Raw genomic sequence first — 72,089 nt, forward strand, 5'->3', positions numbered from 1 at the left:
AATCAACTAGACCAGATATTATAGCTGCCATCCATATTGAACTTAAGGCCATCCAACAACTCAACCTTAAGGTGACATTTGAATGGGTCCCAGCACATGTAGGACTAGGAGTTATTGGCAATGAAATCGCAGACTACGGAGCCAAGACCGCCCTCTCCATCACCAATGACAAGATGATCAAAGATGTACTACTAGGCATAACAGAGATTATGGCTAAAGCCAAGAAGCACTACATCAAGAAATGGCAGGAGAGCTGGGACCAAACAACAAACACATGGCACTATAACATTAAACCACTAGTCAATTCCAAACGACCTAGTTGTAAAAACTCAGTGATAGATAAAACAATTATCAAACTAAGAATAGGGCAATCATACCAATTAAATAACTGGCTACTCCAAAAGAAGAATAACTCAATTAACTGTAAGTGCGGCACCCCAGAGGATATGAAACATTACCTCATGGATTGCACGCTGCACGATAACCAGAGAAAAACAATGCTAGAATTACTCCTAAAAGAAAACCCTGCCATTTCCATTACTACTAAACTGTTACTTAATCCAGAAAAAAAACTTAAACAATTTATTTCAAGCCATTTACCAGTTCGTCCAGAACACCAAACCACAACTTTAAAATAATCATTAACAGGTTGACACAGCGGGGGATTCTGGAGTCAGGCGGTGTGCCCGGCAGCCAGGTCTCAACACGTGAGCAGCCCTACTTAGAACTCGCTTACCGATTATGCACTCACGACTAGACCGTGGCAGCCTCCTGGCCCACCCCTACCTCGTACGCCCCACTTCGTGGACGACCCCACCTACGTAACCCCTCAAACCAAAATTCTTGGAGTTAGCACGCCACAGCCCTTCGGAAACAGCACTACTCAAAATTCACTTGATGATACGGATTTCCGGGGAGCCTGGGCGGGCTGGCTCCACACTAAGCACTCGCACGGCGTTTATGCACTCCAATTCGGGAGTGGGGGGAGGAGGCGGAACCCGGAAGCATTTTTTATTAAAATAAAAAGGGCTCTTGACATTAAAATCTAACTAGATAAACTTACTGACCTTAAATTGTTATTTTTACTTCTTTACAAATCGTATATAAATACCTATGAATGTCTATAAACTTATGTCGTGCATGCACTTTAATGATGTCATCCATTTTCTGCACCATATTCAAGAGTTCTGGAACACACAACGACCAGCGGACAAGCTAGGTTAGTATAAAATCCCTCCTCTCCTTGTATTACATTAAAATCCAAGGATAGGGGGGGATGGGTGGCTTTGAAAGCCGTTGTATACTTATAGATTAGGGACTTACGACATTAAGAACAACCTTAACACCAATAGGGACGACACACAGACGGCACGCACGCAACTGCATCATCTCAACATAGGGTGCATTGGTCTAATAATAACAATGTACCCGCCCACATATTAAAACAATAATGGCCCAGCACCGTACTTAATAAGGAGTCGGACAAAAGAAAAACGGCTCCGAGTACACAATTGCAATGCAACTTGAGGGAGCTGGACAAATGAACACCGGCTCCCTCTACCCAGCCCCAAAAATTCCTTGTTGTTGGCGGAGGCACCAAGGGCACTAGAACGGGAAAGATGGAAGAGGATGACAACGTATAGATCACCAGGCAGTTGACAGGAGACGGAATTCAGTGGAAACACCAGGACTCGCCGACCTTACCTCCCAGTCACACACAATTGCAATATACATACACAATTGCGTCGAGTCTCCCCTGGCTTGTCATGCCACGATCTGAACAGATCAGACCCTTCTAAGGGCCCTACGGGCAACCTAGGCAGACACCTCATCATCCGCAGGTGAAAATTAACGAACTACTCTCGGCCTACTAAAATCTAAACCTATACGTAGCTCCCTACCTTTTATTTTTAGAATGACCATCAAAATTGCGCCGAAATTCCTTCATCAAAATGCGCACCGTTTCTCTTTGGCTTAATCCTACGGGACATTCCAAATTCCATAGCACCATACCACCCCTCGCCTGTTACCGACTACGGTCGGACTGCCGGTGCTCCCTTGCACCTGCCAGTGCAGGCGGTCCCTTCTTCACCCACCCCAACCCGTTCCTGTCATGGACAGCCGTGCGCTACAACAGCTTATAAACAATTTTCCTTCCCTCCTTCCATCTCGTCCCTACAGGCTGTGCACCCTAACGGCCTTAACGAGGCCATTCACGTGGACATCGGTCTTTAAACGTTTAGACCTTCGTTAAAAATGTTTGTCGAAACTACTTCTTCTTTTTTTTACCTTTTTTTTTTTTTTTTTTTTTTTTTTAAATTCTATTAATTTTACTAATTGACATTTTCAAAATTTTGGTCCATTTTCACCTCTACCCATCCCCCTCTTCTGTTCCGGACCCAGTCACTGGCAAAGTAAGATATTGTGCCCGGGAGAGACGTGCTTGAACCTTAATTGGATATAGGCACGTTAATATGTTTTTAAAAAAGTACAAAAAAAGTACACAGGACCGGTCTCGGTGGCGCAGTTGCTAAGCCATCGGACTACAGGCGGGTAGGTACAGGGTTCGCAGCCAGGTACCGGGTCTAACCCAACCCATGACGACTGGATTATATCCTAGTCTGATACTCTCTCGTTCAGACGGACCCGGCTTCTCAAGATCTGTATTTCAGCACAGCACTATACCTTCAACGTCTAATGACTGTCAATCTAGGGTGGGTTTTTTTTTGACGGGATGCAACCCATCTCGTCCCTACAAGCTGTGCAGCCTAACGGCCTTAACGAGGCCGCTCACGTGGACATTTAGATCGGACTTTAAACTTTTAGACCTTCGTTCAAAATTTTGTCGAAATTACTTCTTTTTTTTTAAATATTATTAAATAGTCTGATCCTCTCTTCTTTCTCTTATTTATTTTTGGATCGTCCTTCTAAAATGCTCCAAATTATATAAAAAAAAAAAAAATTGTAATTCTATTAACTTTTATACTAATTGCTATTTTCAAAATTCTACCCATTTCCAACTCTACCCCCTCCCCCCACCTTCTATCCCGGACCCAGTCACTGGCGTGATTGAACCTTAATTGGATATAGGCACGTTAATATGTTATCCTATCCTATCCAGTACGTAGGTTATTGCATGGACAAAACATGGTACAATTATTTCGACTTGTTGTGTATCCACTTTAACAATGGTGGTTTATTTTGTATTGAAAAATAATATATACGTATTGTTGGCTTACTGGGAAGGATATTATTACAGAACATTGTAATGCATCCGCAAAAATCAGGTACGCTTGTTTCTTCAAGTCTCTTCAGTTCTAAGACTAATTCCTGACGAGACATGTTAAGTATTATGTAACCACCGGCTCGCCAGAGGGCGTATTCACTGGGATGGTACAAAATGGCTGCGCCCGTATACAATAGCCGTCACATTTAACCATTTTATTAATTAGATATAAGATTATACTTGTTGATATTAAGCAATAATGTGCATTATATATCGTGAATATGCATACCAGTCCAAAAGCCTTGCCTAAGCAAGATTGAACTTAGCCCACCCATACACACGCAGGCTCGTAGCGGAAGGGGAGGGGGGGGGGGGGGCGGATCCCCAAATAACACTCGCCTTCGGCGCTCATTCAATTGCCGCCCCCCCCCCCCCCCCCCCAATACTGTCCACCATGCTACGGGCCTGACACGGCACATTTCTTAATGCCTTTTTTCTATGATTTTTAGTCTGAAAAGAAAACTTAAAACTTATTGAAGTCACATGATTGTCACGGTGTCTGCTGACAAAAATCTCTTTACGGATACTTGCCAATTATGGTCCTTATATATTTTAACACAAATATCTTTCTGAGTGTATGTTTATATATTTATTAAAACTCAGAAGGCAACTTATATTTTTAACCAAACAATTTTACCATTATAACCATTCATTTGCACAATTTATAACACGATTGCAAGAATGAGAATTGTTACATTCGTTTTTCTAAAATGTTGTCTGTTAACATTGGTTCTCGAGGACTCCATTTTGCAATATGCCTTAAAACATTTAAAATTAATTTATAAATTATTATAAGTACATATTTTGTTGAACAACATACATGTTTTGAAAAACCACTCAAAAGTTTTGTGTTGAAAAGTTTTGGCCGTTAACTATATCACAAAACATTTTACGTATCTGTGTTTTAGTATTCTTAGTTACGGATCTGAAGTGTGTGATTTTCATCCTGGCCAAAACATTGAAAACATTCATATACAGTTCTGTAAAAAGAACTTGTAATGATTTTGTTTATAGTGAATGAGGACAATTCCCAATGCAAATTATAAGAAAATTACGGATTTTTAAATATTGGATTAAGCTGCGTAACACCAATAACAGTATATTAAGAGCTATATACTAGTATGAGGAAATGGTTCAGTATGAAGATGACTGGTTAATGAAGGTCAAACAGGAACTAAACAAACTAGGTTTAAATTATATATGGAACTTAGCACATGTTGATAACAATGTTTACAATGTAATTAGAGAAAGGATAACTGGCATATTCAAGCAACAATGTTACAGTAGAATAATGATAACTCCAAAGGGAAGTCTATACAAACACTTGTTGAATAATTTCATATTACAAGATTATTTTAAAAAACCCATTGGACGTTCGTCATTTAAAAGAAATAACTAAAATCAATATATGTGCACATAAATTAAATATAGAATTTGATCGAAAGATCACAGAGAAAATGTACACTATGTGACAAAAATGAAATAGTGCCCATGATATAATGATTTAAGAATTAAATTTATTAAAACATATTACCATAGACGTCCAAGCGTTTTTAAACTTACCCAGCTATTAGCGTCTGACTTAAAGAACTTAATAATCTCGGGAAATATTTATTTATAGCAAATGCCGTTAGAGATCACCTGTTGGAGCAATTGGTTAATATTAACATTACTTCTGTTTATTCAGTATAGTACTATTCGATTACATGTATATTAAACCAATAATACATGTATCTCTCAGTATACTTAATAATAACTTATATGTATTAAATAATATAAGTCAATATAACTTTAATTAATTAATTAATTAATTAATTAATTTAAATTATTATTATTATTATTTACTAAATCACTGTCACAGAAAAGATTAGTTTCATGTATTTTATGATGTTAGAGGGGGTTTATATAATAAATGCCCAATATTTTGTCCATATCTGGTAGAGTATGAGCATACTGGGTAAATTGTGAAAACGTTGTCATAACTTTTTATGAGTAGTATATTGAGTTTCTTCAGTGGGAAATTAAGCTGCAGGTAAAAAGCATGCAGGCTGTGGGAAAGGTAAATGTCACCTGTCTGTTCATCGGGGCATTTGCCAAGAAGGTTTCCAGCAGGCAAGTTGACTGGGAAATGGCTCTTAGGAGCTTTTTGGGTTTGAGCGTGAGCCAGAACCACAAGAACCTTTGGGTTTGAGCGTGAGCCAGAACCATGAGAAGTATGTGAGCTATGAGAGCTATGATAGCTATGTGAGCTATAACTGGGTGTGAGGGATGACACAGATGTGGCCAGCGGAACTGTAGGAGAACCATCTGCAAGAGATGTCTACAGACTAGCGTGGTGGCGGACTGTTATTAGGATATCTGCAAGAGATGTCAACAGCCAACCATCCAAGATGTGCTAGTGTCTGGTCGTCATCAAGATATTGATAGTATTCGCAATGACAGTGAATTTCAGATGAGTTTATACTGATACAAACTGAACTGGTTTAACATGATTATTTAACTTAGGCTCGAACATTGACTAGAAGCTAGTTGGCTCAGACTGGTTTACCATGGACACCAGAATACAGTTTTTTGGGGGGTTTAATTTAAGGTTGGGGTAGTGATGTTTGGAGTGAAATCGTCATTGTGTATATTTATATTTTGTATATAAATTTGTTGAAATGTTTTGTTGTTTGACTTGTTTCTTGGACAATATGTCTTACTGATTGTCAATCTCTCGTCCATCGTGACAATCACTCTCCACCATAATCCTGTAAATATTTTGTATATATTTATTATTTTGTTGTAAATTGTATTATGCTCATAAGTTGTAAAAACTTAAAGCAATAAAGAACTTGAACTTGAACTTGAATTCACCTAAACAGGTTACGTAGTTAACAATATTTACGGCTGGTGCTTGTTACAGTTTGTGATGCACGTGGAGTACATTTTAACCACGTAGAGGCCAGTTTAGTGCTCATTTGAAGCGTAGAAATACTAATAAACAGGTAGCTATTTGGATAACTGTCTGTTTATAAATATTATATTGATATGCTTTAGAAACGAATACTTATGCTCACCGAAACTGGTCTCCCTATGATAATTAAATGTACCAATATACTTGTTAACATTAAGCAGTAATGTGCACTGGATATGTATACCAGTCCAAAAGCCTTGCATAATTATCCCTTTAACGTACGACTTCAAAATTGTATATCTGAATGAAACCTGGGGAAACCACCTCCCCTTTAGAAGTCACATTTGTTGAGCAGTTTGTTTATTCTACAAAGACAATTTTGTATTGTAAATTTCTTTAAACATTTTCTAATTTTAATTATGTTAGGTAAAAACATAAGCTTACGAGACGGGGTGGCGCAGGTTGGTGGGGTGCAACTGTCCTCCCCCCAGTCCTGGAGAAAATCCTAAAATTCGGACAAAAACAACAGAAACAATTCAGCCAAAATGTGTTGGCCTGAACACTTTTCACCATGTATTTTCATAATTCTACCCACAATATTAGTTGTAATCAATGTAAACATGCGTGGCTATTCGTTTGCAACCTTATATAGCTGTTTGGCAGTAATGCTAATATGAATAAACGTTGTAATCCAGATTCGGGCACTTTTGTTTAATTCGGGGGGAAATCAGCCTGCCCACCTACAAAAATGGGAGCCAGTACGCCTATGGGTAAAAGGCGAGTAGACCATGATTGTAGCTACACGATTTCTTAAAACAAAACATGCATCGACTGTATCCTAATAAATGGCAAAATGGTGTCAGAACAGAATAAAACAGAATTTTATCACGCTCAGTGCCATCGTTCGATGGTATTTGAGGAATACATATATACATATATAATCTAACAGCATCAAGATGACAGAGTTGGACAAAAAACAATGCATAAACTATAGATAACGGAAGTCGTATGAGGAATAGGAATAGGAATAGAAGAGTTGTAAATCTACACATTTCATTTCAACTTATTTTCATGCTTATATCCAATTAAGCATGCTGTCCTGGGCACATACCTCAGCTATCTATGCTGGTTATTCAGGACAGTGGGTTAGTTGTTAGAGGTTAATGAGAGCGAAGAGGGTGTAGTGGCCTTACACCTACCTATTGAGTCTTTAAAACTCTCTCTGGGTGGAAGCCGGTACCGGGCTGCGAACCCTGTACCTACCAGCCTTATGTCCGATGGCATAACCAATATACACAACTTTCTAATGGCAAATACAATTTATGCCATTCTGACTGACTTCAAATATTACTGTGAATTCAGCCTTGTGAATGTCTGATAAAAAATATAAAAAACCCAACCCAAAATAACGTTATATCGTACCCAATTGATATTCCGTTCAACCTGTGGTGTGATGGTCTCCTGGCCACATGGTATGATGTGTCTAGTGCTACATAGTACAGTATAGATGGCTTGACCTCGCATTCAGCTGCAGTGGCTGGATATAGCCTGACATAGTGAAAAGGTAGACAGATGCACATAACTTTTATCTTCCCAGTACATAACGTCTTAGCATACAAGACTCCCTCAGTGTCTATCCACAGCTGTGATTGCTAGTATGAGAACTTGGCACACCATAATTACTGAGAATTTGCAGGCCCAAGCAGAGGTGCTGTGTACGTTATCCACGGGTGTATATGGACACGCGCTAACACTCATCAATCCAGTCTCAGCTATGGGCAAATAGCCCGACAGAGAATGAACGTCAAGAAAGAAAACTACATTTACAAGAAGAGATCGAAACTTCAAAATCAAACCTGAGTAAGAGACGCTCATAATTCCAGTAAACTTTCTTAAAGGTAGGGTCAACTCAAACAAGAGCCTTATGTGTTGGAAAGATGCATACCCGGACCACCAACACATACTGACACTTTAGCAAATGAAAAACGCGTAATTTTAGAGTTAATAAAAAACCATGATTATTCCTCCTAACTGGGGGCAGCCATTTTGTTTCGTTTTTGTGACGTCCGGTGGGATAGCTTGAGGCGAAGTGACGTCAGCTCCTGACCATCTCCTGTATGTACAATGTAAACAAAAGCAGTAATTTTCGACAAGGCGCTTCTCTTTGATCACCTCGACTTGTAAAACAGCATAAATGACGTAATAATATAATAAACTATTTAACTAAATATATTTTAAGTATCATTAATGGAACAAAATGGGGTTATAGTATTTTTCTCTGTTAAATAATCCAAAGAAAAAATGTACACTATTGGGCCTATTGATATGCTATGTTGGAGCAAAAACGACAACACACGATACCCAAGTGATACTTTTCTTTTCTTTGGGACTACGTAATTGGTCAGTGCTGTGGTTTTAGATGGAAAAGCCTACTTAATCAATAGTTTTACATAACTATTTACAGTAATAAACCATGTCCATTACCATTTTAGGCGCGACAGGTAATATTCCACAATACCGGTACGTATTTTTGTGTCTAGACAGCGTCAATTAATTGGCTCGTCTGGTTACCAATCAAATACACATCTGCCAATCAGGAATCAGAGGTAGAAGCAACTAACAGCATAGACCAATTAACTAAGAAAACACTCCGTGTATCATTTCAGTACGTAGGTTAATGCATGGACAAAACATTGTTAATTATTTCGACTTGTTGTGTAGTCACTTTGACAATGGTATTTTATTTTGTATTGAAAAATAATATATATAGTGCTGGATATACTTATTGCTGGCTTACTGGGATGTGTATTATTACAGAACATTGCAATGTATGACTATTTATCATCCCGCAAAAAGCAGGTAAATTGTGTTTCTCTAGTTCTAAGGCTCATTCCTGACGTTACGAGTTAAGTATTACGTAACCACCAGCTCGCCAGAGGGCGTACTCACTCAGATGGTAGCCAACAAAATGGCTGCGCCCGTTATATATAATAGCCGTCACATTTAACCGTTTTATTAATTAACTATACGATTATACTTGTTGATATTACGCAATAATGTGCATTATATATCGTTGAATATGCATACCAGGCCAAATGTCTTAATTGTCCCTTCCTTTAAGAGGAGACCTCTAAACTTAAACCAGCTCCGCCGAAATCATAGTAGCCTACAGGAGCTATGCACCAATCTAGCTTAGAAACCGTAGTGAGATTTGTAGACTATGATCAACATTCAACTATTCAAAAGACCACTGGCATACATACATCTGCCATCAATACTTTTACACAGACGTCAGAAGTTGGGGAGGGGAAGGGGGCACTGCCCGCAACTCTTACGGTAAATCATTGCCCTACCCAAATTGAACATCAAATTATACAATGTAACATAAAACTCCCCCTTCTTACCAGTTAGACCTACTATCATCTTCCGACGCTTGTTTTAATTTTATACAAAGCGCTCGTTTGATGACGGTCGGTCTGAGATCAATCCCCGTCAATGGGCCCGTTGGTATATCAAAGGCGATGGTGTGTGCTATCCCCTGTCGGGTTTGGCGCATATAAAAAGATTATTTGCAACGAATGGAAAAAAATGTAGCGGTTTTTCTCTCTAAGACTAGGATATATCATATATGTCAAAATTACAAAATGTTAGACATCCAATAGTCTATGATTAATAAATCAATGTGCTCTAGTGGTGTCGTTCAACAAAGAAAACTTTAAATTTGTTATGTTTTACGTTCAATTTGCAATTGCATTGAATAAATCAGTCATAGTCACTTAGATGATAGACATACGGGTTTACATGCACATTCTCAGCAAGCTGTTGAAGCACACGTCTGCTAATTAGTGTTATATGGGCGCAGGTGTCGACTTACGCCGGCTCCTCCGTCCAGGACAAGAAAGGGGTTAGGGGATGGGTGGGACAGAGGAACTTCCGCGCTGGCATATGCAAGGGAGCCCAGGCAGCCCGATCAGGGTCGGTAGCGGGCAAGCGTTGAATAAATCAAAGAATTTTCTGTTTTATGAGACCCAATAATTCTAAGAGTTATGTCCCTTGCAACCTTGTCGGAAGCACTTCCGACTTGAGTGTTTTGGAGGTCGTTTTTACGTTTTTAATGAAAAAGATAGTATTTATCTTTTGATAAGAGTGCTTTATTTGCAGAGTGGCAATGGCACTGCGGTTTCAGAAAGTGGTTTGTTTATTTAAGTCCAACTCTGTTAGACTTTCGCTTTTAGAACCGTCAAAATTATGCGCAGCGGCTGGCGTGAAATCTGGCCAAGTTGCACATTTGACATCCAGTCATGGAAAACCAATCCAACGACCAAAGCCTTGGCCGTACAAAAAAAGACCATACAATATTTGGTATCAATTCATAGACCACACCAGGAAGAGGTTTGATGATAATACTAAGGTCATAGTGATCGAAGGAAATCTGGCAGTTGGAAAATCGGAATTTGGTGAAAAGTTGGCAAAAGAGTTTGACATGAAATTCTTTCCTGACAGCAAAGACGATGATATTTATATATCCCCTTCTGGGTTTGATATCAGAGAGTTGGACGAGCAACTGCCTCCTGGAGCTCGCACCTGTGATCTGAAAACGTTTTACTCTCAGAAAGTACCAAAACGTCAACTTGAAAAGATTGGAATGACCCAGTGTAACATGTATCACAGTCGTTTTTACAACTATGTGGAAGCTCTAGAACATCTTCTTAATACAGGTTTATAAGAGAATTATTGCTTTTTTCTTTGTCAGTTCAATTAATTAATTATACAGGGATTCTCAGGCCATAGGATTTCAAATTTCACGACAATCACTTTTTCGATTCAGTGATCATGGGAACCCATCAGAAACTGTTTTTGAAAAATAAATATATATATATATATTATTTTCGTTGAATAGTCCAACTCGATGTAATAATCATGGGAAACAAAATTTTGGTTCCATGAATTTACCAACACGGTACTGGAAATGATCGTTTCCATGAAATTGGAGGGCCAGGATTCCTGGAACATTTTGTCCAACATCATGTCACGATTTGCTACACAGGCTTCAGAGAGTGCTGTACACCATGAATATAAACAGTTGTTGCTAATAATTTTTCAGTTGACCAGAAATGTCTCTAATCAAATTTTGAGAACATGTATCTATATGCCTATATGGCATGTCATGCTTTCTGCCAAAAAATAATTTAATTTGAGGGTACGTAATAGAACCAAAAGAGATTACAAATTTATGCCCCTACTAGGAAGTTATGTGTTTGAAATTGGACACAGTGTCACTGCATTTCATGTGTTTTGACAAATTTTAAACAGCAATTCTCTTAAAATTAGTATTATCTATCTAAAAAAATATTTACGTACATTAATTTCCAAGATTTTAAGGTACATATTTTTATCCTCCGTACCCTCTGGCAGAAACCCTGCATGTGTTTCCATAGCATTGTCTGTCAAACTGCATCATATAATGCATATTTATCATAAGACTTGTTTAGTATTATATATAATAGTAATTTGTTGCTATGCGATAATCCAATAAACCTAAAGTTATGCAATAAAACAAACACCAGGTTTGAAATATTTAAACAAAATCCAAAATAACTAGTACAGTAAAATTTTGTATTGTAGTGATTTGCAATTAAATGTATTTCCATAATTTTTTGGCTGCATAAATTTGCAATAAATTTTGTTTTATTTTCCAGGCCAGGGAGTGGTAGTGGAGAGAAGTCCTTGGTCTGATGTTGTATTTGCTGATGTTTTGAGGAAGTTTGCTTTCCTGACACCAAATGGTTTGTTCTCAACCTGCATCGTCTTAAATTCCATTATACCTGTTAACCACTGAAATATATCCTCCTCTTCATTTTATATTTAAACAAACAACCCATGCAATTGCCCACAGCAGTCGGCAATGCAGTGGAGGTTGCCATGGAAAGAAAGAAAGAAAGAAATGTTTTATTTAACGACGCACTCAACGCATTTTATTTACGGTTATATGGCGTCAGACAGATTTTGAGAGGAAACCCGCTGTCGCCACTATATGGGCTACTCTTCCGATTAGCAGCAAGGGATCTTTTATTTGCGCTTCCCACAGGCAGGATAGCACAAACCATGGCCTTTGTTGAACCAGTTATGGATTACTGGTCGGTGCAAGTGGTTTACACCTACCCATTGAGCCTTGCGGAGCACTCACTCAGGGTTTGGAGTCGGTATCTGGATTAAAAATCCCATGCCTCGACTGGGATCCGAACCCAGTACCTACCAGCCTGTAGACCGATGGCCTACCACGACGCCACCGAGGCCGGTAGATTGCCATGTAGTTTTTTTTTTGCTGTAGGCATTTTATTAAAACGGGTTGAACAAAAGCGGTAAATATTATGATTTTGTGGAATAGCAGCTGCAGAATTAGTATGGGTCAGCAAACATTTTACAAAAAAATTATTTCCAAAATAAATTTTATGACTCATTAATTCAGTGATAGGGCTAGTTCTATATAGTTAGACAAATTACAGAACATCAGTAGGTAATTATGCTGAACAAGTAAGCATGGATCATTAAAATTACTAACTCTTTGAGTAATAGATTTAACAAATCCCAGATTGTTAGTAACAGTGCTACAATTAAAAACTCTTCTTTTTTTCACAGGTCATTCTTTCTACAATGAGCTTCGTTCCAACACAGTGTGTGAATTGTGGCAGCCTCATGTTACTATCTACCTTGATGCTCCCATCAGCCACTCACGGGAGGCCATTAACAAGAGAAATATTGTGAGTTGTATATGTACATGTAGCTGATACATTAATTAGTTATACAGTTATACCAGTGTTTATTAGAACCTCAATGCGGCACTGATTTTCCGTTTCTGATTTTCTGCTATTCTGTTTCAGTATTTTACAAAGTCTTGTTTTCTCTGTTTCACCATTTGACAAATTCCTTTTTTATTTCATTCACACACATGCATGTACGCATGTACACACACACACACTTGTTGCAGAAAACCGATCACATTACAAACTACCGTATATCTTCGCATGTAAGTCGATCTCGGCTATAAGTCGAGTCCCTAATTTCAAGCCCTGAAAACGTATTTTTTTATTGACCCGTTTATAAGTCGACCCATGAAAAACTACTTATAAATATTGAAATATTTCTTATTTTCAGCACATGAGAACAATAATATTTGAACAAAAGAAAATTATTTTACAAACTTCGGTTTTCACGTTTTGTACATCGCAATATGATCAGACTATTCCAATCAAACTATCATTATTACATAGCATCAAAACGAAATATTCCTTTAGTAGAGAGTGAAAGCTGTTTGACTGTTACTGTATAGTACTGTACAGATGGTTTTGTGCACAGACAACAACTTTATTTATAAACACTGACAACAGATCACTACGATAAAACTGAAAGTATCACGTTTTGCCGCCATATTAATACATGTAAGGAGGATAACTCTGGAAAGTACACTGGTTTTTGTACCAAATGATGTGTGTCCCTATTGCTCTAGATAAGTGAACTGCAGAGATCAGTCTATTTTAAGGGAAAGCTTAGTAATATTCATGAAGTTAATCACCGCCAAAACATTGTTTGAACAACCATTAATGCCAGTGACCAGATTTCAAAATAAACTCAGGCAACAGGTAGTTAGTATTGTTTACATTTTTACTATTAGTTATGACTGTTAATTTAACTAAGTGGACTGTTGTCTTGGCATGTGAGTGAGATCGTACGCCTTTTCGCATAACCAAAACCGTTCTAATGCCAAAAAAAATAGGTTATAAAAAATAAATGTGTCAAATTAACATATTTGAGTATAAATACATGGCATACTTCAACAATAAAACTTGTAAAATAATCCCCAAAACAATAATATTTTTTGGTGAATTTTTTTTACCCTCTTATAAGTCGACCCCCCAAGTTATAAAATAATTTTTGGGTGAAAAAAATTCGACTTATAGGTGAAGATATACGGTACTTACTTGTATTAATTACTTTCAACAAAGCCTGGATTACAGTATACAAATATTACATTCCTTTTCAAGCTTGGAAATACAACAGATATTATGAATTAATAGACAAATAATATATAATAAATAGGAGTTCCAGGAGTACAGAAATGAAAAATAATTCACTAGTCCGTTGGACCAGAACTAACTAAAATGTATTAGCCTGCCAGAATTTCTACTAAAGTACTAATCAAAATTATACCCAGGTGATGTTCCAGTCTTATATATTATTTATGAAAATCCCTGCAATAAAAACCATAAAAATGTGTCGGTATTATCATGACCTGTTACGGTATTCAAACAACCCTCTTTTTTTTTTTTAACAAAATAAAATCATTACATCCAATTATTTCGCCAAATAAAAAATATTTGCAATTTTTTGTAAAATTTTCAATTAGTAATTTTAATGAGTGGCAGAGCTAGCCCTGATATTATATTATAGTAATTAATTATTTATTTTATTAATCAAATGAAAAATTCACTGCATGAATAATATCTGAATGGTAATTTTGGATTCCTTTCTATGTAGCACAAAAGTTCAAATGGTTATCATGTTTGTTAAATCTGAAATACATGTGTACTAATATTTGTGTGATCTGAACATTGCAAATATATTCTAATATTCTTTATTTCTAGCCATGGGAAGCCAATAGTAAGGTTTTAAACAATGACTTTTTGCAAGCTCTGGAAAGTGTTTACAAGAAGAAGGTTCTTCCATATTTCAGGTTGGCCATAGATGTTTGTTGTACATAGTCATGATGTACTGTATGTGGAACCTTTGTGGTTTGTTCTAGTCGTTAAATAATGAGCATTTGCATTAAGTTAAACATTTCCATATATAGTTTTCACTATTTGTGGTGTACTGACAGTTAGTAGATATTGGTGAAACCAAACCAGTGTTTCTAGTCACTGGAGAACTATTTTACACAATGGGTTTAAAGCAGTTGTGTGGTTTATCTTTTGATGAATGTAAAATTTTTTTTATCAGATTCAATTCTTGTACATGTATAAGTGTATAACTATTTCATCAATATAACATATTATAAAATAACAATCGAACTCTTTCATAAATTGTTTACTAAAAAATTAATGCATGACACAAGGAGAATCTCCATTTTGCAGTTCAGCTTTAAAAGGAAATTCTCACATTAATACAAACAACATTAAAAAAAATTGTTTGCATCTTATTTCTATAAACAGTATATTTTCTGATTCAACCTTAACAAATAACGTAAACAATTCTTTTAATAATTCTCAACAATAAAACAGGGCAAACTTAAGGTTCATCCCCTTATAAGTTTAGCCTCCAAGTTTTTAAATAATATGTGAATAAAAAAATATAATTTATAGACGATATATCATACACAACTACCACCTCTAAATATATACTTTCAGATTTTGCTTTTATAAATGTATACATGTACACGTGTATTGCTTTTTTTCCCCAGTAAATATGGTGAAGTGATAACATACGATGTCACAGATTTGCCAGATTGGGAAATTGTAAGTGTTATTTCGTTTAAAAATCTACCATATTTTTTACATTTTTACCTGTTCAGTGTTTCTGTCAGAAAGAAATTTTTGGGTATGGTGCTATGGAAATGAATGCAACCACAGGCAATGGGGTATGGGGGGCCTCCCCAAGGAAGAAAATGGATCAAGTTTAGGGCTAGAGTTAAGAAAATCATACAGTAATAATTTGAGTAATTAATTTTGTCAAAAAGTTAACTTAAAATAAAATCTGTCAAAAATTTCGGTATGGTGCCATACCCGTTTTACCCTCTGGCAGAAACCCTGCTGTTGTTTTACATGTTTAAAATAGGGTCTGTACATTGATTTTGTTGGATTACAGTGATGTGGTATGATAGGACGAATCTGCTTCTAGACTATTTGTGTTTATGATCAGATTCAACTCCAGTTGAAAAACTCACTATTACTGGCACACAATTTGAAACAAATGAAATTAAAATTAATATTTCATATTTAGGTAACGTCTTGGCAGTGTTTGATGTACTGTTCATTCTGATAAAACGCAGCTACTGTACAATAAAGTTCCAAAATGTGAATATTCGCAAAAACGCAGCTACGTGCAAACCATGTCACCACTGCACGTGCGTTGTCTGCACGTGCAACATGAACACCGACAGTATAAAATTGCAGGGTGTTCGCTTGCCTGGCCTCTGTATCTGGCCGACAGTTGACAATCCAGGACATGCCACGTCTCAGTGAACCGCAGAGAAACAATGCCATCGGCCGACTAGACGCAGGCGAATCCAGAACGGCCGTTGCCAGGGCATTCCATGTGTCCCCAAGCACCATCTCCAGACTGTGGGACCGTTACCAGCAACATGGATCAACACGTGACCTCCCTAGATCCGGTCGACCACGGGTCACTACCCCCGGGCAGGACCGCTACATCCGGGGTACGCCACCTTCGGGAACGATTGACTACTGCCACCTCCACAGCCGCAGCAATACCAGGTTTGCGCAGGATATCCGACCAGACCGTACGGAACCGCCTACGTGAGGTAGGAATTCGTGCCAGACGTCCAGTTCGAGGTGTCATCTTAACACCACAACACCGTCGACTCCGACTGCAGTGGTGCCAGATTCATCGACAATGGCCTCAACTGCGATGGAGACAGGTGTGGTTCAGTGACGAGTCCCGATTTCTGCTCCGACGTCATGATGGAAGATGTCGCGTGTATAGGCGTCGTGGAGAACGTTATGCGGCAAACTGCGTGCAGGAAGTGGACAGATTCGGCGGGGGTAGTGTCATGGTGTGGGCAGCCATCTCACACACTGGCAGAACTGACCTGGTCCACGTGCAGGGCAACCTGAATGCACAGGGCTACATTGACCAGATCCTCCGGCCACACATCGTTCCAGTTATGGCCAACGCCAACGCAGTGTTCCAACATGACAACGCCAGGCCTCACACAGCACGTCTCACAACGGCTTTCCTACAGAACAACAACATTAATGTCCTTCCTTGGCCATCGATATCACCGGATTTGAACCCAATTGAGCATCTATGGGACGAGTTGGACCGACGCCTCCGACAGCGACAACCACAGCCCCAGACCCTGCCCGAGCTGGCAGCAGCCTTGCAGGCCGAGTGGGCCACCATCCCCCGGGACGTCATCCGTACTCTGGTTGCTTCAATGGGCAGGCGGTGCCAGGCAGTTGTCAACACACGCGGAGGCCACACCCGGTATTGACTCCAGATGACCGTGACCTTGGTGGTGTGTCCTATCACTTACTCACAATGGACTAGAGTGAATTGTGAACAATCCTGCAACATTTGGTAATTATCGGACTCACCATTCAATAATTAAATCAATTCTCAAAATGTTACGACAATGTGGTTTTGCGTTTCTTCTTTTGAAGAGTATATTACTTTAGCAGAACTCTGAGTATGCTTGTTAATCATAGTTTGCTCTAATTGTAATTAGATTGTGGAAGATCTGGAGAGTCTGGATTTGGACTCGATGTCTGATGATGAGCCAGAAAAATTTTCACGATGGAACTTGAGCAGAGAAGATGATTGGAACTGCTACAGGATGGTGTAATGAAACATTTTTATTATGTACCCATTTTATCTTACTATAGTAACAGGCCTCAGTAAAATTGCGAGAGCAATAGTTTCGTACGTATGTCGCATGCATAAGTACAGTTTGCGTAACCCATTTTTCATTCGCTGATTGAATTTATGACATCATTTACATGTTCATGATAGATTACCTAAAAATGAAATGGGTTTCCTGAATTTGTTTTTGCGTAACCCATAAATGGTTTACGCAGATTTTTAATTGTCAGAGGACTGAGTAATAAAGACAGTTGTGGCCGTGCAATAAAAAATTAGGATTTTATTGAACATATGTGTCATACAAAATCTTGCATGCATAGTACAGGTTCACCCAAATAATGTCATGTCCCTAGCCAGGATGCTTAGCGTTCCGTCAATTCCATCAAATGCCACCAACTTTCCAGAAGAAATTAGTTGTGTTCTTTAATTAAACTTTTTTTAATCATAATATAGAAAGGTGGTATGTAATAAATACAGAACTAGTTGTTTTGCCATGTTATTTATTGCACATGTTTATAATGCACAATATTTATACCAGTCAATAAACTCGTGCAATAAGTAACATGGCAAAACAACTGGTATGTGCTTCTGTCTATATATTTCATATTAAGCTGGAGCAATCGTAAAACTCAAGTCATGGAACTTCCACATGGTGCAGTGTCACTGTGTGTTACAGAGTTGATCTCCCTTAATTGACCTACTGGGTTCTTTCCCTTTCCAACCATTGCTCCATAGCTGGTTTATTAAAAAGCCCATGGTATGTGCCATCCAAATGGGTCTTAAATGTTTTGTCCCTGTGCCACACTAATCAGTAGATTTATAACCCAATCCTCCCAGGCCCCACTCTGCCCTATGATGGTGATTTTCCCAGTTTTAGTAAACATGACCAGTATTGGGCTACAGAAAGCGTTGGTATAAAGTTATAACCACAAGTTACATATCGGTGAAATGAGTTACTATCATGCAAAAGGCCTGTTGGGGCATCCATAAAGTTATGTATGCTCGTATCGGGTAAGGATATTTTGGATAAGACAAAGAACTGATGGGAGGGGAATTTGCTGACAGAGTACATACCTGTATTCTCTGAAATATATATAATATAAAATTAGATCTATTGAATCATATTGTATTTTTAAAATAAGTGAAACTTGAAGTTTGCTTACAACATTTTTATCTTATCATTAAAGATTTATGTTTTTGTATGTCTTAAATTCGATTGTATAAAATGTGAACAATTCTAGCTCCTAATTGTGGCAAGTATTGTTTCACAACGTAGATGATCGACATAAGCACACACATGGGAGAAAGAGGGTTAGTGGGGGAACATACAAAAGGCATACTTAGTGAGCTATAAAAAAAAATGTAGGGCCGAATTTAAGAAACCTGCTTTGCTTAAATGCAGGTGTTACACGTGCCTAAGCCATAAAGTTGGCATCTAAGCTTATGTTTTTAGCATACATACTTTATAGATGACCATTTTTATTGTTGATTTTGTTATTACAAACTTTTGAGTTTATATATATATATATATATATATATATATATATATATATATATATATATATATATATATATATATATATAAATATATATATAATTATTTTCTTTTTCTTTTTTTCAGTCTTGGTTGCAAGTGGCAGATGAGTGGAATGTTCAATCTGCCGAGACCGTTTGATGCTCCGGAGATGTACATAAGTGGGGATGACTACATCCCATGGAACAAAATCGTAGCAAAAGTATGCTAGTCAAATTTATGTTCCTCATCATCAGTTTGTTAGTTTTCAATATTTGATGATCTGATAGGGGAGGGGGATGTAGCCCAGTGGCAAAGTGCCTACTTGATGCACAATCAATCTGTGATCGATCTATTTTTCGTTCCAGGCAGTGCATCACGACTGGTATCAAAGGCTGTGGTATGTGTTATCCTGTCTTTTGGAATGGTGCCTTATAAAAGATCCCATGTTACCTACTAATGGAATTGTTACCAATTCCGGTCGGGCTGCTGGTGCTCTCTTGCACCTGCCAGTGCAGGTGGTCCCTTCTCCCACCCGCCCCAACCCTTTCCTGTCCTGAACGGAGGACCTGTGGCTATGACAGTCGTGCGCTACAGCAACTTGCTCTGAATGTGCATGTTAAGCCCTGTGACCTGGCCTGACCTATTAATGGAAAAATATTGCTGGTTTCCTCTCTAAGACTGTGTGCCAAAATTTCCAGATGTTTGACATGCAAATCAATGTGCTCTAGTGGTGTCGTCTGATGGATGGTGTATACTAACAGAATATTTCATATGTACCAATGCAGTATTGGACTATTCCACCTGAAGTTTTGTAATTTGTCGTCAGGCATAAGGTTTGCCAATTTCAGATACCTGCTTAACCTTTTTCATAGGACAACAATGTGTGGAACGGCATCAGTTTAATTATGTTGTGGACGTGGCAGAACGCTGCATGCCATTTGTCAGTTTAACATCACAAAAAGACTGTCCATGTTGTCATTCCAGCACATACACAAAAAGATTAATAGTTTTTTTCTGTAGTCTTTCTGTACTTGAAGAGAGTGGATTTAGCTCAGTCGGTCGAGTGCTCACCTGACAACTCAGTAAATCCATTCAACTGATTGGGGTTTTTCTCATTCCAGCCAGTGCACTACAACTGGTCAAAGGCCATGGTATGTGCTTTCCTGTCTGTGGGAAAGTGTATATAGAAGATTCCTTGCTGCATTATGAAAAGTGTAGCAGGTTTCCTCTGATGTTTGACATCCAGTAGCCAATGATTAATAAATCAATGTGCTCTAATGGTACTTGGAACAACAAAAAAGCAGATAATTACTGGATACAATATGGCTTTCGCTTGTGTACCCTCCACCTCCAATTACACATCATTTGTTTCCCCACAACCATGTATAGTTGCTTTGCACCCCTTATCGCAGCTCACAGACAGTGTGAATGACCCTGTCCTCACCCCCACCAGTGAGGATGCCCTCCAAAATATAAATTCCTGACTGAGTCGATAATCCCTTTACCATTGTTAGCGACACTTTTAAAATAATATTTCTATGAGCATATTTTTCATCACAGGTCCCATATTTTCTTTAGTTAACACAGAACTCGTTTGTTCTCATTTCAGCACAAGGAACTACTGTATGCACCTGGCTACAATCCAGATAAGGGCAGCACGCTGTTTCGGCTATAGCTCTGTGGCGAACCCAGACATGAACAGTTGTCTCTAGACCATGGAGATGCCATGGTCCCGTACAGCTATAAAACATTACTGGATATTTATTAGTGTAAAGACATCAGCTGAAGACAGGTGTTAAGACATTCGTATGTTAACTCTTCAATTATAGATGTCACAGCTGATGATTTTCATTGCAAACGGTTGCTAAATAAACTGAGTGGTATTATTGTTTTATTGTTTCCTTAACACATCCTAGACCTTGCGGTCAAATTATACAGTGAGCTATTTTATATGTAAGATCATAAGTAGTATTAAAACAACAAAAATAGTTAAAAGTGTTTCAAGTAAGCATATCTCATCATTGTCATTGTAAATCTCTGATGGAGTTGATAGGGTAGGATATTTTTTAATATTCTGCTCCAAAAGCAGCCATATAAAGCATTGTGTGCAGTATTTTAGGCTAGAAATCATTAAATGAACAGTAGATTGTTGGGAATAATATGTACTCCTGGATGGTCATATCAGTATCATTTATACTGAATCAACTGCTAGTGAAGCTTTTATTTTCAAACACCAAGCCAGATTTTCTGTACACTTAGTATTTTAAATGTTTTAATTAAAAGAATTAATAGAAAATATTTATGTTCCTTTCGTACAAGTTTGGAAGAATGGTTATTTGTTCATTCACCATAAAAGCAAGGACTTGAATTAATGGGTTTTGTATGATGATACTTAATAAAACACAGTAGTCCAAATTATTCAGCAAAATTATGGGTTTGTAATAAAAGTGTTTTTCTCTTTGTGAAATGTGCTGTAGTTTATTACGAAACTTGTATTGAATGTGCTAATCACATTCTAAAATGATATATAGTTTGGTACAGTGATGAAGAGTATACATGAAAATGACGGTTGACAAAACCAGTTGTTCACATAAAAAGGGACATTGGTTATTTAGTCCATTTGTGCCAGTACAGAGCTAGCTGTGGGTGATCAAAATATTTCGCCAAAATTGTCCAAAAATTCAAAACCTGTAGCTATTTTTAAACAAAATATTAATTATTACAAAGTGTTTTTCTACCAAATTAAAATAAAATTCACCAATTCTTAAACTTTACAATTCACCTCAGCAGCTTTTAGACGACAGATTTGTTTTTCTGACACGGATGACGGACACCAGGGTTGGCTCTGCCATTCCTTAAATTCGCCAATTGCGAATTTTAAGAAGAAATCCCCCCCCCCCCCCCAATTAATTTGGAAAAATAAATTTGTTTAAAAAATAACTGATTCTGCAGTTTTTGAACTTTAATAAATAATTTGGCAAGATTTTCTGCTGACCCAGAGCTAACCCAAAAAGATGGGGGGGGGGGGGGGGGGGGGGTGAACCAAGCTCCAGAAAAAGTATGACCATGTGTTAGACACTGATTACACAGTGTGTTTAGATTGTGATGACATTCCTCGGTCTTTGATGGGTCACAGTATCCATCTGTTGACCTTTCTTGTCCAGACCATATATTGGACATTGATGCATGCAGGACCATCAAACCTCGTATGCTGGAACAATTTGGGGATGGGTTATGTCTCATACTATTACCAGGTCATTGTAACCTACTTTTCATGGTATAAATTTAAATTGTTTGGAGCATATCTTCCTTATCAACTTCCTTATCAATTAATATGGGATCATCATTCTCTTGGAGTGATGATGTGTCGCTTTGACCTAATTTTCACAGATTAATTAAGGATTGTTATTTCTTTTATGTTCATCATCCACAAACTGTGAAGCCGTTCTCACATAAGTATGCGGATGATTTTTTTTTTTTCCTGCTCGGATGAATGTAAAAGAAATTAGACAATACTTATAATTAAATTTGAAATATATTTACTAAAGTTCATACTTTATTTTGAATTATTTTTTGGTTGTTAAATATTAACCCAATAAGACAAAGCACCAATATAAAATGACGTTATTTTTACCATCATCGAGAAATTAACAAACTCAAGTTGTTATGGCTGGACTAGTGGGATGACATTACATTGTTATGAATATAGCAGAAATTTAATCCTTGTCTAAGCTATATCTTTCTTACTGACATATAATAAACTATCAAACCTCATATGCAGGAATAGCTTGGGATGGGGTTGTGTTGCTTCTTGGTCCGATGCCACATAACTAAATTAAAATGTGTTGAGAGTATTTAACCATTTTCTTTTCTTTTTTTATTTTCGTGGTTTATTACACATAATAAATCACATTAAAGTGAATCCTTATCTGGGACATATCTTTCTAAAGCCCCAGTCTCACATACACGAATTATACCCCGAATGTCCAGGAATATACACGATTCTATGCAGCCCCAATTGCTCCCGATTTTTTGCGGCAAAATTTGCATGATTCGGCTTCTTTCCCGAACTGCGTATGAATGCTCACGACTGCTGCAGGAACTAATACGATACCATTACGATCTTGAACCTGATTCATTACGAATCGGGACGACCTACTACGTGTTCCCTAGGATGCCTTCCCGAATATGCTACGAATCATAACAATTAATGTGGAACGTGTCGAGAATTACTACGACACGCCTATGAATCCGCACGACTGCCTCAAGAACCAGTACGAATGCCGCAAGATGCCTATATGAAGGCTGCCGAACAGGCCACATTTCATTCAACGTTCTGCCTGCATGCAGGGAACATCACCATGCCGCTCTTCAAGAAGTCGGCAACTGGCCGCAAGGGACGAGGGAAGAGCCCGTGTATCCGTGGAGAACCAGAGGCAGAGAAAGCCAGAGTAGAGAAATACCGTTCAATAGTCGTACGAATATCCCGAATGCGTCTGCAAAAATACTACGGTTACGCACGATGCCCTCAAGAACTCGTAAGATTGAGTTACAATTTCAACTTTATTCACGATTACTCCCGACAGTTTTGAACATGTTCAAAACAGTCGGGAGTCGACCAAGAACATCCAAGAATACTGACAACAGGCCAAGAACACCCTACGGTCTCAGTACGTATATCCACGAATCGCCAAGAATTCGTAAATCGGGGCCCATTCGGGATATAATTTGTGTATGTGAGACTGGGGTTTTATCAATTTATGTAGAATCATCCGACCTTGCATGTACAACTTGGGATAGCTATGTGCCGTGTACCATTACTGTGATCTAGAGGTTCTAATTAGACCTGCTATTAATAGGTCACTTAGGTCTACTGGTACCTATCATTGGTCTAGATAACAGATCTTCTGTCACAGATAAATCACATAATTTGTCTAGGAAGGAAATATTTTATTTAACGATGCATTCAACACATTTTATTTACAGTTATATGGTGTCAAACATGGTTAAGGACCACAGATATTGAGAGAGGAAACCCGCTGTCACCACTTCATGGGCTACTCTTTTTCAATTAGCAGCAAGGGATCTTTAATATGCACCATCCCACACAGGATAGTACATACCACAGCCTTTGTTACACCAGTTGTGGAGCACTAGCTGGAACGAGAAATAGCCCAATGGGTTCACCAACGGGGATCGATCCTAGACCGACCGCACATCATATGAACTCTTTACCACTGGGCTATGTCCCGCCAACATAATTTGTCTAGATTCTGAACATCATTGGAAAGTCTTGTTTAGCCAAGAATCGATGGTTTATTTTCCCTAATGTTAACATTACATATGTAACTAACTCATAGACCACCCCTCGTATAAAATCTTGGCTTTGCCAATGATGGCTTTACTATGGATACGTTTTCTGTTGATTTGTGGCAACATTTAAAAAAATTTATAAAAATTTCTATGAGCATATTTATCATCCCAGATCCCATATATTGTTTAACCGACACAACTCATTTGTTCTCATTTTAGAACACTGAACTACTGTATGCAGTAGGGTCTCCACGAGTACTTGAGCATGGGCCGAGTCTAGCAAGACTCTTAGTCTGTTCACAAGACTCTAGTACCCATGCACTCTCATTTAATTATATTAGTTTACGTCATTTTGCCATGTGCTTGCCACTGGTTACATTACAGGGCTATGAGACATGGAGGGAAAACAAGAGTTTAAATGTGTGGAATGCAATACAATGGCATGATTTGGCATCCATGTTCAGCGTTGGAATTAAGATGCATAATGTCTCATTATCATCTAGTAAATGACGGGTACTCTGGTCTGGGTCGAGTTTAACATTCGAGTACCCAAGTCCAGTATTTTGGAGTCATGGAGGCCTTAGTATACAGAAGGCTACAATCCACAAAAATACATTAACTTTTTCTCTGCCAATATATATTATCTACCCATGTTCCCTTTCCAATAAACAACATCATCAGTAGTTGGTCCAAAAAACCCTGTTAATCCATCCCATTGCACAAATTTCACATAATTAGAACTGAATCATATATACTGAACAAAATAAGAAACTTCCGCTAACTTTGCTTGAACATAACTAGATGAAAACAAACCGGAGGGAATAATTGTTATATATGCGTTTAAAGAGTGTTCCATGATGCATCGTTTGGTGCAAAAATCATGGCCATAGGTTAGGAGAAACTGGGAGAAATTTTGACCAAGTGTGGTAGGGGTTAAAAAAAACCCAACCACTTAATAACGAGTATGACCACCTCTTGAATTGACCACTGCAGTGCATCGCAGGCGCATAGAATTGACTAAAGTGTTGATTCCTGCCTGTGGAATATTGTTCCATTCCTGAATGAGCGCTTGACGAAGTTCGTTGACGTTAGCGGGTGGGTTGGGACGACGCCTCAATCATCTGTCCAGACTATTCCAGACATGCTCGATGGGGTTAAGATCAGGACTTTTAGCGGGCCAGTCATCAATGAAATCAATGTTATTTGTCCTAAGAAAATTTACAGTGTCTCTAGCTGTATGAGAGGTGGCATTATCATGCTGAAAAAGCGAGATGTTGGCGTTGTTATGGAACAGAGGAATGACGTGATGAGCGAGAATGTCATCGCGGTAACGTTGAGCATTTAAATTGCCATCAATGACGACTAGTGGTGAACCATGACACAACCCCCACCCACGAAACGATCTCGTTCAAGAACACAACAGTCAACATAGCGTTCATTCTCCTACGGTAGACGCGCACCCTGCCATCACCACGTTGTAAAGAAAATCTGGATTCATCCGAAAAAAGAACGGTATTCCAGCGTCGCCGTATCCAACGAGTGTACACGTGCCCAATTAAGACGATTTAGACGATGACGTTGCGTTAAAACGCATCCGACGTAAGGACGTCGTGCATGTAAACCGTTCTCCCGCAGACGATTACGAACAGTTTGCCCACTGATTCGGTTATTATGAAGCCCAGGTGTGTTAGCAGCAGTAGCAGTGGCAGTTTGGAATCGATTGCGCAAATGCGTGTTCATGATATAGCGGTCTTGACCACACGTTGTAACACGCGGACGTTGGTGCTTCCCGTCGTTCGAAATCTAACGCGAAGATTTCGTATCGCTCGACTAGAACTCCCAACATGCCTTGCAACGTCTTCTGTCGACATTCCAGCATCAAGCATGCCAATCGCCCGTTCGCGTAAATTATTGGGTATTCTTGGCATACTAAAAATGCTACAATGTAAAAAACGTTAATTTTTTTTACAAATTTTGAAGCGTTTTCGTTCACTTGACAACATTGTCAGTAAAAGTAAAACAAATTGACCGAATACTACACGGGACATGTCGAACCATGCATGCACGTGCAAATCGAATTTCACGTCGTCGATGATTAACAGTGCAAAAATAATCGATAAAAATTCATGAATCCTGATAATACAGCTCAAGGCTAATACTATCTATATAATTTCATTACACAATGAATTCTTTAACACAACAAATACTATAAGTACAAATCGGAAGTTTCTTTTTTTGTTCAGTATATGTACTTTTCTATCAAACTCATGATGGGTGTCTGAGGCGTAGCCAGAGAGTGAAAAAAAATGCCGAGGCAAACCCAGACCTGTAAAATAAATATTAGTGTCATGGGAAAAATAAAATAAATCTGGCGGAATCCCAGACGAGGCAAGCGCCATTGGGTGTGGCTTCTACTTCCAACAGTAATGATGAAAAATTCCTAGAATTTGTAGGCACTTTCGTTTTCGGGTTAATGCTGCAGAAATATGGTGACAATACACATTGGGTAAAAAACAGTATATCTCCACTGTGTGACAACCATGTAAAACAAACTTTAAAAAAATATTTAGGCCTAACAGTAATAATTCGTTCGAGTGTTATTTTAGGGGTTTTTTTTTCCAGTCAATTTTTTCATCAAAACTGTTCAACTAAAGCTATAAGTTTTTCAAGTTTTTCACTTCCTTTATTTTCCCCACAAAACCAGTATTAGGCTATTTTGATTAATGACACCACAAGAGCATATTAATGCATTAATCATCATCGACTACTGGATGTCGGACAGTTGATAATTGTATTAGGCTAAACCCAATGACAAACAAAATCAGTCCTGACACTACTACAAACGCCACCACTTCACCAACCACAGTGCGACAGGCATAATCATAAGGATTGAATTTTACAACTTGCAGATTCATCACGGCACTGTAATATTTGTGTCCTTGGTGTACGACACATTTATAAAACCCACCAAACTCCATCTTCATGTGCTGTATTAGCAGAGTGTTGTTTGGGTATACGAACACTCCACTCTTGTTTTCACCATCTGCGAGTTTTAGTCTGGGGACTGTGTGTGGGACGACCCAGTGTACGCGTGTTGTGGAAATGTTGGTTGCCGGGCGACAGTCGTACTGTATAGTTTCCCCCTCAACTCCGATGGAGTATTCAGGTGGTCTGATGCTGAACAGCAGCTCTTCATATCGCTCAGTGCTGGTATTTGTGACAACTGACTTTATAGGATTCACAAATATGTGGTTGTTGCCAAATAGTGACACAAGGATTATATACAGTGATACTGGTCCAAGAATTATGTACATCTTCAGACGCTAAAGTTGCTCTGTAATAAGTCTTATGAGAATGTCATATTATACTTTAAACAAATGTTCCATAGAAAAATTATTTGAAAATATCAACATCTGTAGACCTCTATCCTTTCATCCCTTTATCTCTAGTGTTCAGTATTTTGTGCTTGTCCAAATTAAATGAACATTAGCATATTCATAAGGATGCGTACTCATGGATGAGCATATCAGTATGATGTACACTGATTTAACCGAGACTGCCAGTGAATACTCGCTATCCTACACACTGCTATAATTATATTTAATCAGTGTAGCCAGAAACTAAGTAGTACCAGCTGGTGTTTTATAAAAGTTAAGTAAAGTTTGTTTTATTTAACGACGCCGCTAGAGCACATTGATTTTTTATCTTATCATCGGCTATTGGACGTCAAACATATGGTCATTCTGACACTGTTTTTAGAGGAAACCCGCTGTTGCCACATAGGCTACTCTTTTTACAACAGGCAGCAAGGGATCTTTTATTTGCGCTTCCCACAGGCAGGATAGCACAAACCATGGCCTTTGTTGAACCAGTTATGGATCACTGGTCGGTACAAGTGGTTTACACCTACCCATTGAGCCTTGCGGAGCACTCACTCAGGGTTTGGAGTCGGTATCTCGATTAAAAATCCCATGCCTCGACTGGGATCCGAACCCAGTACCTACCAGCCTGTAGACCGATGGCCTGCCACGACGCCACCGAGGCCGGTGGTGTTTTATAATGAACAAAAAAAAGCAAGAAATGTTTTATTTAACAACGCACTCAACATATTTTATTTACGGTTATATGGTGTCAGACATATGACCAAAGACCATATGGTGTCAGACATATGACCAAAGACCACACAGATACTGAGAGAGGAAACCTGCTGTTGCCACTTCATGGGCTACTCTTTTCGATTAGCAGCAAGGGATCATTTATATGCACCATTGCACAGACAGGGTAGTACATACCACTGGCTGGAATGAGGAATAGCCCAATGGGCTCACCAACGGGGATCGATCCCACACCGACCACGTATCGAGTGAGCACTGTACCATTGGGCTACGTCCCGCCCTGTAAAATCTGAAAGTCTATGAAATACAGGGCCAGAATATTGGCAACTATTTAGTCACAAATGCGACCGTGACATTTAATACATATGTACATCTAGTGTAAATTTTGATTGGATTGTTCTCAAACTTGGTACAACGATCCACAGAAGCAGTCTCCACAAACTAATAGAGAGATATTAAGGAAATATACTTTTTTAAAGTCAATTTACAAAATTTAAATAGAAATTTAACACTGAATATTTTAATGCCTATCTTATGAAGTTTTGAATGGATAGTTCTGAAATTCATTACAATACTTCTCAGGGGCAGTCTTCATAAATTAATACATGTAGAACAATATTTTGAATTATTTTTATTTTTTAATCTAAATTGACAGTTTTAAAGTCTATATTTTCCACCAATTAATAGTGTAAAATTTTGGAAGTTTTGCATTTCCATTAAAGTTTTAAAATTCAATTAGAAATTTAACATTAAAAATTTTGAAAGTCTATCTTCTAGAGTTTTGATTGGATAGTTCAAACACATATTACAATGATTTTGATGGGCAATCTCCACAAACTAAAGGAGATATATTTTGGAAATTATAAAGTTGTGAATTTTGTAGTAAATTTTCATTGGGTTATTCTAAAACTCAGAATAATTATTTTCAGAAGCAGACTTCACAGAGTAATAGAGAAAAATTTTTAGCAATATGAAATTTTTACTCAAATTTAAATTTGTAAGTCTGTCTTCTTGAGCAGTCTCCACAAACTAATAGCGAAATATTTTAGAATTTTAATTAAATTTAAAACATTTAATTAGAAATTTAATATATAAAATCTGAAAGTACGAAATACAGGGCTCGAATAGTCAACTATTTAGTCACAAATGCAACCATAATTTGATGTCTGTGCATAAATAAATTGCTTTAGTCACAGCATGCAACCCACATTTCGACCAAACTTTTATTATACTTTATTCAGTTACATTTACCAATGGTACAGCCCAAAGCAGGTATGCTGAAAGATGGTAAAAAAAAAAACATGACATGATGTAAGCACAAGATAAAATGTCCATCATGTGAAGAAAAAAAACTAAACAAAAATGGTTCATTTCTTCGATCGAGAATAATTTTTATTGTTTTTGATACATTTTTCACAAAAACTGTTCAACTCAAAGCAATATGTTCTTCGGTATTCAAACGGTCAGTTACTTCAAGTTTATCACTACCTTTAGTTTTCCCACAAAACCTGTAACCAACGACAAACAAAACCAATATTGACACCACAACAAACGCTGCCACTGTCCCAACCATGGTGCGGAAACCATAATCATAACTATTAAGTTTCACAACATGCAGATTCATCACAGCAGTGTGATATCCACTTTCTTGGTGTATAACACATTTATAAAACCCGTGAAAGTCCAGCTTCATGTGCTGTATTAGCAGAGTATTGTTTGGGTATACATACACTCCGCTCTCGTTTTCACCACCTGCAAGTTTTAACCTGGGGACTGTGTGTGGGACGACCCAGTGTACGCGTGTTGTGGAACTATTGGTTGCCGGCCGACAGTCGTACTGTATAGTTTCTCCCTCATTTCCAATATAGTATTCGGGTGGTCTGATGCTGAACAGCAGGTCTTCATATCGCTCAGTGCTGGTATTTGTGACAATTGACTTTATAGGAGTTGCGAAAATGTGGTTGTTGCCGAGTAGTGCCGCGAGGATTGTATAAAGTGGTGCAGATCCAAGAATTCTGTACATCTTCAGAGTTGCTCTGAAATAAATATCTAATGAGAATGTCATGCATTATGCTTTAGTAAAGCCTCCATAAGCAAAAGTTTATTTATGCTTATTTTCATGCTTATAAAAGTTCATTTATGCTTATTTTCATGCTTATAAAAGTTCATTTATGCTTATTTTCATGCTTATATCCAATTAAGGTTCAAGCACGTTGTCCTGTGCAGGACAGTGGTTTAGTGGTTAGTGAGAGAGAACATCTCAATAAATTTGGTGTATTAACCAAAAAAAAGGTCTGGACTCCGTTCCATGAAACGATCATAGCCCTAAGATCACTGTAAGTGCATAACTATCTTATGCACTTAAGGTGATCTTACACTAAGATCACTTCATGAAACGGGGCCCTGATAATAAATTTTTCATTGCACTGAAGCATCATCTACATGTAAGCATCCCCAGAATGATTTTTTACACAATTAAAATGAATGAATGAATGAATGTTTAATGATACCCCAGCACAAAAAATACATCGGCTATTGGGTGTCAAACTATGGTAATGCAAATAAATAAAGTGATGATCAACATCAATATAAAAATTCAAGGTTTAAACAAAACAGTGTAAAGAACTGTGCAAAAATACAAATACAAATATCACCGAATTTTACTCTAAACTTCAATTTGTGCTGTATTGGCCATTCTCAAAGAGAATGTTACACCCCTGCACCACGATGAGGTTACAGCACGCGCAGGGGTACACAATTAAAATGAAAAAACCAGATCGAGACAACATACCAAGTGTTAGAGGCTCCAGATTGAGACAATTTGTGAAGTTTCAATAGTTCCACCACTGCCTCTTTACAAAAGATTGTATGTCCAGTTGAACTTCAAACATGAACACTAGTTGTTTAGGGTGGAGCATATTTTGTAGAGAACACAAAAATTGCAAACACAAATCTGTTTTAATGTATTCGTGTTTCCACTATCAGCAAAGAGAGTTAACTGTTTTAACTACACTACGGTATACAGCAAGCCTGTTGCCATTTATTAAAAAAATACATAATGCCATTATACAATTAACAGATCATGGGTAACCTACCATTATATAATTAACAGGCTATGGGTATCCAACCATTGAAACATTGAAACAGCAACTAGTTGAACAATATTAAAAAATAGCCGATTACAGAAAAACTATCATTGTGAAAGATTTTTCTAAATGGTTAATATTAAAAATGCACTAAAGACTGCAATTTTAATATAGGGGGGAGAGGGGTCTTTTTTTTTAAGTGTACTAGTATATTGCTTTTAGGGTGTAATTACTGCATATATAAAAGAAAAATAACACCACACATAAATCATGCTAAGCCAAATCACTCAAATAGTTGAACTTTTCCAAATTATGTGCCAAAATTACCTCACGAAATTGTTTGTGCTCTCTTGCACTTGCGAAGTGCAGGCGGTCTCCTCTCCCACCCACACCAACCCAGAGGAGCTGGCATAAGTTGACATCTGTGCCCATGACAGGCATGTACTACAACAGCTTGCTCTGAATGTGCACGTTAAGCCCTATGACCTGACCCGACACATAAAAACACTCTACAGATTACCACAACACATAAACACCACATCATAAACACACTAAATATCTGCCCTGGTATATGAAACTAAATTTCTATTTACCTGATGTTAGAATTCTATCTTATCCTGTAGTTCAGTGTAGCAATACTAAAGTTCAGATGTACACAAGGCAGACTACATGTATGTGATGGTGAATACATGTAAATAGGTCTAATTAGCATGCAAGTCAGGCACCTAGATAAGTACCGTAATAAAATAAATGACAAACTTTACTGTTTCAGGATTAATTTATCATATCTGTGTTATCAGATCTGTACATACACAAATTGTATCCTACGAAACCCTTCAAAAGCAGACCCTCTGTAAACCAGAATTCCTTCACGACCAGATCTTTTTGTCAGTATGGAACATGGCCTTCCTAAACCTTTAAAACTGGACTTTTTATTTAGTCCCATGGGTGTCTGATTTAGAGGGGTTTCATTGTACTACCTTCCTAAAACTGTTAGTAGTTTGATCAGGCCATGGAATCTAGAAACCTACTGGAGGGGACTATAGGTTTCATCTCTGTTCAGTCAGACTGCCCCACATAGTTTTCCTGACCTATTTATGCAATGCCTCTAGATATTGATCTGACATTTCGTGTATAGCTTCATGTACTTTCATGGCTGAGTTACCTATTTTTGACAGGTATTGCTCTTGAACTTAGGAGATAAGAAAATACCTCAAGATCTTCAGCTGACATTTTGTGTACTTTATCATGTAGGCTACTGCTAAAGATCAAGTCCTTGAATTTAATTTGGGGGTGTGGGGGGGGGGGGGGGGTCAGCCCAGTGGTAAAGAGCTGACTTGATGCGCAGTCAGTTTTGGATCGATCCCCATAGGTGGGCCCATTCAGCTATTTCTCGTTCCAGCCAGTACACCACGACTAGTATATCAATGGTCATGGCATATGCTCTTCTGTCTGTGGGATGGTGCATAACAAAGATCCCTTGCTACTAATGGAAAGATGGACTGGGTTTCCTCTCTTAAGACTAAAAAGTTTGTTTTGTTTAATGATACCACTGGAGCACATTGATTAATTAATCATCGGCTCTAAGACTATGTCACAATAACCAAATGTCTAACACCCAATAGCCGATGATTTACTCAATGTACTCTAGTGATGTCGTTAAACAAAACAAACTTTGAACCAAATTTGTTGGGCCCGGTGGGGAACATATATTGCTTTAGCTGTACTCGCAGAATCCTTGTATTAAATTTAATTATTATTCAAATGAGTATGTGCATTGTCCAAGGGTGGGTTGTAGCTCAGTGATAGGGTCAGCTGTTCATCAGGAGACCTATAAGGGTTACTGTTTTTTTTCTCTCATCCTAGTGTCATACGACAGCTACATCAAATAGTTATACATACCATCTTGTCTGTTAGGTGTTTTGCATGTCTGCGATAACAGAACAGATGGGGATACAATATTACAATCAATAGTGTGACCAGGATAACAATTTAATAAATAGAAAACGAAACAACGCAATCAAAAGCATTAAATGTAAAAAAAAAAAAAAAAAAACTTGTTTGAGATGTTTCTAAAAAAATCTTATGTGCAAACTCGAAATCTAAAACAAAGGGGAATTAAGTTTATTAAAGGGTTAGTAATGGCAAATGTCAATTCTAAATGAATTTTGAAAATCATTCTTTTAAGGTAATTAAAACAACACACCAATTTGTATTTATAATTTTATTCTGTTCCTTACATCATTTTATTTATTTCATTGCAAATCTCATCTTTAACAATGTTCGCATGGGATGTTGCACCACTAACATCCCAGTTCTTGAGAGCTAGCTATGTGACAGGATATTTCTGGTGTCATGATTCTCAGGACCACAAAGTAAAGGCTTTACAATAGGGATTACTCTGTTCAATATCAGCTCAGCATTACAAAATCTGTTCTGTCTACATCCAGCACATGGGCATCAGGCATTTCTTGATCCACGTCACTCCAGGAAGGCCATGATCAACAGGATCTCTGGATACCTTGTGATGGAGAATCATGTAATTCTGGTTCAGTGTGTCCATAAATGAACCATGTCCATAATTGTCTTCAAGTTAAAACATTTACTGAATAGCCATTGGTCACTGCATACAAGACATACTTGGGACTAATTGCACATCACACATTTTGGTTCCAGACTGTTCCACTCAGTTACAAGCAAAGTAAGTTAAAAAGCAAGAAATTAAAGAAATGTTCAATAAAACCTCAGCATATCTTTCAACTATGGCCATTTGGTGTCTAACAGAAGATATTCATTGCAGCTAATGCTGTCACATATATGTAAGATACTCCTACCGAATAGTAGCAAGTGATCTTTTTATGCACTTTCCCATAGACAAGACAGTACATACCATGGCCTTTGATTAATCTGTAATGGTTGGGACTATAAAAAGTCCATGGGTGATCGATCTTCACCCGCCTGCTACCGATTTGATCGGGCTGCTGGTGCTCCCTTGCACCTGCCAGTGCAGGCGGTCCCTCCTCTCCCCTCCCCTACCTTTCCTGTCATGGACGGAGGAGCCAGCCAAGGCCGGCTCTTGTGCCCACGACAGGCGTGCGCTACAACAGCTTGTCCTGAATGTGCACGTAAAACCCTATGACCTGACCTTACCTGATCGATCTTGTGACCTATTACAGTTATGAGAATTGAAATTCTGCGTGACCCATTTATTGATTACGCAGAAATAAATCTAGGTAACCCATTTCCTTTTTGCGTAACCTGTTATATCAAAGTAAATGGTGCTCCAAATTTTGCGTCAACAAAAAATAGGTTACGTAAAATTAGATTTGCGTGAGCAACGAGCATCGAAACGATCATTCTCGCAATTTTTAGAGGCCTGTATTGCATCTCAGGTGAACGCTCTACCACAGAGCTACATCCCACCACTGCATAGTTCCAGATCATTATAATCATCTGTTATTGAGCCTGATCTCACATCGTAACATTCCGCCTTGGCTAGCTGACTTTACTGAACGTCCCTTGAACAAATATCCGTGGTACACAAAGTCCTTCCTTCTTGTTCACAGTCTCTCTCTGGATGTAAGTGGTTTTAGTTACAGTAAATCCAGCTTGTTCCATCAAAATTCTTAATGTTTCTAAAATAAAAAAGAAGATAATAATTACAGTATTAACTATTGGAGTAACAGATATCTCCAAAACCAACATTGTGAAATATCTGAAAATTATATATCTGCTATTCTAGGGATATTTTGAAAACTTGATGAAATAACAGATATCAAGATAAATTATAAGTAGAATGGTTGTGGATATGTCGAAGTTTAAAGTTTGTTTTGTTTAACGACACCACTAGTAACATTGATTTATTAATTATCAGCAACTGGATGTCAAACATTTGATAATTTTGACATAGTCTTAGATTTTTCAATTATTAGTAAGGGATAAGAAAGAGCAAAAGACAGAAAGTGTATGTATAAAATTGAGAGAGAGAGAGAAATGGGAAGAGAGAGAAATGGAGAAAGAAAGAGAGTTGGGTGTGGGAGGGAGAGAAACTGCATCCAAGTGGAAATAAGGAAAGGCAATAAAATGTTAAGACTGTGACTAGGTAATGTATGACATAAACACGCTGACTGGCTACAATAAAGATCGTCACTGACAAATATACTGATGTAACAAGACAAGAATCTGTCATGTCTGTCTTACCTAAAGAAAAGTAGTATGCCCGAGTTCCGTCTTGTCGCACATAGAAGTTATCGGCCAGCTTGTGTCCAGATGAAAATCTCAACATGGCGTAGTCGTAAAGTCCATAATCTCGTAACAGAATACACCCGCCTGATTTCAGAACCTGTCACACAAGACATAAAAGATACACTTGTATAACAACATTTTAGTATATGCTATTTAATGGTCAGCTATTAATAATAATATATGGTAACTGTGACAACTGATCACACAGATAAGGCAGCAAAAGACTGAGTTTGATATATTGGCCATGAAGCACTGAGTTCAAACAGGAAAGAACACATCCACTAAGGGAGATAACTTCCATAGCCTTCACGGGTTCTAGCCAATGAACTACATCCCACACTTCAGCACAGACTAATTTCCAGAAGACGTATTCAGTAATGTAGACCTGAAATATTACTTATATTCATAGAAGACATTATGAGCTACCAGGTTTTAAGTTGAGTAATAAAAACAGGGAGAGCAATTTGGAATTGGGGTTTTTCTAATGTTTAGTCAAATTTAAATTTGTTTTAGTAAAAAAGAAAGCAACAAAATAAAAGCTAATTAAATATACTAGTTCTTGCATTACTTTTTAGAGGCAATTTTGCAATGAAATATATTTTATATTTAAATTCAACTTAGAAGTAGGATCACAAAATATTGCCTAAAAAGATATATACCTGTATGTATTTGAGAAATATTTGTCCAATAACAGATTCCTTACCCATCAGGACATATAATTTATTCTTTTATTTGTTAAAATCAAAAAAGGGAAATGTCATTTTGACAAATTCAGTGCTACCATTTTCAAAATGGCAGTCATCTTGGATTTCCGAGTGAGACCCAAAATGTGCCAAATTTCAGCTTGTCATACAGAAATGAAACAACTGATGGTTTAAGTAACCCTGGTACAACATTTTGGGGCCTAATTCACTAAACTCTAGCAACGTTGCGATCTCGCAGTGTAAGGCTAAAAAGGCTTGCAATGAGGATGCTTTGTTGTCTAACAGAACCTAAGAGACCTTTGTGAATTAGGCCCCTGAATTCTAGCTAGGTAACTAAATTCAGAATAAAACTTGTTTTGTTAATTTTAACTAATGCCAGCAAAACAGCTTACAGCAGCAAGCGTTAGCTGAACAGTGTGTATTTCAAAATCTGTCATTTGTGTGATTCGTGTCTTTCACAGGTCAATTGCTATGAAACAATGGCTTTAAATTCTGATCCATGAACCTAATATATTCACTTACCTTATGAATATTCTTCAAAGCTAGGACCATTTTATCAGGGTGGATGGCAGACAAGACAAATATCATTGATACGACATCCACACTGCTGGGTGGGACATTCACACACAAATCGTCTTCAGTTATATCACAAAGGAACACGACACAGCGAGTACTGTCAAACAGTGGGTGTTCCTGAAAAACACAAAATAGGCTCTCATCATTTCTACTAATACTGAATCCATTTTATATTTCAAATAAATACAAGAAACTGATGGTAATTTGGTCAACTGTTGTTAGACCAGATAGTTCTGTCTATTCCCCCATTTTTATTCCGTAAGCTTTTATACTGAAAATCTCTTCTTCTATAGTTGATCATGCTTTAGATTTGGAATCCGGTTGTGGTGATAAAAAACGCTGTCTCTGTCAAGTCTTCTTTGGAACCCCAAATACTGAAAATCAAATATCCATGTTTTATTTTGCTTACACCAAGCATCTCAGTTAACACCAATTTATTTTATTCATTAAAATGTATTTTATGTTTATTTGCAATTAATTATCCAAAAAAGATATGAATGGTTCATTGTTAATAAAGATGAAGGTGACATAGCTGTTTAGATGGCGAGAGGAAAAAACCTGCTGCCACCACATTGGATACTTTTATTGAATGACAGCAAGAGAGATGTTCTGTGCTGTAGGTTGGAGTCAGAAATGAAATACAACCCCAGTACCTACTGGCCTGAAAGCTGATGGCAGTACCACTGTCAACTGAAGTGGTTAGGTTAAGAAAGGACATCTCAGCACAATCTGGAGGCTGGATATAGACCAGTGGTAAACCTCTTGTCTAATGGACAGTCCGTCTGGGATCGATTCCTGTCAGTGGGCCCATTGGGCTATATCTCATTCCATGACTGGTATATCTTGATTGGTATATGCTATCCTGTCTGTGGGATGGTGCAAATAAAAGATCCATTGCTATTAATGTCAAAAGTGTAGCAGGTGTACTCTCCAAGATTATATGTCAAAATTACCAAATGAATGACATACTATAGCCGATGATTAATAAATCAATGTGCCCTAGTGATGAATGCTGGTCAACTCGCCCCAAAACCAACTTGCACCAAACTTTGCTGTCCGTAAATAAATTGTGACGAAATTATAAATGGACGTCTACAACTTTGGTGCCATTTCATTTATTAATATTACAGTGAAACTCCGCTATTACGACTACTTATTAAAATGGCTTTATATCAGGTAAACCTGTCAAGCCTATTTTAACGACGTTTGTGAGTTTGTCCCATATATCCTTAAAGGAATGATCAGGCAAGTCTTTTGTACTCCGACTGGTTTGCATATTCAAATATATTTAATGCACATCATTGTTTAAAATATTGGTATATTTAATTAATAAAACGGTATTGATATGAGTTGATTAAACAGTGTGGGGCGAGTTGGTTCTGAGGCAAGTTGACCTGCTCCCCTAATGATGTTGTTAAACAAAACAAACTTTTTAACTAAGCACAATATAAACTATGGCTGTTTGATGTCTAGCTTATGATCATTACAGAAAAACAAAAGTAAGGAAACCTGCTCCTGCCACATAGTGTACTCCCACTAATAAATTAATTTCAACTTATTTTTGTGTTTACAGCACACACCTCAGCTATCTAGATGTCGGTACAGTGGCCATCGAGTCCAGTACGAACCCAATACCTACCAGCCTTGAGTCCAGTGGCGTAACCACTACAACCTAGGCCGGTCTACTAATAAAGCAGTACGGGATTTTTATATACACTAGCTCCCTATCTTGAATTTTTGTCTGACCGTTCATAAATGCGCCTAACTTCCTTCATCAAAATGTGCACCCATTCTCTTTGGCTTAATCCTATGGGACATTCCATAGCATCATACCACCCTCCGTCTGTTACCGTCTCTGGTCGGACTGCTGGAGCACCCTTGCACCTGCCAGTGCAGGCGGTCCCCCCTCCAACACACCCCACTCCTTTCCTGGACGGAGGAGCTGGCCGAGGCCTGTGCCCAGGACAGACGTGCACTACAACAACTTGCTCTGAATGTGCACGCTAATTCTCTTGACAGTATATACATTTTCCCATAAGCTTCCACCCTCCCTTCACCCACCCACCCCTGACAAGTTCAATGATGGCAATCAATCATGCGGCACATCATCCATCAGATATATGCTCTACACTTATTAACACTCTACCCTGAGGTGATTAAAAGTGCTTCAGCTAGTGTAGTATAATGACTTTTGGTCTTGTAATAAAAATGTACCGTTACAAACTGCACAGCTCTCTTGGAAAAATCACAGGCATAAATAAATAAGTTACTGTCTTCTTGTAACAGAGGAAACATGAAGTTGCCTACACCACATCCAACTTCCAGAAGTACTCTCTTCGAATCTTTCTGTGGAAAACAAAAATCAATAAATACATGTAGGAGCATGTAAATAAATATATTTGAAATGAACAGATAGCATGCAAAATATACTGGTCAGATGAAACAACAATTTATGTCGAAAAACACTGTCATATTTATCACCAATGACAGGACTGTAGCATTAACTGTAGAAAATTTTTTTGGGTGCACATCGAACTTTGACCTGGTATGATACTATCTGGTGTACTGCTACCCACACACATATGTAGATCTCAGAGGTACACACAGTTTGATTCATTGCATTAGATACCTACTAAACAACTAGTTCTGGTACTAAAAGGATGAACAGAGCAAGGTGGACGGACCCAGCCCAAATGTTTTGAACTTTAATCTTACTGAATTATCATTCAGAAGTTCCTGAAATTCCCGAAGTGTCCAGTGACGATCCTTAAAAAACTTTGTTGTATTTCTTTTGTAGAAAATATCCCAGTTCTTCTGTGCTTCTTGTTCTAGTTTATTTTGCTTAAACTCAGAAACAATCTTCTTATCACTCTGTAGCTTTGAAGCTTCTGCCTCTGTTAAAGTACGGGCTTCGTGGCTAAATGTTTGCCCTGAACAAGCATCATCCATTTTCTAACTTATCTGAAGAAAAAAAAAAAAAAACAACAAAAAAATAACCTAGTAATGTCATGAAATATTAATGGAAATTAATAACAAATATGTACACTACTTTATGAGTATCTGTATGTCTATTTTACTATTTTAGGCCTTACTAATGTGGGTATTTTACATCTACCGTAAGTAGCTATTGTCATACGTATTTAACTTGAGTTTGATGAAATACCAATATTATTATTGACAAACTAATAATGTGGAAGTAGGTCTACCGTATGTTTTTCTAATAACTCATTTATAAATAGACAGGTTGTCCAAAATGCTTTTACTATCAAAACTGCCATCTGTCATTATATAATACTTGTAGTTATATTATTTTCATTGGGATTGATCCGTTAGTGGGCCCATTGGGCTATTTCTCATTCCAGCCAGTGCACCACTACTGGCATATCAACGGCCAAGGTATGTGCTATTCTGTTTGTGAGATGGTGCATATAAAAGATCCTTGCTACTAATAGAAAAATGTAGCAGGTTTCCTCTCTATGATGGTGTCAAAATGATCATATGTTTGACATCCAATAGCTGATGATTAATAAATCAATGTGTTCTAGTGGTGTCGTTAAACAAAACAAACTTTATTATTTATTTATATTATTTTCGAGTTCATGCTATCTTCATTAACAAAATAACAAAACAAACCCATTATAGGAAAGATATCCGCCGGTTAACCCCCATTATACCGATACATGTATAAAGAGTTAGAGAACCTCACCCTAACCCAAAAGCTAATCCTAACCCGAAATCTAATTGACCCCTCCGTATGGCGTGATTGACAATCGCGCTGGACTAATCATGTTTCGCGGTTCAAAGACCATGTTGCCCAACTTTGCTTGGGTGCCATTAGGTTTGACAACATAATTTTTCTGATGTGTAATGTTTTGGTATAGTTAGCATTAAAATTAGTTAAAATAATTGTCTCCTCCAACTGAATTATAATCATAGTAAACATATACTTCTGCTGACATGTGTTAACAGCGATGACAGCTATGCGGAGCCTACGATTGATGTAAAATTAGTGTTTTCCTGCGAAACCATCACATGGTATTGAAAGTGAAGTTTTGCCGAAATCCATCAAAATTCAACTGATATATAAATTCTACGAAGGTAAGTGTTTAAAAATCACTTTCCCTCCAATGTAATGGACTATATTGACTCATTTAATCAGTCTTCGACGTGTATACTGTCGTTAAGAATCCATCGTTAAACTGCACACAGACGAATGGCCCAAATAAAAGTGCAGGCAAGACTTCCGATCGTTCCGGCATTCAGTTAATTCAGGCTCAAGTTAGTGATAGTATTAACAAGCATGCTGGAACGTTTGGAAGTCTTAGCTTTTTTTCTTCTTTTTTGTTTTGTTTGCATGTATGTAGGCAGGTGTGTGTGTGTGTATGTGCTTGTGTGTAGGCAGGTGGGCGGTGGAGTGAGGGAGTAACCTATATGGTTGTAAGCTTTAGGGGATAAGGAAGTATTGTCTGGAAAGTTATAAATTAGGCAAATTTTATGTAGGGACCCTGAAATTTTTTGAAGCAAAAAAGAAATGGGAAAAAAAGAAAAAGATTTGTAATTTTTGCAATCGAAACACATCTGCCGGTTTCTCGGTTTGATTCGATTTAAGCCAGTGCATCACAGCTAGTATATGATATGTGCTATTCTGTCTGGTGGGTGGGTATTATTCCTTTATTGTTTGTATTTGTACAGAATGGATTTTATTTTGAACAAATTCTAAAATATTTACATGTACCTTGTTTATTGTATACTATTAACTTTAATGACATTTGTGTTTACCATGCAGTCTATGGTAATTAAACAGGTACTACATGTGGTGTGGTGGTTTTTCCGTTTCAGTATATCATCACCAAGAGAGTCCCAAACTTTACTACTTTTCTTAATGTACTGCTATACTTTTAATTTTATAATCTGTCTAGTCACACTGATTTTGTTTCCTGTTAAAAAATGTTTTTCTGAAATTAAATTAAACTTTAAATTAATACAACAATATGTAATTAAGTTACAGACTAATATACTTCTTCAAATGGATGTGAAATACTTAACATGTTTGTTTTTATATATTTCAGTAACTGAACCAGTGGATGTGGAGTCATCGATTAGATGTCAAAAAAGAGATTCTGAAGACAAACTATTAAACAAATTACATTGCATCTTGATATTGAGAACAGAATGATAGAAATAACAGAACAGATAAACTGGGGCAGGAGGTGAAATTGCTGATGAAAATGAAACACTTTCAACAATTTCATTTAATACAATATTCATTGTTTTTTGTGTTTGACATATTGCTGCTAAAGTGTAATTCAGATTTGCAAGACTTGGGATTCAGTTTGACGCCACCCATCAAATGGTAATCTTTAATTGCTCAGTTGACTGTATACGTTTCAAGGATGGATGCCACAGAAAGATACATTTTTGAATAAATATATTTACCGGTACTAGATCGCATGCCAATATGTTAGTATACATAACTGGAGGGCCAAAGATTTGGTCCCCACCCTCTGGCTATGCCCTATTTTTTTTCGTGTATGGCTTTGGTTTCATATATAGGGCAAGTGCCGTATATCGGTTGGTTCAAGCAGTGACCTATGTAAGAATACTCCCATAAACTTCACAATCCCACAATCTGAACCATTGCCTGCATAATTTTTTCGCAGGTGACTATATCCTACTATAATTTTGTATCCTTTCATGCATAAAATTATGGTACACTGATAGCATTCCCCAACGCCTTGTATTTTAATGTTACTGCTCACGCACCCCCCCCCCACCCCCACTTTTTTAAACAAAACAATTAAAGTAACCCCATCAAAAATAAAGACAATGGTCGCGGTTTTAAGCACGTCGAGGGTCGTCGCCGCGCCTTCTATTCTCTTGCTTCTCGGCATATCGGGATTCCATTATAAATAGCCGAACAACAACAAAAATTAAGATGAAAAGAAGAAGAAAAAAGAAAGAAACGAGACATTTTAATTTATTAGTCCTCAAGAAACGTTAGGATAGCATGTTTTAAATGTTCTTTTGGTTGCATTCGACGTTCGCCACTTCCATGTTCTTGTGCTTCGATTTACTGAAGTAAACATGGTTTCGTCGATTTAAATCATGTTGTCATCGTAAATGTACCCTGTAGTGAAATACTTGAATGTCTCCTCGTCGGCTTTTTAATTAAACAACAATATTTCTATATAAATTACGGCGAAAACTTAATCGGCAGATCGGTTGATTTTGCTATGGGCCTATGCGAATCGGCAGCCATTATTGAAAGTTTGTCTAATCTTGCATCACGTGTGACGGGGGGCGTGGTTAACTCGTCATACGGAGGGGTCAATTCTAACCCTAATCCTGACCAAAACAATGAGGGGTGGGGGAGACTACCTTTCCAGCATGCATGCTAACACTATCACTAACCGTAATCCTAAACCTAAGCCTGAATACTGGAACGTTCAGTAGTCTTGCCATTAAAGGGGTAACAGTCGGATATGTTACCAAAGGTACATCATGCAAGGATGTTCATGCCAGTTATATACAACTTTAATCATCATTTTTAATTATAAATACTTTTTTTCCTCTTCTTTTTTAATAAACAGATAAACAAGTAAGCATCCTTTTTCATGATCTTGTATTAATGATGGGATTGGGGCATGTTAAGCAACAAAATCATTTTAAAATTTGACACAGGCTGAATGAAATGAAATCACAAGTAGCCTACAAACAACGGTTTGGTGTAATTATATCAAGAATAAAATGACACAATGTAAACAACAAGGCATCGGAAATGGTTATGATCGAATTTAGGTAATTCCACAATACATAGTTACAATTAAATGACAAAATCAATATACAGGAGACATTACTAAATTCAGTCCTGTTGGAGTTTCACCTATGTTTTAACTTACTATCCATACGATGGACTATAGTTCGTTAAATGGATTCAAAACACGTGTAAAAATAATTGTTTATCTTCATCCTCAATGAAAGGGCAGACAACTCTAAACTCGTTGAGCCCCAACAAATTATTTAACAATTATTATTATTATTATTTTAAATACCGAGTAAATCATCAAATTTTATTTCATTCCTTCCTTATTCTTTGATCTGTTATGATCCCAAAATTCTCAGGTTGTAGTTGACACATGATGGTGTGTGCACATGATTGATCAGAGATGTGCAGATACCAAGTCTAATGCAGTCCTAACTTTAAGCAATGGAAACGTGTTTTTTTGTTGTTGTATATTTACAACAAAAATCACTGTTTGTTGCAAAAAAGTTTACATAATATTGATTTTATTTAACCACTTGTTTTTATGTTAAAATTATGTAAATTACTGCAACAGAAAGGAAAAGAAAATAATACCAGTAGGCCTATTTTGTAACACCTCAACACTTTTTTTAAAACTATGTTTATTTTGTGTCTAATATATGGTTATTTTAACACAGATGAAAAGTTGAAAGGGCTCTTTACATGTACTTTCCCATAAATAGTACATCATCCTACAATATTTGATGTACCAGTGAAGTAGCATGGGTTGGAGTAGCAAAAAAACCTACGTCCATCAAGGACAATTGATGGTATGACCTATTACACAAGAAAAATACTCTACACTGGCTACATCCCACCCCTAAAATAAACAGATGACTTCAGTTTAAAAATAATGTCCATGTAAACACAGTCTTATTGATAAAAACAAACAACACAACCAATGGTAATTTAAATTACTATATTTACAAATCATACATTAAAATAAAAAGACAACACCAAATATGTATGTAAACAATTAACCAGATTATATAAATTTTCTTTTATTTACATTCTACCGCATGCTTCCACTAATTCAATACCACGTTATGTGCATACAGTCAACATTATCAAGTTGTATACAAATATATGTAATACAAACTAGCCACATTAAACTATGGTTTCTTTAAAGATAAATATATTGTACAGCAAGTTAATCTGGTCACAAAACAAGATCTTCATACTTTTGTTTTTTAACCAAATCCACAACTTTGTTTTTCTTCTATAAACCGTTTTAATGAATTTCAAAGATATTTCCGTGATTGACAACATAATCTAATAATATTTCAATGTTTTGATTCAAACTGCCAGTCTCATTTTATACCGAGCAAAACCAATTAATTAATTATTACAAAAATAATTTTCCACCACTTTTAATGACGCCAATTAAAATTCCAAGCTTTTCTAGGGCTGGAAAAGGACATCGACAAATTATATGACTTTTTACATGAGTATCATAGTACACTGTATAAATAACTTGCATTTTGATAAATCTCAAAGTTACTCTAAAGAACTCATTTCTTAGAAAATAATTCCACTACAATTCTAAAACATGTCAGCAGTGAACAACAATATGGAACCGTGTAATTAATTGCATGCAAGATTCTAAAGAAAACCAATAATCCAATTTATTTATACGATCGAGCTTTGAGAACAATTTGAGAATGGTCTGGATCCAAATCCAAACACTAAATGGAAGAAGACCTCAGATGGAGTTTAGGTCCCACCTTAGAGCCCCCCAATCCCCCCCAAAAAACAACAACAACAAAAACAACAAAACAATCTCCTAGGATTTTATACACCTTTCAAAAGTGTGCTCAACTCTGTGGCACTCATTGAACTAAAAAATAACAATGAAATACAAAAAAAGAGAGAGAGAGAGAGAGAGAGAGAAAAAGGTGTTGGTCATAGCTAAGAGTAGGGAGTGGGGTGAGACCTACTTCCTTCTTCATAATGATCAATGGTAATTACATTGTCGTTGTTTTTTAAAAACATGACTTAGATATTTTTCATAACTAATTAAAAAAAAAAAATGATTATGCCCTACTCTAGAATTAAATGTTGTTTCTTTTTTAGGAAAAAGAAAGTCTTATTTAATAATGAATAAAATCTTCAGTGCTGAATAACAAATTACTTTAATAAGTGTGTTATTCAATAAGTTTACATTAAACCACCACTCCATATAATTGAAATACTTATTTAAACAAATGACATGCTACTAACATAGACAATGATAAATTTCTAATCTACAAATTCTATAATTCATTACAATATATAGAATAAATGCATTAAAGTCCATCAATCTATACTAACGTACATGCAGCTTCGGTCAGATGTATGTTTTTTTTTTACATGTACATGAATTAGCTATATACAAGTGCATATATAACTAGAACTGTCAGCATCCTGAACTCCCAACCTCAGTGAGATTTCAAGTTCATTTTGATGACATTTATTACCGGTATGTAATTGCATAACATCAGGGCCATACCTAGTGAAGATGGTGGGGGTGGCAGATGGTGGGGATGGGTCTTGTTAAAAAATAAGAAAATAATATCATCTTAGTTTATAATTACACTTTTTGGACAGTGTGAGAAGACCCTTAATTAGTGTGCTTCTATTCTGTTAGGATTTGTTTTTACTGCTACCCCAGCATAGCCCACCCCACCCCAAGTTATTTTAGGTTAGGTACGGTCCTGTATAATATATGTATATGCAGCATTAACTAATGCAGAAAGTTAATATACAATAAAATTCTCCCCATGTCTCGATGAAAACCCCCCTAAATTACTGTACCCCAATTCTTTTTTATTACCCCCACCCCCCATACTAATTATTTTACACTACGTATAACCTTGAAATTACTATAATAATAATACACAAACTAAGCTGTGTTAATTTTGAGAAAAAAAACCCGAACTTCTACATGCATACATGTATTACCAATGTTAAATTTAGAAAGGTGGCAATAAAAACCAACACCCAATCTTCTGGATTAAACAATAGAAATTCACAATATGAAGATTGTGGTGGTGACAATTTAAAGCAAAGTAAACCAGTAAACATGACTTGGTTTCTTTCTTCAGGTGTAAAGTAAACATGAACAGAGTAAAAATTACAGAAAAATCCATATAACACCATATTTGTAAATTAAGTAAACAGTCTACTAAAAAACACCATTACCTAAAGAAAAAACCTGGTTAAGTCTCGAGAAAATAATCTGAAGCTATCATAACACTATGATGACTACTGGTAAATCACAAATGTCATTTTATTACAAAGGATCAAAGCACCTCTGGATTGCATTCGCCATGCAATAATTGTCTTAGCTAAACCATTAAGCCATAATGTGTTGACTACACAGATATACAAACTGTAAACTTGTAATCTAAAGGCGACCCATTTTATTACTGTAATGGGAGTCAGTCCAAGGAACCCGTCAAAACACAAATTTGTTCACGGTCTCAGAAAACAACAACATGAATAAATGGAATCAATCCTAAATTATGTTTTTAACAGTCCTCTAAAATCATACCATTACAAAGATAGCAGTTTAAATTTTGATGTAAACTGATAAATGAATTAACATTTTCCTCTAACAAGCCAGAAAGATGTAGAAGAAACCATATCGATCTCATTCAGTATCCAGGATAGCATTTCTAAGATACAAAACAAAAAATGTGAGTACCACAAAATATATGACATCTTTGAAAATGTTATAATTGAAAAAAACATAGATTGTTTTCTCTTTTAAGAATACTTCACCTGACCTCAAACAAAGGCATATTCCCCTAGGGATTTTAGACTGGTCCGAATATCCCAACAGCCAATGGGATGGCTATAATCTTCCAATGAGTCCTCTGCTTCCTGTTCCAGTCACATGACTGTAACTTTCTTCTTTCTCAGTCGCTGGTTTGGTTCAGACATCTTTTTTCCTTGCACCAGCTTAATTTAATCCCATTGGCTGTTGGGATGTTAAGACCAGTCTAATATTCCTTAGGAAATATGCCTTTATTTGAGGTCAGGTGAAGTAGAAAAGAAATTTATAATGCAAAATATTCTTTTTATGCATTTGACGTATAGCAAAATATTCAGTGTTTTCAATGAAAACTATTTGGAACTGATTTCCTCAAATCAATTGAAGCAAATGGTTTCAAATAGCATTCAGTATAAAAACTAATAATCCAAAGTATTTTCACATTATTTCAAGACATCCACACTTCAAATCATTGTAGAATGACATCTTCATAACGTCATCATTACACTTGCAAAATCTGAAGTACTGTTATGCAAATGAAGACTGTACATATGCACATCATGTGTTTTCATTAAATTCTATTAAAGCATTCACACAACAAACCAACATCAATGTATGTTTTGCTAAACTGTTCAAAATCTGTTTTAGTTCAAATGGCTTCAGATTGTTTTAAGAATTCTTTGGTGTGAGCAGCTAAAATGTTTTATTGAAATGCTTTCAAATAGAAAACAAATGTCATTATGAACAGAACAATAAATCATAAAATCAAAATGGCCAATTCGAAAATGAGAGCTGCATAACAAGTTCACTGGTTTAATCTTTTTTCCACTGTAGTGTCAAGTAAAACTTCTAATTACAAAGTTTATCCTTGCCACACACAAAGGATGGAAACCACTTCAGTAACCAGTGGTAATTATCTTTATGTTTTGTTATTATCTGATAATCTTCTCAACAGCACAAACAAAATTTAATGCCTGGTTTTTAGATTTTGGGTATAATAATTTTTCATTTGCTTTTGATGTTTAACATTTAGTAGTTCATTGCCAAAATACAACAGTACTTCAATGCCAAAGCACCATTGGCAGCTGGAGGACAACAAAATGAAAGTAGACAATTGAGCTTTCAAATCTGATGGGTGTTAATTACTTACATAGTTCTTCACACACAACACGTTCTAGTAATCTAAAAAATGTTTTTTGAAATGAGATGTTTTAGTCAAAGAGAGCCGATAATGGGGTTTGGATGTTAAAATCATTTGGATGCTATTATCTAGATTAAAGCATACCATACCAATACACATCCTGACAAACCCTCAGGCAAGTCACTTATCTTTAACAGTCACTTCCAAGTTCACACATTGTGAAGTCATCGAATTCAATATATTCTGACCTGAAGTAAGCAGTCACCTGTGTTCAGAGGCCACTTTTTTTCCCTCCTTTGACAGGGCTCACACATACCAAACTTTGGTTTAGCCAATTTTCAGATACATACAGTATTTTTTTGAAAATTATTAAAATGTGGTTAATTTAATAATTTTATTAGCAAAAGATCAAATGCTGCAGCCACTTTGTATAAAAAATAGCAATTAGCTAATTTGACAATGGATCTAACTGTCAGTCATTTTGCATTACATATGAGGACTGTTCAAGAGACCAAGCACTTGCTGTAGCTTGCTAGACTGGTATTTGTGTCCAACATTAATTGAATAGGATAAAATAGATTAAAATGGAAGTCAGTCAAATTGTTCACAAGCACTCACTCTTGTGAAAATGTCACAGGTGCTACTGTATATTATTATGTCTCTTACTGTTACACTGTTCTGAAAACATAGACCAGTCTAGACACCATAACCCAATGATAAACTCTCTTTGACCGAGTTTTCCATTGCTAAGAAATCGAATGTAGTGAAGGAAGGGCTGGTTCAACGCTAATCACATTATGGCCGACTTGACTGTTCCAGTTTCGTGTGTTGTACAGTTGAAAGACATTCAGTAAACGTTCAGGGTTGCAGCGTCAATCAAATGAGATTACAGTAAGTATTGCACTTTCCAGGATCAATGTTTGATGCAGAAGTGAGGTTCAGTCCTTGTCTGTCCGTTTCCCACAAGCCTGGGGTCTGAATGATCTTAACAAAAAAAAGGAAGGAATGTTTTATTTAATGATACACTCAACACAGTTTAATTATGGTTATATGGCATTGGTAATATGGTTAAGGACCACACAGATAATGAGAGAGGAAATCTGCTGCTGCTATACAATGGACTACTCTTTATAATTAGCAGCAATGGATCAGCAATAGATATGCAACATCCCATAAACAGGAGAGTACATACCAAAACCTTTGTTATCATAGCTGTGGAGCATTGGCTGGAATAAAAAATAGCCCTATGAATGGGACTACTTTGTAAAAGAACCAAAACAAGAGCAAAAAAAAAAGTACCCCCCCCCCCCAAAAAAAAAAAACCCAACTAATTTTTTTGTTTTGTTTCCCTAACAATAAAATTTCAAACTTAATGTAATTCTTTGGATGAGTTAAATGTGAAATTCACTTAACAAAGAGTTTTTACAATTTTTAATCACAGCAAGATAAATATGAGAGCCATGAAGGCGGTGCTGACCTTTTCCACTAGTTCTTCAAATGCACATTGGACACCTTCTTTTGTCTTGGCACTGGCTTCAATGAACAGTGTGTGGTGCTTCCTGGCAAATTTGAGACCTTCTTCTTTGCTGACTTCTCTCTTGTCCTAAAACAAGTCCATGAATTAAAATAATCAAACCGGTGAATAATATTAACGTGCAATACTGGTATTCAACTTAGCTAGGGACAAATATCCACAAGGTATATGTGTATATGTACCTATATCATGCAGAAATACATGACCATACACTATAACACATTTTTCTGAAACACAGATACACAATATTACTTGGGGTTTTGTTTGTTTGTTTTATTATTTTTTTAACACAATATCTCATCTTCAGAGCTCAAACTTAACGACAGCACAGATGGCAATTGCTGTCATTGCTGGAGGTAGAGAGTATGGCCAATGGCACAAATGTGTCGTCGGTAAAGCTCCTCAACAATGGCAAAATATATACACCTGGTGTACCTTATCTGCCAATATTTAACATTTGCAGGCTCAAAATTGCCGTCAGTGGGTCAATTCACTAATGACAATTCTTTTACAAATTGCTGTTGGAGACAAATATTTAAGTTCAAGCCCTGCATCTTATGCTTGCTTTGTTCTCTTCTTATCTCTGTTATTATTCTTTATTGTGTAGTACACAATAATTTGTACATTTACATCTCTTCAAAACTATCTGGATCTATACAAGTTTTTATTTTTGATTTACTATAATACTAGTATCTAAACATCAAAAAGGTTTTATGGTATAAAACCACGATGATCAACAGAATGCCAAGCAGACACTGAATGCTCAAGTCGGCATACTTCAACCATTTTTAGATAAATAAAAGTCATCATCATCATCATCATCATCAACAAGATTTTAAAAGGATTTATAATAAAAGAACAGAAAAAACATCCAATTATCAAATTCAATAGGCTGTTTTAAATAAGATATATGTATTACAACAATATAAAAAAAGAAGATTAATGAACCTTAAAATACCTTATCAATCTTGTTGCCAACCAACATTTTTATCATCTCATGTTTGGTTGAGAAAGTTTCCAATTCATTCAACCAGGCATCAAGTTTACTGAATGACTGCTTACTGCATACATCATACACTGAAAGAAAATAAAAACAGTGATCAAAGATGTCTTCACACTGGACAGTGCCGAATGTCTTCGCACTGGACAGTGCCGAATGTCTCCGCACTGGACAGTGCCGGATGTCTCCGCACTGGACAGTGCCGGATGTCTCCACACTGGACAGTGCCGGATGCCACCACTCCAGGAACATAACAACAGACGCAGACCTCTGAAAATTGTGATGATGATAATTTTTTTCGAGAACTGCTTGCACAAGTCTCATTTTGCATAACCCATTTTTCATTCATGCATTAGATTTTAGGACATCAATTACATCGTCATAATTAAATGGGTTACCTGAATTTTTTCTGTGGAACTCATAAATGGTTTACACCAATTTTAATTTTTCAAAGGTCTGTGGTCATGAGAAGATAAGAAGTTTGTTTTGTTTAATGACACTACTGGGCTATTGGATGTCAAACATTTGGTAATTCTGACTCGTAGTCATCAGAGGAAACCCGCTACATTTTTCCTAATGCAGCAAGGGATCTTTCATATGCACTTTCCCCACAGACAGGAAAGCACATACCACGGCCTTTATCCAGTTGTGGTACACTGGTTGGAATGAGAAAAATTCCAATCAGCTGAATTGATCCACCGAGGTGGTTCGATCCTGCGATGCAAGCACCTCAAGTGAGCACTCAACCTGCCCCTATGAGAAGATAAAATAGGAGTAATAAGAGTATTATTGATACTCAAATACAAAAATCCTGCAATCAACATACACATAGTTTTCTAAACTTCTGTTTATAGACATTTTATTAATACATCCAAATCAGGCCCTAATCTAGCATTGAAAAAGTAGAAATAACTTCTCCCTTACCAGAAGAAACTTCGTAACGTTTCATCAGTTTTCAATCAAATTTGTTTTTCAAATTTTACACTGTTCTAATCATAATATTTCGATATAAAATACTACTTCTGGTAATAAAATTTAAACAAAACAGTTGTATGCAGGGCTTCTAGATTATGGTATCCCCATGCCCATGGCTAGTGGTATTCAATGTTGGGCTAGTAAATAACTAATATTGCCATACCTGACGGCTAGTAAAAAAAAAAGAGAGAAAACAAAAAAGTCAAATGTTTCGTCTATTTTGTAAATATGAATACTTTGTCTCCACCCAACCCCCAATGTTAGTGTTTTTAAGCTCTGTCTTCCTCTTTAGGCGACATATCTGATTATTACTATTATTTAGTAAAATTACATTAACTTAAAGTAAAGAAGTCTAGTGAATTTTTAACTGTGGCTAGTAAAAGTGTTTTAATCCACTGATTCCATGGCTAGTGGATTTTATAAAAATTCTTGAAGCCCTGTGTATGTTTCATTAAAAATGTAATATTATTAAGGTATTAAGTATTTTAAGGTAGTACTGAAATGAATGTGGTCGAGGATTAACAACGCTTGACTGGTTACAGCACACGGCACGACACACGTCAGTTTGAAAAACCAGTTTAAGGGTGTATCTGAAGAATGTCAACATTAGGCTACAACATGTATTTAATCTCTTCACAACAGAAACTGGCATTCATGTTGTTTGTTGATTTTGACAATAAATTGAACAAGGTAAAACATTATTTCATCATTACAGTGTGCATGCGCAGAAACTATTTCCCGTTAATAGGCCGGTTCACTCACGTATACACTCTGGCACCAAAGTAAAAACACTGTCCAAAATGGGTGACAAGGTGCCATGTGAGCTATGACAAAAAACAAGTTGGGGTCTTGACATCTGTTGTGTGATTTCAATTTTGAAATCAGATTAGGTCCAGAATATCACAGTGACTTTGACTTCTCACAACTGCTAATAACTCGACAACTTGAACTGACTTTCGGCGAAAATGTTTTTCATTTTGCTGGCAAGATTAGGGCCTGCATATTAATCTGTGGTCTCTAGTTTTAATAATCGTCTACCACATGTACACATGCAATGTGATGTCACCTGCATCTATACATCTTCCATAACAATGTCATTTTCTGCATCTTATCAAAGGAAAACATTAATTTTTAAATGATGTCATCCAATCAAAATGCAGTAAACTTATCATTTACCTAATATAACGCCTTGAGCGCCTCTGTAGTAACTTGGAGTTAACGTTCGGAATCTCTCTTGACCTGCAGTGTCCTAAATAACAAATCAAACAAATTAATATTATTTGCTGTACAACACTGGCTTTATCAAAACTTGTCAGCAACAGATATGTGTCACTGACTAATATCGTAATATGTGCTGGCTAAGTTTTACAATAATATATTCTATCATCATCCTTTAGTTTTGTAGAGGACTGTCATCAATATCTGCATTCTTTGGAGAAACAGTATCCTACTTTGAAACATAACAAATATCTTGATAACATTAAACATATACAATTTAAACAGCAAAACACATTTTCATATTTCATAAGTGCAAGAGATGTAACTCTGGTGAAATACTTTGAAAGGAGAAGCCTATAAGACAGCAGCACATTTCCTGTTTCATTCTAAACCAAAAGTCAAATAACCATACATTTGTGAGACATCAAACAGCCATAGTTTAAAGTGAGTTAATGTGTTGTTAAGCAAATACTCCTTTAAATATTCACACAAAAAAGAGAGAAAAGTTTGTTTTGTTTAACGACACTACTAGAGCACATTGATTTGTTAATCATCGGCTATTGGATGTCAAACATATGGTCATTTTGACACGGTCATAAAAAGGAAACCCGCTACATTTTACTATTAGTAGCAAGGGATCTTTTATATGCATCATCCGACAGACAGGATAGTACATAGCCTTTAATAGGTCAATTGTGGTACACAGGCTGGAATGAGAAATAGCCCAATTGGCCCACCGACGGAGATCAATCCCAAACCGACTGTGCATCAAGCGAGTGCTTTACCACTGGGCTATGTCATGCCTAAAAAAACTAATAAAATTAATACTACAACTATAAATATACTAAATTAATGTTCTTACCCAAATTGCTAATTTAGTTCTGTTGCCATCTACTGTTAAGGTTTTCACCTTGAAATCCACACCTAAAATAAAGACAAAAGATAAATAATTTCAATTCAAATTTGTAGTTGCAGCATGTACATGTATGTATACTAGTGGAAAAAAGTAACTGTGTATGGTTATCATGTTGATAAAAACATAATTTCAAGACATAAAACGATAAAATGATCATATAGCATTATTTATTAGACAATTAAGCAAAACGTCAATTCATTTAAAATGTCACAGCATCCGTCATTTCATCGGTATTGGGGATGAAAGACATGGGGGGTAAAAAAAACAGTTCACAAAGTTAATAGCGCATATGGCCACCGTTTGCGTCGATGCAGGCCAGGCACCGTCGCCTCACAGAGCCTACCAAATTGTTGAAGAATGCCTGGGGAATGCCGTTCCAGATCTGTACTAACGTCTGACCAAGCGCTCTCAACGTCAGCGGCTGGTTAGGCAGTGCACGTACACGACGTTGCATCTCATCCCAGACGTGCTCGATTGGTGCAAGATCGGGTGAGACCGCAGGCCACTGCAACACATCGATGTTCTGCTGTGCTAGAAAATCCATTACCACCCGGGCGACGTGAGGTCTAGCATTGTCATGCTGAAGCGTGATGTGACGTTGCTGTCCTTGCACAAATGGGATGACGTGAGCCTGAATAATGTCGTCACGGTAGCGTACAGCGTTCAAATTGCCATCGATGACCACAAGAGGTGTTCGTCCAGTTGACGTGATGCCACCCCAAACCATGACACTGCCTCCGCCAAATGCACATCGCTCCACAACACAGGCGTCACTAAAATGTTCTCCAACACGACGATACACTCTTGAACGGCCGTCACTGCTGTCCAAGTGAAACCTGGACTCGTCCGTAAACAGTATACCCGCCCAGTCACGGCGATTAAAGTGCAAGTGTCTTCTACACCAAGCCAAACGTGCTACACGATGACGTCTTAGCAAAACTGAACGGACAGCCGGGCGTTGCGGACGGATACCATGTTCACGTAATCGATTCCGTACAGTTCAGGGATTAATGGCACGCAATCCAGGAATGGTCCGCGCTGTCAGACTTGCCATTTGGAATCGATTCCTGAGGTGCACGAGTCTGATGTGGTTGTCCTGCTGTCGTGACGTCACACGTGGACGGCCTGCACGTTGTTGGTCTCTGACATTACCAACATGTTGATAACGTCTCCACAAAGCCTCAATACTGTTTATGTGTACACCAAATTGCGTAGCAACAGTGCTATGGCGCATACCAGCCTGGATCATGCCAATTGCGCGAAGGCGGTCATTTTCGTTTAGCCTGGGCATTGCTCTGCTACAATTTTCAACAGAAATAACCTGCTTTTCTGTACCCCCGGTTGGCATGCAATGACCCGACAGTTGAAAAGTCGACAAAAACTTGAAAAGTAACATGTTGGGAGAAAAAAATGGGAAAAACATGTTCATGTCCCAGAAGCAAAACTGCACATGCAAATACGGCATTGACCCAGCTATTGTGTGGCGGTGCGTTCACTGGTAACATGTACAAAACATCAGGCTAAAATATTGAGCGGTTTTATTTTCATCCGATTTTTTAGGTTACACAGTTACTTTTTTCCACTAGTATATATATATGTATACGTCAAACAACACTACAGCTCGGCTAGTCTGAGAATTTAAATCCTTAGTCAAGTATTATATCTCCAAACAAAACCATAAAAACATGAATGTACAAATAAAAATAACCTACGTGTACCTCTTGCAATCCACATTTATATGTAGTACAGCAGTAATAAATATTATTTGGTTAATTTTTTTTTTACATGTACAGATGTTAAAACTATTTACGTTAAAAAAATTAATTAAAAACATTCTTTAATACCATGGTCCAAGTCACAGGCACTTGACAGATTAGTATATACATGAATAAAATTTAAAATTTGTTGTATATCAGTAAAAATTATATATTTCCGCAATATTTTGCTCATACTCTCTTTATACATGATCTTTTACATAGTAGGGATCAAAATTTTTGGTATATGTAAATACACGTTAAGTAGCAATAAATCTGTCATGTATGAAGAGAGTATAAGCAAAATATTGCGGAAATATATCAAGTTTACCGATATACAACAACCCATTTTGATTTTTATTCATGTATAGGCCTACTAATCTGTGTCAAGTGCCTGTGGTCCAAGTCTACTACTGAGTTTTGAATCAGAATACAAGGAAGGAAGGAAAGGAAGGAAATGTTTTATTTAACAATACACTCGACACATTTCATTTACAGTTGTATGGTGTCAGACATATGGTTAAAGACCACACAGATATTAAGAGAGGAAACCCGCTGCCGCCACTTCATGAGCAACTCTTTCAGATTAGCAGCAAGAGATCTTTTATATGCACCATCCCACAGACAGGGTAGTACATAACACAGCCTTTGATGCCCGTCATGGTGCACTAGCTGGAACGAGAAATAGCCCAATGGGCCCACCGAGAATCAGAATACTAAATACTATAAGAAAGAATCAGGTACAGGTAGGCTAATGGTTTACCTATTGTTGCAGCTTGTTCTGGGTCAAAGGTGTCATCTGTGAATCGAAGAAGTAAACTGAAACAATAAAAAAAATAAGTACTAGCTTACTGGGGATCGGATCAATCCAAAACATTTTTGTTTGCAGCCACCACTGACTTTCCAGGACTCTTATATAACAACATATGTAGTCCACTTCGGTTTACACGACCACTGAAATTAACTTTAAAATTATGATGGCCAGAGATGTAGAGAATTTCTTTGAAAATTTAATAAAATGTGGTTAATTTAAAGGGACAGACCCTAGTGTTTAAACACTAAGGCATGTTTTCACTACTAGAGCCGTTTATGATCACTGAAATCAAACCTTACTTATATTTTATTCTTTAGATTACCCTGCAGAAGTTTACATACAGAGCACAACAATGAAGCCACTAACAAAAACAAATTACTTAAAGACAAATTTTACCTGCGAGAAGGAATGATGAATTGACGAAAAACACCATTTACATGTATGAGTGATATACTGTAGGCATTTTAGTATCAGCCAGTAGTTATAGAGCTCTGTGATAAACTGCAGGCATTTTAGTATCAGCCAGTAGTTATAGAGCTCTGTTTGGTTGCTTTATTATTTTTTTTTTTTTCCCCAATAAAAAACACCTGGGAATTTTTAGTTCAAAAAGTGTTTTTTTGGCAAGTAATTTTGCTTGACAACAGTGGCGGAACGTCGCAGTCATTTTGAGGAATCAACAAATGATTATAACAAATAATAATAAATTTGATCATTTGACCAACAATGAATATCACCGTAGTTTTGTTTTTTTTAAATTTGAAGCAAACAGTATTTTCTTGTGGGGTGAATTGGTAATGTGTTGGAGCAATTTAGTTTTGGGAGGCAAACTGATATGGGGTAAACTTACCTGGGGGTAAACAGGCTTGGTGGTCAGACATTTCCTTTAATCAGCTGTTTCAATTCATGCCATTCCAGACCCCAAATCAAAATATTCTCTGAATGGCAATAAACAGATAACTGCTTTTGGGATCAGTAGTATATTAGCATTTACTCCTTATGTCTTAAGTAACAATGCTTCTAGTTCTACAATTTTGAGTCTAAACTTTATACACAATCGTGACAATGCCACTGATTGCGAAAAACTTCTTTTGAAGTTTTGTTTAAAAAATATTATCAAAAGATGAGATATGAAACACTTCTGTCAAAGGATAGACCTACCAAACTGACCATGCATTGAAAGATAACAAACAGTGCATGACCACTTTCGGTACAAACGAAAAGTTACTCTTTAATTTCTTTGGGAACAAAACCAATGCTGACATTGCTGTGAATCGCGGAATCATTGAATGTTACTAACCTTGATTTACCAACACCACTTTCCCCAATTATTAATATTTTAAGCGTCGTCAACAGTTCTTGATCATCCATTGATACTATATTTCAGTGTAATGATCGTCAGTTTGGTACTAAATCTACTCAAGACGTCATAAACTCCTGTCAAAGGTTTATTGTGATATGGCGTAAACATATATATATACACATGCACAAAACGTCATTTATGTGTAATACGTCATAGCTTTAGGGTAGTTGTAACGATCTCACTAATTGGATAAATATGTCTTGGCAATGGCCTCTTTGAGAACCGCGAAGTACACTGGAAAGCTGCTAACAACCATTAATAATAATAATAATAATAATAATAATAATAATAATAATAATAATAATAATAACTTTATTTAACATGGGTGACAGATTTAAATTAGCATAAACTAATCTGCCACCAGGCCCTCACTAAAAAATGGTTATAATGTAAAGGGGATAACGACCAGTCTCAGAATACACCATTAGATTTGGGGTTTGTGAGGGAACACATAAAAAACGTTTACATGCAAATAAATGTACCTTTTCAGTTTCAAGAAGACTGGAAAGGCCCCATACTTCCGATGAGTATGTTAACATAGGCATAGCTTGACAGTCGAACAGTTTAAAAAATATTTTACTATTAAATGAATCCAAATTATATAATGATCTTATAATTTGAATAACAGCTCCTTTTGCTTTTGATAGAATATGTTGTAATGCCAAATTTCTACTAAGTTTCGTAGTTAAATTCATACCAAGGTATTTATAACTACATGTATTTGCAACTTTGATTTCAAGGTTTCCATATTTCCATTTTTCTCTTGCAGAAATGTACCCACCATTTCTAAAGACAACAATATTAGTCTTATCTAAATTCACAGTGATTCTATCAGCAGATTTCTTCAAATTATTAATTTGCGTTTGCAGTCCACCAGGGGTAATTGATAACAAAACAATATCATCTGCAAAAATAACTCATTTAAGTTAGGTAGAATTTATACACCATATTTACCACCCTCTATTACTTCATTTGCCAATTCATTTATTAAAAAAAAAGAGAAAAAAGTAGAGGGCTTATTTTCAGGAGCGTGCGCAGGAAATTTTGCAGGGGGAGGGGAGGTCGAGGTGTATGGTGAAGCCCGACCCCGCTTCGCGCCGCAGGCGCGAAGCCCGTGGCGGGGGGGGGGGGGGGTATGGTGGGTTGGGTGAGTTTGGAGTGGAATTGTGAAAAATTGACCCCTTCTAGGGCTATTCTGAGGTGTTTTCTGCTGGCTAGCCGAGCTGCTTTCTGACAAAAAATGTTTCGCCTTGAGCAGGGGGTGGTGGTTCGACCCCCAACCCCCCCCCCTGCGCACGCGCCTGTATTTTACACCCCTGTTTTACACCTAAGGGACATTCAAAGTACATTTAGTACTATATACTACTACAATAAACACATGCATACAAATAATTAGATGCACTTATAAAAATCATAGGGATGTTAAAGAGTGAAAATAACTGCTAATAATATTTTTTAAATATTTGTGATATTAACACCAGTTGGTAACCAAAGAAGACTGCAATTAAAAACTATACAGCCAAATGCATTTTCCTAAGGTAATATTTTAGGTTGATTTAAATAATCAAAGATAATTTTGGTGCGATGCATTCTTTACCATGACTGCTCCATGCCTTTATACCTGTTTTATCATCTGAAGCCGACGAGAAATGATATATGTGGCAACAGAAATGTTTCACTGGCCTTAGTGATGTTGTGGTTAAGCCATCGGACATAACGCTGGTAGGTACAGGGTTCGCAGCCCGGTACACCGGTACCATCTCCCCATTCAGTCATTTACTTGTAGTTATTTTCGTGCTTATACACAATTAGGGTTCAGCTATCTGGACTGTCTGTCCACGACAGTGGGTTAATGGTTAGCGTGTTAGTGGTTAGTGAGAGTGATATCTATTGAGTCGGTAAAACCCGCTCTGGCTTAACCACGACACTACCGAGACATAGTTTCTTACAAGTACGTAGATCAATATATTACTATTGTCCGTCCAACAGGGAACGCTTTTTTTCATACTATGAAATTTACTACTATAGTCCTGTTCAATTGTTTAGACGCTAAGATTTTTGCAAATGTTACGTTTAATTCCCATTCAATCCTTGTTTTCTTTACATTTTCATGAAAACAAGCCAAAAACCCGACAAGTTTTATGTACAATTCATCATCTAAAATGCACGAAGTTGACTTATTTCCATTTTACAAAAATCTCTGTATGTTTTGAATGCAGATTCTTTCTCCTATAAATAACTACGGCTATTTGCATCACAAAAGATTAGGATACCAGGCTACGTGAAGGCCATTATATAGCTTGTTTCACTAAATCAAGGTTATGTATGTTTTGGAATGTAACATGGGTACCCGCTTTGTCTAACCCTTTCTTTAAACATATACGTAAACATACATGTAACCATTCCATGTACATTGAATCAATTTTGCCAATACATTATTTATTTGAATTTTATTTTATAAATTATATATTTACATACCGCACCTAACCTAACACAACTGGGGTGTAGTAACAAACAAACTTCAGCTGACACAAGGTTCTCTGACGCCGTTAAACATGTAATAAAGATCGAAGAAAATTTCAGAAAGCAAAATAGTTTTATAAAAAATAAAATACCACCTGTGATAGTCTCCCTTATCGAAGACACTGATGAAGAAATGAGTTCGTCGACTGATTAAGTTGCTTCTCCCTACCCATCAAGCATATAACGTTCAATGCATTTATTAATTCTTTAAAACTGAAAACAATTTATTCCCATGACATTCATTATCAGTCACTATCAAACAACCTATCAATGGAACAAATATAAACGTGTATTACAAAACACCGACCGTCAATGTAAAACCATATAAAATACACCTAGGCCTATATATTACGAAGCCAGAGGTGGGTGTGAGGTTGGGCAGACGGGGGAGGGGGGGGGGGGGGGGTAATAGCGGAGGCCCAAAACCCGTTGTTACCTTTGAACAGGTGGATGGGATAAGTTGTTTTTCCTGGGTGTTTTTTTGTATTCTGTAATATATATTGAAAGGATCAACCTTAAAACCAGCAGATCAGATTGTATGACACGATATGTACAATTGTACTACATATCTATGAAGGACGGACACTAATGATAATACTATAATTTTTTTTATTGAAATGTGAAAGAAAATGGCAACATAATCCGATTGCAAATGAGGGTACCCCCCTATAATTGAAATCAAACACTCATGGAAACAATTCATTAGTATCCGTCACATGTCATTTAATTCTCGTTAGTCTGTGTATGAGTCCATTAGTCTCACTGGTCTCACTAGTACCGTGTGTGACCACCCCGTGCCTGTGTAGCTGCCCTGACCCATGGAATTCATCAAGGCATTCAAACTCTTCATTGGAATGTTATTCCATTCGTCTACCAAGGCATCTCTGAGCTGGGCAAGGGTGATGGGTGGGTTTGAACGATTTAATTCTCGCTCTCCTGTCCAACTGATCCCACAAGTGCTCGATGGGGGACAGATCGGGACTGTAAGCGGGCCAGTCGAGGGGGACGATGTTGTAAGCTGCAAGGAAGTCCCTACACACTCTTGCAAAATGCGGCTTCGCGTTGTCTTGCTTATTGACTTTTGTCTTTGATGATTTTGTTATGCAAATATCCTTAATTATTTATAGGAGAAACAACCTGCATTCAAAACATACAGAGATTTTTGTAAAATGGAAATAAGTCAACTTCGTGCATTTTAGATGATGAATTGTATATGAAATATGTCGGGGTTTGGATTTGTTTTCACGCGTATGTAAACAAAACAAAACTAGTATTGAATAGGAATTAAACGTAACATTTGCAAAAAACTTAGGGTCTAAACAATTGAACAGGACTATAGTTATTTGTTTTTGAGCCGATTGTGTTCTAAATTGCACACAAAGAAAAGGTATAGGCTATTTTTATTATTTCCAAAACGCTTTTACTTTTCTTCTTAGGCCTACGTCAAACCAAAGTGAATTTATTTACACACAAAAAAAAAAAAAAAAAAAAAAAAATAATAATAATAATAAATTGTAGTAGAATGGGACGGACTATATAGGCGCCACAAAGCAGCATGAATGTGTAGGTGTTTTGAAACGCTGTTTATATTAAAATTAATGTTAACAATATCGGCAATTGGAACTGAATTGATCCAAAAGACTTAAGGAATAAAATGTGTACTTATTTATTGGCAATGGAATAATAGTATTTGCACGCCATCATTATTTATTGATAATGGATAATAGTATTTGCATTGCATCCTCGCATCTTGACTCTGCTTAAAAAAATGGTACAATGCAACTTTCAATTATTCAATATGACGGATCTTTGTGGCTTTTGAAGGTATACCATCCGGTTCATTTGTCTCAAGGGATTTGATTGGACAAATGTCTCTTCCGCAAAATTCAGGCGGTGTTTGCAAAATGACGAATTAAATGTAAACAAATGTTTTTTTGAGGTAAAGCATTTAGTGGGACGACTAACTACATATTGTGTATCTTTAGTATTTATATTATCAATATCATATGGGAGTGAATATAGCCAAACTGATTTAAATTTTAAATTCGTATCTGGAGTTGACATGGTAATCGTGTTCGGAACAGCAAATTAAAGTTGCAATCTCGACAAAATATCCGCGCTTTTAAACTATAATTTTTAATTCCTTCCTAGTAAATTATTCAGCTGTTACCCCCTACTTTAAAGTTTAAGCTAATATTAGTCTTATATTTAGGGCTATGGCTAGGGTTAGTGTTAGATTTAGGGCTAGGATGAGGTTCCTTCTTTAATGGACTTTATATCATGGATGAACCAGTTTCGGTGAGCATAAACGATAAAGATTTGGTTCTAAAGCATATCAATATTTATAAACAGACATTTGTTAATGTTATCCTTTTATTAATATTTCTATACTTTAAAGGAACACGAAATTGGCCGCTATGTAGCAAAGTTTACTGCACATGCGTGAAAACGTAGCATGCATCAGCTGTAAATATTGTTAACTACGTTACCTGTTTTGGTGAGTGAAATGTTTAGTGGTATAGCTTACAGCCAAATCTTTCCAACATAAAACCTTTGCTTTCCAGACGGTTCGTCCACTGAACAATTCGTCCACTCACCTCGGACAATTTGTCCACCTGATGACTGCATTTTTTTCAAACATATTAATAGTTATTTCTTTGAAATTGTAATCGTTTCTTAACATTATTTTGTGGTATACTATAACCAAAAAAGTAAAATAGAGTTAGAATTCAACTAATATCCAGTTTTATTAACTGTTTATATTAATTATTATCATGCGGACGATTCGTATACTCGCTCGTACATTATCTTACATGTCACGATGTGGTAAATACTAAATAGGTAATGCAAGCCTCCGCGTCGGAAGACTTTATTCTTCCCACATGTCATGTTCTCCTTCAATGGCGTAAATTCTATCCACTGTACCCTCCCTCGTCACATGTTATCCCCATATGCCTAATAACGTCGAAATAAAATAAAAACTCGTCTTCAATTCCAATTTAATTAAATGTACATTAAAAAACAATTCAACAAAACAACAAATGTCATTCAAAAGTTAACATATTTGACATTAGTAGAAATGAACAAGTGAATGTTTTTGGTCAATTAAATCAGTGTAGAATCGATGAATGGTATTTCGTCGTTGTTAACTGCACAAATCACTGTAGGAGATTATCCATTCAAATATCACTGGAAGAGAAACGTCCAACAGTCAGCCGACTAATGAATGGATAATCTTGCAACAGCACGAATCAATTCTTTGGCAGTAATTTCATCATTGGTGTAGTGTCTCCAAATGGCAAAGACTTCTCCCTGTCGGGTTCTATGCTTAAGCCATTACATCCGTCCAACTCTTCCATCGCTCTTTACCGGCCTCGGTGGCGTCGTGGCAGGCCATCGGTCTACAGGCTGGTAGGTACTGGGTTCGGATCCCAGTCGAGGCATGGAATTTTTAATCCAGATACCGACTCCAAACCCTGAGTGAGTGCTCCGCAAGGCTCAATGGGTAGGTGTAAACCACTTGCACCGACCAGTGATCCATAACTGGTTCAACAAAGGCCATGGTTTGTGCTATCCTGCCTGTGGGAAGCACAAATAAAAAATCCCTTGCTGCCTGTCATAAAAGAGTAGCCTATGTGGCGACAGCAGGTTTCCTCTAAAACAATCTGTGTGGTCCTTAACCATATGTCTGACGCCATATAACCGTAAAATAAAATGTGTTGAGTGCGTCGTTAAATAAAACACTTCTTTGTTTTTTTCTTCCATCGCTCACTCGTTCCATCGTCATATTCACCAACTTTGCTTCTCGGAGAAGCAGAGGCACCAGCAGGTAAAATTGTATCCTGTCTCGTGTTGCTCTGGCGTTAATTTGCCGATGCCAACCTTCAGTGTTGTTGTTTGTTCTAATCTGAAAGTGAATAACACAAAATAAATAAATAAGAAATACAGTCTGATTGTCCAGCATAAAACAGCATAATTTTTTTTTAGAAACAAAACACAATTAACAGAATTACAAGTTTTAGGTGGTGTAGTATTGTTTTCTGTACAATACATTATACTAAAACGTACGTTTACCAACATTTTTATGATGTCATTGAGAAATATTTATGCTGTTATTGTCATTTCAAAATTCAATACTTACTGGCATTCCAAATATGGACCAGTTGTCCACCTTCCACACGGTGCTTTGAAGCCATGTTCTTCGAACATACGCCATGACGTTCAACACTTTTGGCGGTATGTTGTTTATACTGCATACTAGTAGTCTTTTGAACTGACTTTCTATGTCATCCGCTGGCAGGTATGGGAGGCACAGGATCTGCTTTCCAGTCGATTCGTCCACTGGACAATTCGTCCACTCACCTTGGACAATACGTCCACTCGATGACTGCATTTTTTTTCAAACATATTAATAGTTATTTCTTTGACATTGTAATCGTTTCTTAACATTATTTTGTGTATACTATAACCAAAAAAGTAAAATAGAGTTAGAATTCAACATTACTATCCAGTTTTTATTAACTGTTTGTATTCATTATCATGCGGATGATTCGTCCACGGACTATTCGTCCACTCGCTCGTACACAATGTGGTAAATAGGTAATGCAAGCCTCCGGATTCCCAGTCTGGAGCTCCACGCGGTAAGACGTGTTTGTTTCGCGTGTGCGCACTGCACATGCTTTCGTGTGCTCGACTTGGGGGTCCTTCATTTCATTGTTTTTGTCAGCGAAATGAAGTTTTGTACTGGGATGTATGCGGCCATTGGAACTGATTGAACGCTGGCACGCTTCTCGTTTCGACAGCCTGCACCACCAGGTTGGATTCTTTTTTAGCATGATTCCTTGCCTCCACGTCATTTCTCCATCTGACTGTCGACTTGGGTTTTTTCGTGAATCGTATGACGGCCATTCTGCAGAACGCCACGGTTGTTCGCGTTTAGTCTCTACATGTCCGAGCCTGTCCTAGCAGCACTGGAAGATTGACCGCCCCACTCTAAGAAGAAATAGGAAGGCGGGGTCAGCCCCTACTGCTCTTTTTCTAGACTTTACCTTGCTTTATAGTGATACCATCTTGTATCCTCCGGAGTCGGGCCCGTCCGCACCACTATACCAAACCATGACGACTGGACTATACCCTAGTCTGATACTCTCTCTCGTTCAGACGGATCCGGCTTCTCAAGATCTGTATTTCAGCACAGCACTACACCTATCGACTGTCAATCTAGAGGTTTTCTTGACGGGATGCAGCCCATCTCGTCCCTTTAAGCTGTGCACCCAAACGGCCTTAACGAGGCCACTCGCGTGGACATATCGATCGGTCTTTAAACTTTTAGATCTGCGTTCAAAAGTGGTATATGGGCACGTTAAACTAGTTATCCTCAGCAAGCCTCCGCGTCGGAAGACTTTATTACCCCCCCCCCCCCCCCCCCGTCATGTTCTCCTTCAATGGTGTAAATTCTATCCAAATTCTACCCTCCCTCGTCACGTTATGCCTAATAACCTCGAAATAAAATAAAAACGCGTTGTCTTCAATTCCAATTTAATTAAATGTACATTAAAAAACAATTCAACAAACCATAGTTTGACACCCAAGCCGATGTATTTTTCGTGTTGGGGTGTCGTTAAACATTCATTCATTCATTCATTCATTCCGTCCATACAGGTAGTTAGCGGTGCAGCTTTGAAATAAGGCGTGTTGTTTTAGACGCTACTGGATCCAACTTGGTGAAACAAGCTTAAGCAGTAATGAGCCTGCATTGCTAATTACTTCACGATATCACAATAGAGGACACCTGTACACTTACCACGTTGAAAGGGAAGGACTAAAGATTATCTTTACTGGGCACATTGTACTAAAAACATTCTACGACATGTAACGTGAAAGGCGTACATTATAGAAACAAACAATAACCGAATAAATAGAAACGCCAAAGAATTATGTCTGCAGAGCATTGTTACAAAAACATCAACCAAGCGTAATCTAATGCAATATAATTTATTTTCACCTTTGTAAATTTATGACACAGCAAAAAAAATATGGGGTAATAATGGATGAAATAAAAACCCAGTGGACGAATCGTCCGGTACTGATTTTTTGTAGTGGACGAATCGTCTTGAGTTCCTCAGTGGACGAATTTTCAGTGGACGAATTGTCCAGTGGACGAATCGACTGCATCCCCAGGATCTGTTTAAGAAATTTGTGTACGCTGCCCCTTTCGTTGTAAGATTTCTCAAGCCCTTCTTGGCGTATTCTTTTGAATACAGCTTGTGTCCAGTAGAATAGGCATCCTTAAGTAAAGTAAAGTATTATTCAGTTTATTTACTTTAAAAAGTAAAATTATGCAATTTATGTAGTAGTAGACTACAATAATTATTTTAACCTGATGACAACCATATGTAAAACAACTGCAAAAACAATGAAAGTAAAGTATAATTTTAATCGATTTTTAATAGAACTTTTATGACATACTTTTATTTCCACCTGAGGTAGAATTGCGCGTATCGCAGCCCACGTTGCCGCATCAAAGTCTGAGACAATCCTTTGGACTTGAGGCTGGAGGTCCATTTTTTCCAATAGGGCACTGAAGACCTATAAATTATGAGAAATATGAACTAGAAATTTGTTCGTGTATGAAAGGAAAATGATAATGTTGTGTAACTAAAGACGTACTTTAAGTTTAAAATAACTAATTTAACAAACAAGGGATGCCGTCAATATTTTAAACCGTTTTATGCTTACCTCTAAATGGTCAACGGTCTGTCGCCTTGACATCAAGATGAACGCCAAGGGAACCTGGGTTAGCGCCTCTCCCGATCTGACGAAGGCGTGAAATCCGAATAGCTGGATGAATGGGGGCGACGTTATCTTGAAAGTTCCATCCACGTACCAGGTTTTGGCCTGACCAAGTTGTTGAAGCTGGGCTGGCGTGGCGAAAATCAAATGCCGCTGTTCGTTTATATAAACGGACCCCTGAAAGAATGTCTCTGCATCTTTGTCTAAGGAGCACAAGTACTGAACATCAACCTGCAAAAATAAATAACTTGTTCATTAGGCCTACACATTATTTTCCTGTGGCTACTTAATTAACATCAACCTGCTATAAAATTACATTCACATATGACTATATTTTAGTCAATAGTTTGCTACAGCTTCTTTTATAAAAATAAAATAAATGAGTTATGCATACATCAAAGTACAGGTCTTTTGGGTCGTCTGGTCAGAACTTTGTCGATGACGATTTGCCTTTCTTGCCCAGCTGTCAACAGTGCAGGATTCCGGACCTAATCCTTCCGGGGTCTTCAAGGTGAACAGTTTCTACTATCTCCTTAGCTGATCTGAAAATATGCTTTGCAGCAATGGTCTTGATCTGACTGAATGAACAAAACAACGTTTAACAAAAAAGTAATAATAATAATAAATTTTGTTGAACATTCAGAACTGAATTCATATATTTTCAAACTTTATAGTAAACTATTAGAAATTGTACCTGTTTGTTGGTTTCTACATAATGTAGTAACCCATGTGCTGGTGGATAGCTGTGGTCGTTTCTGCCTCTGGTAAAGGAGTCGCCGTTCTGGTTCACCGTCGCCTTGCACCAGTTGTGGGTGCCTCTGACACTGCACGTCCAGTTTGTTTGTACGCCGTTCACTTTCTATAAACAAAATTAACATTTAACAATTTAATGGGTAGCAAATACTGATTTGTTAAATATAACAGGTCAACATGTTATATCTATATTACTTGTTTGAAAATATATGATATATTACCTTTTTGGTATATGAATATCCAGTCGTTTCAATCAACTTCGACTTCCCTCTTTTTGTCCCTTCGTCGACAATAAAAAATTCAGGAATTAACGTTAAATAATTTTATCTACGAGTAGAAAATAGAATCATTATCAGAATTGACACATGTCGATAAAAATGTTATAGTCTCTTCCAATAAAGGTTACAAATCACCTGTTTACTAACATCTTTATTTTAATTTCAAGAGTAAACACCACATGTATATGTTTATGACGATAATAACAAAATAAATATCAACTCACCGGAATCCCAAACTCGATGCTGCCACTTAAAGCACCCATCACACAGCAATCCTTCCTGGTGGGGTCGAACACACTTTTTGCACGAAATACAGATATTGCTCATTGTATAGGGAAAAGAAACGAAAATGAACAACATCGGACAAGAATTGGAGTTTTATGGAATGGAATGAAAACTCGTTTAACGTGCCCATATCCACGAAGGTTCAGGCACGCCCACTACGGATCCGACCTCTGACTTTGCCAGTGGGGGGTTCCGTGGCAGGAGGGGGAGTTTTATGTTGTCTTCTACTCGCGGTATGGAGTGGAGAAAACAAGGCGTGTTGTTTTAGACGCGACTTGATTCAACTTGGTGAAACATTTGTCATAATTACTTCTGACCACTTAATTGGTAAAGCAAACAGAAACCAGACAAGATGAAAGGGAAGGGCTAAAGATTATCTTTATTGGGCATATTGTACTAAAAACATCCTACGACATGTAACATACAGGTAGTTAGTGGTGTAGCTTTGAAATAAGGCGTGTTGTTTTAGACGCTACTGGATCCAACTTGGTGAAACAAGCTTAAGCAGTAATGAGCCTGCATTGCTAATTACTTCACAATATCACAATAGAGGACACCTGTACACTTAATTGGTAAAGCAAACAAAAAAAATACGGGGTAAAATATATCTAATAATTTATTTAGCCCCCATGTACATGTAGTGCACATTATTTAGTCCGTGGACGAAATGTACTGGGGAAATAACCCAGTGGATGAATCGTCTGGAACTGATGTTTTGTAGTGGACGAATCGTCTCGAGTTCCTCAGTGGACGAATTTTCAGTGGACGAATTGTCCAGTGGACGAATTGTTCAGTGGACGAATCGACTGCATCCCAAACCTTTCAGTGTTTTATCAAAACATTTATCATGTATGCTTTGTCGAAAAATAGGTTACCTGTAGAATGTATTATTAAATCGGACTACTTCTCACCATTTGTTTAATAATAATAATAATAATTAGGAAATAATAATACTCCATAAAATAAGGAAACTTAACCAGTACATGTACAATACTTTTGATGTAAAGAATTTATTTCAGAAGCATAATGGTAGTAATCATGCACTTTACATTATGTTGTAAACTTCTCAGTATCTTTGCTAACAACGGAAGCCAGTGCACCACGACTGGTATATCAAAGGCTGTGGTATGTACTACCCTGTCTGTGGGATGATGCATATAAAAGAACCCTTGCTGCTAATTGAAAAGATTAGCCCATGAAGTGGCGACAGCGGGTTTCTCTCAACATCTGTGTGGTCTTTAACCATATGTCTGACGCCATATAACCGTAAATAAAATGTGTTGAGTGCGTCGTTAAATAAAATATTTCTTTCTTTCTTCTTTGCTAACAACAGATCCATTGATAATGCAGCATCAGTTCATCAATACTTGCACGAGCTACCATATAAAATGATTTTCCAAAATATTTGTTTTCTACATTTACCTTCCTAACCTTTTTTTCAATGCTTTGAAAATATCAATTTCCCTGGAGAAACGTCCTGGACAGGTGATCAAAAGACTGTCAAATATTGGGAGTCTCCCGCAGAATCTGGGATGGGTGACAAGTCTGTTTTATCATGTTTAATTTTTGTTGTTAAGGATGGATTTTTGCACTGAACCCGCCAATCTGAAGCGTACTCTGGAGGAATTCAGAACAAAGTTTCTCACGAAATGGATAGAGGGAGATTTAAACAGGAATGGTGCAGAGCTGACGGAACAGTACAACGAGGCTGTCAGACAAGGAAAAGGTAAGATACATAAATCTTGTTAACACTACAGAAACCTGTAAAATTCAACTACTAAGTTAATAAACCCAGGTGTTTTTGTAAAACAGGAATTGTCAAATGCCACACATACATGCAGACACTAACACCTACCGTACATGTATGCCACAGTATGCCCATATTAGTTTTTTCATGCAAAGTACATGTACATGTGTGCCACAGTATGCCCATTTATTTGTTTCATGCAAAGTACATGTACATGTGTGCCACAGTATGCCCATTTATTTTTTTCATGCAAAGTACATGTACATGTATGCCACAATATGCCCATTAAATTTTTTCATGCAAAGTACATGTACACATACACCTCGTTAAAGGTAGGGTGAACTCAGACATGAGCCTTACGTGTTGGAAAGATGCATACCCGGACCACCAACACATACTAACACTTTAACAAATGAAAAATGCATAATTTTAGAGTTCATAAAAAAACATGATTATTTCTGCTAACTGGGGGCAGCCATTTTGTTTTTGTGACGTTCGGTGGTATAGCTTGGGGTGAAGTGATGTCAGCTCCATCCATCTCCTCTATACACAGTGTAAACAAATGCTCTAATTTACGACAAGGCGCTTCGCTTTCATCAACCTGACTTGTAAAACAACACAAATGACTTGATTGTATAATAAACTATTTAACTAAATATATTTCAGTTTGCATCAATAGAACGAAATGAAGTTATAGTATTTTTCATTTAAAAAAAATTCAAAGAAAAAATGCATATTATTAGGCCTATTGGTAGGGTACGTTCGAGCAAAAATGACACTCACGATACCCAAGTGATAATTTTCTTTTTTTAGATGGGGAAAGTCTACTCAAGGAAGGAGTTTATAGAATAGACCTCTTTCACATTCCCATTACGCATGTGCGCAAATAGTACCGTCCCTTGCCGAATTGGACGGTATCGAGGCTATATACAAATTGGGGGGCATGATCGACAGTTGTCCTGAGCGCCGTAAGTGAATCTCTAGAGACTAACGTACATATTTCGTATAAGATGTTAAAATGGCTGCGAAAAACGGTCTACTAAAGTTTACATCGGAATGATTTAAGACCAAAAACAGTGAAACATTTACTTAGATGAAGTCTCTGGAGCCA

General features: G+C 37.1%; 5 protein-coding genes across 8 annotated transcripts in view; 2 read left to right on the top strand and 3 right to left on the bottom strand.

Moving 5' to 3' along the window:
* Positions 1-10,241: 10,241 nt before the first annotated feature.
* On the top strand, positions 10,242-21,753 carry LOC121381056 (NADH dehydrogenase [ubiquinone] 1 alpha subcomplex subunit 10, mitochondrial-like). Its single transcript, XM_041510139.1, has 8 exons — positions 10,242-10,900; positions 11,882-11,968; positions 12,822-12,943; positions 14,825-14,913; positions 15,637-15,691; positions 17,644-17,756; positions 19,399-19,513; positions 20,903-21,753. Exons 1-8 carry the CDS (start codon positions 10,351-10,353, stop codon positions 20,966-20,968), a joined length of 1,197 nt encoding a protein of 398 aa, XP_041366073.1. The 5' UTR covers positions 10,242-10,350; the 3' UTR covers positions 20,969-21,753.
* An 8,321-nt stretch (positions 21,754-30,074) lies between these two features.
* Positions 30,075-32,578, bottom strand: LOC121382384. Its single transcript, XM_041511972.1, has 2 exons — positions 32,401-32,578; positions 30,075-30,757 (listed from the first exon to the last, which is right to left on the bottom strand). Exon 2 carries the CDS (start codon positions 30,742-30,744, stop codon positions 30,148-30,150), a length of 597 nt encoding a protein of 198 aa, XP_041367906.1. The 5' UTR covers positions 30,745-30,757; positions 32,401-32,578; the 3' UTR covers positions 30,075-30,147.
* Positions 32,579-34,016: 1,438 nt separating this feature from the next.
* Positions 34,017-44,348, bottom strand: LOC121382006 (tRNA N(3)-methylcytidine methyltransferase METTL6-like). Of its 2 annotated transcripts, none has more exons than XM_041511471.1 (6): positions 44,232-44,348; positions 40,048-40,293; positions 39,547-39,678; positions 37,279-37,449; positions 36,008-36,149; positions 34,017-35,442 (listed from the first exon to the last, which is right to left on the bottom strand). In XM_041511471.1, the coding sequence occupies exons 2-6, from the start codon at positions 40,279-40,281 to the stop codon at positions 35,303-35,305; spliced, it is 819 nt and encodes a 272-aa protein (XP_041367405.1). In that variant the 5' UTR covers positions 40,282-40,293; positions 44,232-44,348; the 3' UTR covers positions 34,017-35,302. The 2 variants fall into 2 exon arrangements, with proteins under 2 accessions (XP_041367405.1, XP_041367406.1); XM_041511472.1 differs by having other exon boundaries at positions 40,048-40,284; positions 44,232-44,298.
* Positions 44,349-45,039: 691 nt separating this feature from the next.
* Positions 45,040-58,717, bottom strand: LOC121380445 (ras-related protein Rab-18A-like). Its single transcript, XM_041509261.1, has 7 exons — positions 58,538-58,717; positions 57,190-57,245; positions 54,619-54,680; positions 53,715-53,787; positions 51,522-51,640; positions 50,507-50,632; positions 45,040-50,013 (listed from the first exon to the last, which is right to left on the bottom strand). Exons 1-7 carry the CDS (start codon positions 58,606-58,608, stop codon positions 49,906-49,908), a joined length of 615 nt encoding a protein of 204 aa, XP_041365195.1. The 5' UTR covers positions 58,609-58,717; the 3' UTR covers positions 45,040-49,905.
* A 4,266-nt stretch (positions 58,718-62,983) lies between these two features.
* Positions 62,984-72,089, top strand: part of LOC121382359 (kinetochore protein Spc25-like) — a 22,174-nt gene continuing 13,068 nt past the window's right edge. Inside the window, exons 1-2 of one of the 3 annotated variants that reach the window (XM_041511947.1) lie at positions 62,984-63,062; positions 70,809-70,957. In XM_041511947.1, coding sequence (XP_041367881.1) covers positions 70,810-70,957 — 148 coding nt within the window. In that variant the 5' untranslated portion in view covers positions 62,984-63,062; position 70,809. Of the gene's footprint in view, positions 63,063-63,119; positions 63,422-70,808; positions 70,958-72,089 lie in introns of those variants that run through there. The other 2 variants (XM_041511946.1, XM_041511945.1) reach the window with 2 other exon arrangements.

Source organism: Gigantopelta aegis, chromosome 9 (genome assembly GCF_016097555.1).
Source record: "Gigantopelta aegis isolate Gae_Host chromosome 9, Gae_host_genome, whole genome shotgun sequence".
Lineage (NCBI taxonomy): Eukaryota > Metazoa > Mollusca > Gastropoda > Neomphalida > Peltospiridae > Gigantopelta > Gigantopelta aegis.

What these genes read in the sequence shown, in the direction of transcription:
- LOC121382384 (XM_041511972.1), bottom strand. Translation starts at nt 30,744, where the DNA reads ATGTACAGAATTCTTGGATCTGCACCACTTTATACAATCCTCGCGGCA.
- LOC121382006 (XM_041511471.1), bottom strand. Translation starts at nt 40,281, where the DNA reads ATGGATGATGCTTGTTCAGGGCAAACATTTAGCCACGAAGCCCGTACT. An exon ending in AACTTCTGAATGATAATTCA is followed by an intron (nt 39,679 to 40,047) that starts GTAAGATTAAAG and finishes TGTTTTCCACAG; the next exon opens with AAAGATTCGAAGAGAGTACT. An exon ending in CTTTGAAGAATATTCATAAG is followed by an intron (nt 36,150 to 37,278) that starts GTAAGTGAATAT and finishes CTTGTGTGACAG; the next exon opens with GTTCTGAAATCAGGCGGGTG.
- LOC121381056 (XM_041510139.1), top strand. Translation starts at nt 10,351, where the DNA reads ATGGCACTGCGGTTTCAGAAAGTGGTTTGTTTATTTAAGTCCAACTCT. An exon ending in TGGAACTGCTACAGGATGGT is followed by an intron (nt 17,757 to 19,398) that starts GTAATGAAACAT and finishes TCTTTTTTTCAG; the next exon opens with TCTTGGTTGCAAGTGGCAGA. An exon ending in GGAACAAAATCGTAGCAAAA is followed by an intron (nt 19,514 to 20,902) that starts GTATGCTAGTCA and finishes TTCTCATTTCAG; the next exon opens with CACAAGGAACTACTGTATGC.
- LOC121380445 (XM_041509261.1), bottom strand. Translation starts at nt 58,608, where the DNA reads ATGGATGATCAAGAACTGTTGACGACGCTTAAAATATTAATAATTGGG. An exon ending in AGAACAAGCTGCAACAATAG is followed by an intron (nt 54,681 to 57,189) that starts GTAAACCATTAG and finishes TCTTTATTTTAG; the next exon opens with GTGTGGATTTCAAGGTGAAA. An exon ending in GAACTAAATTAGCAATTTGG is followed by an intron (nt 53,788 to 54,618) that starts GTAAGAACATTA and finishes TTTGTTATTTAG; the next exon opens with GACACTGCAGGTCAAGAGAG.